General features: G+C 52.2%; 2 protein-coding genes across 2 annotated transcripts; both read left to right on the plus strand.

Moving 5' to 3' along the window:
- Window positions 1-4,725: 4,725 nt before the first annotated feature.
- Window positions 4,726-33,896, plus strand: LOC133362504 (EH domain-containing protein 1-like). The gene is made up of 6 exons (XM_061581458.1): window positions 4,726-5,448; window positions 19,210-19,307; window positions 22,436-22,602; window positions 26,094-26,339; window positions 29,923-30,087; window positions 30,681-33,896. The coding sequence occupies exons 1-6, from the start codon at window positions 5,045-5,047 to the stop codon at window positions 31,212-31,214; spliced, it is 1,614 nt and encodes a 537-aa protein (XP_061437442.1). The 5' UTR covers window positions 4,726-5,044; the 3' UTR covers window positions 31,215-33,896.
- Window positions 33,897-35,313: 1,417 nt separating this feature from the next.
- Window positions 35,314-55,325, plus strand: LOC133361744 (equilibrative nucleoside transporter 1-like; the record flags this gene model as incomplete). The annotated part of the gene is made up of 13 exons (XM_061580744.1): window positions 35,314-35,597; window positions 43,781-43,882; window positions 44,261-44,342; window positions 45,490-45,689; window positions 46,540-46,688; window positions 48,398-48,532; window positions 48,975-49,072; window positions 49,285-49,360; window positions 49,849-49,952; window positions 51,074-51,185; window positions 51,377-51,462; window positions 52,469-52,677; window positions 53,008-55,325. Coding segments are annotated over 13 exons (1,749 nt in total), but the record flags the coding sequence as incomplete, so codon positions are not given.
- Between the last annotated feature and the right edge of the window lie 4,560 nt (window positions 55,326-59,885).

The following is a 59,885-nucleotide window of genomic DNA, read 5'->3' on the forward strand; positions in this document are numbered from 1 at the left end:
GAGCACCGTGCATTTTGCTACACCACCCTCTGCTGCCCAGTACGTAGCCCTGCAGCAGCCGAGTACACCCTGCTGTGCATGGCGGTTACCCACCCAACAACATAACCAGGTTCAAACCGCTTAGCTTCTGAGATTTAATGGAATCGGCCGCATTCCGCGTGATTTGGTCATAGGTCTGAATAACAGTAACACGCATTCGATTTGCAGTCATACGCTTTACTCAGAAAAGCCTCGCTGAGTCGCAGGACTATTTTGATGTTGCCAATGGACACGGGAAATAAATCCAAACATTCCAAACAAATCTTTCTGCTGATCGAATGAAACATGTAGACACTGAGCAGGCATAGGCTCACAAGGGCAAATAACTCGAAGCATTTTTCAGGAACATGGCCTCATGAGAGATATACTGGTAGGAACCTCGTGGTTACACCAGCCCCCAGGGGATTATTGTGTCCGTCGTGCAGGGAGGGGCTGGGTGGGGAGGGTGGGGAGGGGCTGGGTGGAGAGGGGAGTGTGGGGAGGGGCTGGGTGGGGAAGGGCTGGGTAGAGAGGGGAGTGTGTGGAGGGGCTGGGTGGGGAGGATGAGGTTGGGTGGGGGGTGGGAGGGGTGGGGCTGGGTGGGGTGGGGCTGGGTGGGGAGGGGCTGGTCACCCCGTGGTGCCCTTATAAAACTCAACGTTTAACCTACTCAGGCCGGCTTGTGCCCGCCCTCACAGTCGGGCATATTTGCGGAATACACCACGCCGCCGTTGACCCTGGCCATTGACCGAGCAACCGAACGTTCCTACCAGCTCCCTCCGCAGGAATGTGTCATATTGGGATACTTGGTCAATTCTATTCATGAGTTTTAACTTCGTGTTGGAGGATGTCTGGAAAAAAACCCACGCGTGCGAGTGGGTATCTCTATCCTATACAGATGAGCCATCTGCAGATAAGCCCACATTTGCTGTAACGCATTGTCCTGGCTATTCCTCGTATGCATGTTTTATTCCTCGGTTTAATTTTTCCGCTATGACGTGAGGCGGTACGAAACAAGAAACAGCCCTGACGACATAAAACACTGCAGTGGCGTTTCCATAAACAAGAGGAATTCCTCTCGGGGTTGATTTAGAGATGCTTTCGTGCGGACGCAAATATCCCCGGACAGAGACGGACCGCGTTGTTTTTTTTAATCACGACAACAATGTCTGCAATGTGAGACTCGCGACCTCTCGACCCCAGCAGACCCGCCCGTCACCTCCCTCCTCTCCACGACCTCACACACTCGCGTTTCCACAGCTAATCTAAAGGCTTCCAAACGCCCCCGGGAAATTCTAGATTTGAAGCTTTCGTGACCGCAAGGATTCATACTCTTAGGTTTTTTTTCGGTAAAGTCACGTAGGGGAAAAGAAATAAATAAATAGTAAAACATTTGAAAAATACTAATAATAGAAATCTAATATTACATAAACTTTTTTATTATTAATTTTTCCTTATTTATTTTTACCTACGTGACTTTACCGAAAAAAAACCTAAGAGTATGTATGAGTCCCCGGGAAAGTATGTGTATGGCCCATCAACGTCCCACGACTTTCTCCACGTGGAGTGGTGCCCTACTCCAGCAGCGAATTGGCACAAGGGCCGTTGCACACGTGTACACTACGTGCGCAAGTGCTATGCGAACTCAAAACACTCATTAATCGAATTCACGAGCAGACGTCCTAAAATTTAGCCGCGGGACCCTCTTGAAACGCAGCGTCTTGAGACTCAGTAAGGTATCCCTGGGTAAATAAATAAACTGCATTGTACTATTTGTGTAATTCATGGGTGGCTCTGTGGGAATGGGACCGTGTGGAGCCCGTGGCAGCTGCAGCCGTGGGAAGAATTGGGGATACGACGAGAGGGAGTTCCTGGGTCCATGTGGTCGGTGCTGCCGGAGTGTCGGGGACGGGACCCCAGGGCGGGGTGACATGCGTCTGTCGTTGCGACCCAGGCTATATTTGACAGCAGTCGAGCAGGCGCCCGGCTAAGTCTGTCCCCTGTCTGCGTCTATCTACGTGTGTCTGTGTGTCCACGTCTGTCTGTCTGTGTATTTCAAGCTGTCCATATCTGTCCGTGCCTGAATGTGTCTGTATGTAGGTCCGTGTTGTTGTCCCGGTCTTCATAGGTGCTCGCAAGCAGCACTTGCTCCTACAGTCTATGGCTATGCGGGGGATCTTTGTCTCTGTTGTTTGTTACGTGTGCGTCTCTCGGTCTGCCTGTCTGCCTGTCTGCTCGTGCCTGTCCTCGTCTGTGAGTGCCTGTCCGCCCGGGCTGACTGCGTGGGAAGAATCCCTTCGCAATGACCCACGCGCGTGGGGGCATGGAGGGGCTGAGTGTGGCGGGTGTGAAGAGACGGGGTGAGTGAGGAGACGGGGTGAGGATGAGGAGATGGGGTGAGGATGAGGTGACGGGGTGAGGCGAGAGAGTAAGGGTGAGGGAGGGAGGAAGCACGGAGCAGGATAAGGCATGCGAGTGAGCCAGGAGGGTGAGTCAGGAGGGTGAGGAAGAGTATGCGAGATGAGGGTTTAGGGTGAGAAGAGTGCGAGGGGTGAGCCAGGAGGGTAAGGGAGATGGGTGAGGGTTTAGGGAGGGAAAAAAGGGCAAGTCGGGAGGGTGAGGGATGGGTGATGATTGATGGGCTGGAGAGGGAAAGTCCGCATTCCGCTGCGAGCGTGGGGAATGTATCTCTGCTCTCGAGCAGAGCCGCCACATTCGACAGCGAACTAATAATTACCGTGACAATAATAGCAGCAGTAATAACACTGTACCCGTATAGACATCATCATCATCATACAACTAACTACCCACTGAGCCTGCAGCAGCAGGGTGAGGCCCTCAGGGGACTGCGGCCGCAATGACGCCCCTCTGTTCGGTAGCTTCGTACCCGACTTGTTCGCGAATTATCTCACAAGTACACACTGAACACCGAGGCGAAGAGTCACCACTATCATTGGACTTTGTAAGTCGTTCAATACAAAACATTTGAGAAGAACGGGAAACTATGTTAGCCGCCAGGTGGAAATCGCCGTTGAGTGATTATGGAGTTGTGCCGCATGCGATTAAAGCCAACGCGGACGCAGAGCTGGGGATGATGAAGATGATGGTGGTGGGTGATTCAGTCGGCACAGGACAATGACACGTGTGTTAATTCTGCAGACATGACGTCACCCGCTCAGCTGGGGTGACGTCATCCGCTCAGCTGGGGTGACGTCACCCCAATTAATGTTTTAAACGTCATCATTCGCCTGGTGTGTTGGGATTATGGCGTGAATAAGCAGTGTGGCATTCAGATAAAAACATGTAAAAGTCATTGAAGAAAATAAATATAAAAGTATGTACTGTGCTTCAAATAGTATATTGTCTCGATTTAAAGCTTTCGTGACTGCAGGGATTCATCTTCTTGGTTCTTTCGGTAAAGTCACGTCGAATGGAAATAATAAAATGATAAAAAGAAAACATAAAAAAATAAAAAAACACCTTTTATTATGTGTAACTTTTATTATTTTATTATTTCCCTTCTACGTGACTTTACCAAAACAACCAAGAAGAAGATAGTATATTGTCATTTAATTATGTATTAAAAACAACACTCAACACATTCCGTGTCAAATGAGACTGGGTGTGTGGTCTTAAAGGATCAAAAATATAATCGGCGACGTTTCGGGCAATGCCCCTTCTTCAGTAGCACATACATTAATGTATATTCACATCAGCGCTCGGACTCGATGGTGAGGGGTGAAACGATTCGATCTATTCCCAGGGGGGGAATCTCCAGGGGATAATCAATTCCCGTGATTGTATTGCATTCATAGAATCGCACGCTTTTAAAACCAATTGCGCCCGATCCACGTGGTCAAATTAAACTGTTTTACGTTTGTTGCATGGAACCTGCAACTACTGCAGCACAACTGGACTCAGTACTCGATACTAAAACTGCGATTACAACTCTGGATCGATTATTAAATGTACTCGATATCAGCGATACGATGAATCAAAACTCTGTTGTGGATTATGGTGGCGATATTGCTGCGTTGACAGTGGCGCACGGCCACATGAAATTAATTAAACTCAACACGTTTCGTTGTCAATAAATGCTGCCTTAAAGTATATAAAAACGACGTTTCGGGCAATGGCCATTCATAGCATTCCCATGTCAGAATCAGAATATTTAGAAGAATCCGATGAGCTGTGAAGCTCATTTTAAACGCATGATGGCCACTAGAGGGCCACTGCCCGAAACGTCATTATAATTATAATTTCCTCCGCAAGCCACAGAGAGATGAACGTGTCGAGGGAGAGAGAGGGGAGAGTCATCTTCTTGATTCATTCGGTAAAGTCCCGTAGAAGGGAAATAATAAAATAATAAAGATAAAACAATAAAATAATTCTCACGACGTTTCGGCCACAACACAAACAGCCGTCCTCAGGTGAAGAATGAAAAAGGGGGGGGGGGGTGTTCGAGTTCACGCGCAGCATTCTCCTCCGCCATCTTGCTCAGGGAAGTTCCGCTGTGTTCTTACGCGGTGACGTCACGCCGCTGACTCCCCCCCCCCCCGTGACAGGGGCAACTGCTGCGCCTCTCTCCCTACGCAACATGGCCGCGCGTCGGCCGGCGGGGGTGGTGGGGGCGGGTGGGGGCGGGTGGGGGAGCGGTTGGGGGTGGGGGCGAGTGGGGGGTGGGTGACGTCATCGGCGTGGCGGGGCGGCCCCCATCGGTGCCCGGCGAGGGGGTCCCGGGCGGTTCGCAGAGACGGCGGCAGTGGAAGCCACGCGGACAGCGGCAGCAGCAGCAGCAGCAACAGCCAAAGCAGCGGCATTTGAAGCCACAGCAGTGACAGCAGCGGCATTTGTTTGAACCAGCAGCAGTATCTGAAGCGGCAGCAGTTGACAGCCAGCGGTGGAAGCGATAGAAGCATCCTCAGCAGCAGCAGCAGTAGAAATCTAAGCAGCGACATCGGCAGCAACGCAAGCTTCAGTACCAGCAGCAGCAGCAGTAGCAGCAGCAGCAGCATCAGCCGCCACCATGTTCAGCTGGTCAAATAAGGACGCGACGGACGGCAAGAACCCGGAGATGTTCCAGACGGTGTCGGGCGGCCTCAAGAAGCTGTACCGCACCCGGCTGCTCCCGCTGGAGGAGCACTATTCGTTCCACTCGTTCCACTCGCCCGCGCTGGAGGATGCAGACTTCGACAACAAGCCCATGGTGCTGCTGGTGGGGCAGTACTCGACGGGCAAGACCACCTTCATCCGCTACCTGCTCGAGCAGGACTTCCCCGGCATCCGCATCGGGCCCGAGCCCACCACGGACTCGTTCATCGCCGTGATGCACGGCGACACGGAGGGCACCATCCCGGGCAACGCGCTCGTGGTGGACCCCAAGAAGCCCTTTCGAAAGCTCAACGCGTTCGGGAACTCGTTTCTCAACAGGTAACCACCCCTGGGGGTGGGTGGGTAGGGTGGTGGTGGTGATGGGTGGGTAGGGGAAGATTGTCAGCCTGGGGGTTATAATTGAGATGGTCAGGTGGGGGGAGGATGAAGAACTGAGATGGGAAGGTGGGATGGTGGGATGGGACTGAAGGAGGTTCGGGTGTGACGGGGAAGAGGGTGGATGATGAGGGAGCTGTGATGAGACGGGATGAGAAGAAGGGCTGTGAATAGAGGGATTTGGTGTGGTCAGGGTAGACGGGAAGGGAGAGGTGGAAAGAGTGTGGGGAAGGAAGGATGAGGTGAGAAATAAACGAATTGTTTGGTTAGATAGTACTGCGGTGGGCTTAATGGATAGTGAAGGACGAGATGGCAGGCTCTGTTTATTCATCGGTGGAGACGCGTCCCATCGTGCATTATGTTGGGTGTTGCGAGGTTTGTGCCGTGTGATGGGGGCTGTGTGAGATTGCTTCGGGACTGGGGGTAGGGCGGATTGTGGGGGGTCAAGGACGGCAGGAGGACGAGGGAACGTGGAGTGGACCGTTGTATTGAGTCATGGGGTTCTGTGTCATCAGGGGTGTGCAGGGGTACGTTATGTAACCTCGTTATGCAATGCGGTGTTTCTCACCTGGGCAGGTAAGGGCAGGGATGATGCACACCTGGGTGGGGTAGTTGACCAACATCCCACATGTATAGACAATCCTCTGAGTATGATATACACCAGAGATAAATAACTTAGGTTAAATTTCGATTTAACGCTTTCGTGACTGCAGGGATTCATATTCTTGGTTCTTTCGGTAAGTCACGTAGAAGGGAAATAATAAAATAATAAAATTGAACGTCATGAGAATTGTATTGTTTTATTTTTTATTATTTTATTATTTTCCTTCTACGTGACTTTACCGAAAGAACCAAGAACTTGGGTTAAGCCAAGTTATTTAGCTTTCTTGTGCGATTTAATTAATTAATGCTTTGAACATTTGTCCTTACGGAAATGTTTAGCTGGGTTCCCTACTGGGAATACAGGGAACGGACTTCCATATCCACAATAGAGGAAGTCATTTAATTTGCAATAAAATAACGTATTTTAAAAAAATCGTCTTATTTCTGAAAATACAAAATTCTTGTTTTATAGTTTAATATGTATACAGTATATATTTATGACCCTTGGGCTACACCCATTTCAAACCTTTTAAAACAATCTGCCTGAGCAGCAGACCATGCTTTCCCACCCGATGACGGACGCTTGTGTTGCGCCCGAAACGTCGTGATTTATTTTATGTTATTCCTACGTGACTTTACCGAAATAACCAAAGAGTACACAGTATTTATTCTTAAGGCGCTCACTCGTCCGTGTCACTCTAACTTGGTGGCCCACCTACCCCTCTGACGCACACTCACGCACCGCTTCCCTGGCACCCCCCCAACGGCGATTCAATGAATTGTCGCGAATTAGGGTCATGATTTTTGCTCCAATAATATAATCATTCATCCCGTTTAACTTTGTGGCGAACAAAAATAATAATTGTAAGCCGTTTGTCAACCCACTGCTGGATGGAGACTGTGTCAATCGTACGGCTCGATTGACTATGCAGTTACCGCACGTGTGATCTATGTTGAACTTCTTTCGCATGATACGTCGCCAACCGTGCTGCTAATCGGAGATCGAAACGGGGATGAGGTTCACCTTTGGGAAGGGGACGGTGGAGGGGGGCAGTTGACCACAACACCGCATTTTCAGGTGACCTGGCCTGTGAGGGGTGAGGCAGAGGTCCGAGCACCCTTCTGACATGTCCCGTGTAGCTCTGAAACCTACCAACCTCGTCCTTGACACGCAATATGAGGGTCACCTTTGGGAAGGGGACGGTGGAGGGGGGCAGTTGACCACAACACCGCATTTTCAGGTGACCTGGCCTGTGAGGGGTGAGGCAGAGGTCCGAGCACCCTTCTGACATGTCCCGCGTAACTCTGGAACCGACCAACCTCGTCCTTGACACGCAGTGGTGCTCTGGAACTCGTCGCCCTTCACAGCTGTCTTTCTACCCGATTGCAACACGCAGTGCCAGATTCGTCCAAATCGCCGATTCTCTCAACGGTTGGTGACGGAGTCATCAACGGATTGTCGCCAAACATCTGATGAGGAGGAAACTTTGGCCAGCAGATCCGTGGATCACTTCCCAGAGTCTCCAGCCAACAGTCGCCCGCCACCCCTGGTCTCTGTGGCGCTCATGGTAACTGTGGTTAACAATAGAGCTCGACTTGACGTGGTCAGCAAATCTCTGTTGGAGATTATACGAAGAACACGTTATCAGGAGACGGCACACTGATAATGGAGCGCTCGAAGGTGTCGTTAGGGTGTACGGTACTGCTCCTTATCCCATGCCCATATCAGTGGCATATTTCCTGAAGGGGGTAAGGTCATACTTCCCCAGCCCTCCAAATCTGTTTTATCTCTTGTATATCTACATTCAATGCCCTCTCTTCCCTCTCATCAGTCATCACAATGGGGGCTGAACAAACGTCGTCTTCCACTGCTTGCCGTCTCTGGTCATGGCGATCGCTTCCTGTATCGTCGTCAGAAAAGCACAGGCGACAAAGGCTTGTTGGGCCAACCAGAGTGTCCACATGTCGCTTCCTGCAGACCTCCGCGTTTCTCTGTTAAGTCCTCCTTTGCGCCGTCAATCCACCTCTTGTGTGGATTGGCCTCCAGTTTCTCATTTCACATGGTAGCGCAAGGCCATTTATGGTCATTTGTTTGGCCTCCATTCTCCGTACGCATCCAAGCCAAATAATTATTGTGTCTTTGTATAATTTTGCACCAGTCTCCTGCTGGTTTAGCTCTTTCCTCTTGGCCGCATTTCTTAGTCGCTGTAGTTTCGACCCAGGAGATTGTGGTGTGAATCCCACGTCGCTGTGTTGATGATGCCAGGTGAAGAAATAGCAGAATTTTGTTACACTACGATGCGAAGTTTTGATATCCATTCAAGAGCTTCGGGAGATGCGGAGTGAATTTCGGAGGTGTTGACGGGCAATGAGTAAGTAACAGGGGACAGTTCTCGTTCAATTGTTTGAAGTTGTTTACCACAATCGCTTTGTCTGTGGAGTGCCCTTGAGTCTCCATTGATGCATGAGGTACCTCCTCTTTTGGAGGTGCGAGTCTGCTACTGCCCCCCCACCCCACCCTTTACCAAATATAGTAGGTTCCGTGCCTGGAGGCATTAGTTACAGAGATGTGGAGTGTACCATCGCTCATAGGGGTGGCACCCAACCTTCCTGTGTCTGGCCCTGGCAGTGAAGCAGGTAAGCATTTGCTGAGCAAGGAGGTGGAGGTCACCTGTGACAATGGCGTGGTCAAAATCGGTGTGTCAGCACGATAGGGTTTTCCTTGATTGAGTGATAACGTTGGCCGTGTGTCTACCGTGCGAGTGTGTGGTGTGTGTCCGTGCGTGTGTATGTTCAGTCACACCCCAAATTCCAGTCAATATGTGAACATAACCTCCAGTCGCCACGCCAACAGCACATACAGTACAATAACGCCCCCCCATCCCCGGGTCCCGACAAACTTCTTGAGAGAGAGTGCCACTGGGGTGGATGCGGCGGCGCCGTGGGGTGGTGTGTAACCCAAGCAGTGCAGGGCACGGCGTGTCCGTGTGTCCGTGTGCGGGGAGCGGTCGCTAGTGCGTTACAAACCCGCTAACCCGACTTCGAATTCCCACTCACGACCAATAAGAGTGGCGAATATTTGAACCGGTCCTGGGCCTCTCGGCCATAAATGAGTAACCCTGGTGTGGTGTGTAAACACCAGCACTGGGGAGACAAAGGCGGCCAGCCATGGTGTTGGCAGTGTTTGCCCCAACAGGACGTTAAAAGCTACACGGGGGGGGGGGGTTCTTTGTTGTGTGTCTATGTGTGTGTCTTTGTGTGCCACTCGGTGTGTGTGTGCCAAGGTGTATTTATGTGTGCCCTAACGTCGCATGGACACGTGTTCACGTGGTAAAATTAAATCAACCCTTGGTTTTCACTGTGACGCAGAGTCGGTCTAACCATCACCACCACCACCATGTGGAGGGGGAAGTCGCGGGTTCGGAAGTCGCTTTTCATTGTCATCATCGGCCCCATTAACGGCGTTTATTGATATTGGGCCCCACACAAGTATAAGACAATCCCCGAAGCGCCAAAACAATTACAAAGTACAATTGAACAGAGCACTGTACCCACAAAGTTAGAATAGGAAAAAAGTTTCCAAGGCAACGAAAACATGTTGTTTATTCTGGGCTCTATAATAAATAGCTTAGAAGGGGTCGTGCACGGTGACATCAGTGTTTGCTTCAGATTGACTAATTATTACACAATTTCTCAAACAATAGGTCAGAGCAGTGAGCTGCGGTATCGCTGAGCCCTGACACCGCTGAGATCTTTCTGGGTTTGAATCCAGGCACCTGCCTGTGACTACACCGGGTTCTCTTTACAGTATTGAGTTGAGATGGTCTCAGCTCGGTCATTAATAAAATATAATCGCACAGACAAACATCACATTCAATTTGAATCGGAGAATTGCCAATGCTGTTATGGACTGTCATGTGCTGTCCTCTGCTGTATGGAGCAGATGTCAACTTAAGGCACCTCAGAAGTAGTTGCGTGATATTTTCCTGCATGGGTTATTCTTTTACACGAAGGATGCCATCTCTGTGCAAGAGTTCCGAATGAATGCTTAACGCAGAAAAAAAATATCCATTAAAATAGTAATTTTGTTCTGTACTGCATTTGGCTAAATACCATACTGTTGTGATAAATATTACGACCATATTCAGAGTGGGTGGGAAAGTGCTGCCCTCTACGGCGTGTACCAGAGGTCACGGAGTTATATCATAAGTAGTTCTGTGACCTCTGCTTCTGTTGGTTAAAGACTAATACGAAGGGTGAATATTTTTAATCTCCCGATATGGTACCAAGAGTATAATTGGTATAAAATTGTAGGAGAAAAAAACTGACAAAAAATTTTCCGAGCGAAAATCATAATTTGTGATACAGATGCCAGCGGCGGAGTGGTGTGCTGCCGCCCTCTCTCGCGACCCTTTGTCACGACCGTCTTGCCCATGATGTCCTTCTCGCTTCACGGGTTCCGAGTGGAGCGCGCCCCCACTCCCCAACAACCCACCACACTCCCCACGCATCGTCATTCAGTGACTCGCCACGATCGATCCAGGCTTATAATTCGGTTCAAGAATTTATTCCTCTTTGAAATACGTTGCGGCGATTGTGGTGGCTACTCGCGGGTGTAAATAAAGGTCACATTAACCCATTATATAGGCAGTGTACGCATCGGAACGCACATTGATGCTTAGGGACGCATGTCCGTTGCGCGTGTCGTGCCGTGCGCTTTAAGAATTGGTTAATTAGTGCGTCATCACATTGTTAAAGCCATAATAACTTGCACTGTTTCGCTCCACAGAACATTTTTTTATTGGCTACTGTTGGGAGATTCATTCGACAGTGAGAAACAATCTTTATTTGAAACTTTCGTGACTGCAGGAATCCATACTCTTTGGTTCTTTCGGTAAACTCACGTAGGTAGAAAAATAATAGATCACGCCGTTTCGATCGCAACACAGCACACCGCCCGTGGTTGTTGTATGGATACTTTGGTCCCTGTCATTAAAATGTGGATTCCCATTCCTGGTACAGCACCACTAATGCACGGATGAACACGTGGAGTCCGTTAACTCTGACCTTTAGACGAATGTCACGAATCTCAAACGTTAATATTGGTCTTTTGTTGCGTGGCCCTGAAATCTACAGCTGTTGATTGTGAGCAGATGTTTAACTTCCCAGTGAACCCTGGCTCAGTGGGTGAGTCACTCATTCTCTTCTGGTATTCCGTCCCACCTCTGCCCCCAAGGGCTGTATACTTCTACTTATTTACTCCCTGGCCTTCCTTAAACTCCTTCACGTCTCACTGGGTCTCTTACCTGTCATATGCACACTCGTACCTGTATCACGAATATGTATCGATTGACCAACATCCCTGAAATTCGATTCATTTTTAGAGTCGTAATCAAGAATCGATATGTGTTTATGTTTTGTTGCATTTGTTCCACGTTTGTTACGTCTCGTTTTGGATATCTAGTTTGTACTTTCTCTTTGCTTTGTACCGTCTCGTTCATTCTGTTATGATAACAGACACGTGCACAAACTTGGCAAACATCGACAATAATCCATTCTGACAAGCACACAGTTCCTGATTGTAATAATTGATGTCGAGCAGTGAACCCGTCACACGCCCACAGCAGGAAGTCTGAAATGTCTCAATCGAGCCCGAGCGTGGCCCCAGCAAGATAAAGGTCCCCTGAGTCAGGCTCATAAACACCTCCGTGAGGGTCAACATCTCCTTCCCTGCGCACGTTAACAACGCCATTCGCGTCGCCACAAACGTGCGCCCACCCCTCTGTCGTTCGTGCTGTCCACTCCCTGCCCCCTGTTCAAGTCCAGGCAGGTTCCAGAGCTTCCACTTCTCTGCCTTCGTCCGACTGTCGCTTTCTTTTCCGTAAAGCAAACGTGCCCACTGATATTGTACAGCATCTCTCGAGATGTGGTCACGTGTAGACGCTATCAATCAACATTGTTCCTGCATTGGGGTGTTTTTTTTTCGAGGACCACATACGTCCCCGTGGACTCGCATAGAGATCCATGAACGCAAACACTCCAGAGATCCACGGCTCGCACAGAGACCCGCACACTCGCGGAGAGACTCGGACTCCATGCCCCTGTTAAATGTCAGGCTTTGGCTCAATTCCCACCTTTCTCTTCCGACGTCAGACTGCCTCTTGCTATAGACTAAATATGCCACTGTGTCTGCACACCATCGAGAGATGCGGTCGCATGTAGACGTTCTAAAATCCACCTTGCATTGTAATTGACCAACCAGAGTTTCTTGGTATCGTGGCCGGGTTCACCTGTCTCTCAGAGACGCAAAAGTGTGAAGGCCACGACACTGCCGAGTCGACGGCGATGTTTGCGAGCGACATTTGTGGGCGACGTTTGCGAATGATGTTTGGAGGCAATGTTTGTTGGCAATGTTTGTGGGTGATAGTTATGGCCGATGTTTGCAAGCGATGTTCGTGGGCGTTAAGGGGGGGGGGGGGTGGCATTATTTTGGAACCCCGGTGGATTGGCAAACGGCAAACGTTCGAGGTGGAAACAATCGTTTTTTTTTACAAATAGTTCTTTGCGAATGAAAAAAAGAACCGGTTTTTCGACTCTAGCCTCAAGGTGGATGCGGAAGTCCCCCCCCTCCATACACACAGCGATGAGCTCACTGCGTGGTCCACGTGTCACCCTCGCTTCCACTGTACCGTCGCCAGCCGCTGCGATTTTTTGGAACCTTCCTTCCCCATCCGTGTCATGAAAATTCGACGAAGGCAAAACTGTTCCCAATTACACTCCACTCGCGCCTATGCGAACCGGCTGGCATTCAGACGGTTTGCAAGTTTATTGGGGGGTGACTCGTGGAGAGACTCAGTCCCACCATACGTATGTTGAACTTCCACCACTGGCTTAGGGTTGCTCATTTGAGCAACACATCACTCTGGGTTATTTATGTATTACACTTGTGTTGATGTGGGTGGTCAGCGCACTGCATTGTGAACAAGCCGGCTTGAGTTTGATTTCCGGCCACGGCTAACATCAGAGTGTCTGCGTCGGTCATTGGTCCACTGCCTTGGCCAGTCTGTACTGACCAGCGTGGTGAAGTATGATCAAACAGCCCACATGACAGATACGGCCTGGGAAGTGAGTTGACATCAGTGGGTTAACAAAGATGTAAGCTCATTATTATTGTTGTGCTGACATCGGCGTCGTGTCAGAGATAATGGCCCTGGCAGATGATGTCACGGGACTAATTCTAAGTCACTTCAATCTGCCTCTGTCCACAATTAGGTGAACATATTTCACATGCCCTGCAAAGTGTGGTCATTGCATGGTGATACAACTGAATTTATTTAACCCTCTTAGATAGAATGTATCCAAAGTAGGTGAAAACACAAGTGATACCATCAACTGGCTCTTCTGGAGAACCCGGTTTAATCATAGCTCTATCAAGGTCTATGGGACTCTATGCAAGTCTACGGGTTTCTATGCGGAACTGTAGATCTTTAATATAAGTCACTGGTCACCGAGCTGAAGCCATCAACTCGCTGCACCTCGAGGACCCGGTCTTTAAATCGGCAACGGCTGGGACCCAGAATTGAACGCAGCTCTCGTGTCTCACCTGAGCGAGCGCGTCTGTCGCGCGTGACCGTGGCGAGCTGTGACGTTAATGTTTCACGTGGGTCCCATGAGCTTCAGGTTCTCTGACATTTACCTGTACGGTATTTTAATAGCGTAATGTCCTTGTGATGCAAGGCATGTGTGTGTGTTAGAGGACAAATATGTGTGTGTGTGTGTTGGAGGCCAGGCAAGGTTATAGAGTTTTTAGGGTTTTAGAGGACCGGTATATGCGCCGTGTACTACACAGGTGTGTTGTAAGGTGTTGGTTAGAGTGGTGACATTGTGGTGAGTGCATTGTTGTTACAAACCCAGCAAACCTGAGTTGTATTAATTCTAGATTTGAAGCTTTCGTGACTGCAAGGATTCATACTCTTAGGTTTTTTCGGTAAAGTCACGTAGGTAAAAAATAAAATTAAAATTAATAAAAGTAAAATAAAAATTCACGACGTTTCGGAGGCAACACAAGCTTCCGTCTTCAGGTGGAACCGTCACAGCACGATTGCTGTATCAAGTATTTTTTACCTACGTGACTTTACCGAAAAAACCTAAGAGCCTGAGTTGTATATCCGGTCACGGCTAACATCAGTGGCCAGGGATGTAAACTAGTCCTGGGCCCTCTCCCCTAGGGTCGACTCAGCTTCAGTGTGTAAGCATCAACAATGGGGAGACAAATGCGATCGCCCGTGGTGTCGGCCACAACACTGCCTGTATTGATGCCTGTTAACAACACTTGCCCCCAGCAGTCTATAAAGGTGGATCTTAGTCTCAAGTCCTGGATTGCACAGGTGTATGTGTGTGTGTGTTCTACGGATGGTAGAGCATAGCGAGTCCATTGTCATGCCTGTACGTCTTGGCTATGTGTATTGTACAGTACACGCATCCATTACCACCACCACCATCATCATCAACCCTATCATCCTAATCGCTGTCACGGTCATAGTCGCCGATCGCGTAGCGTGCCTGGAAAAATACAACGGCGATTATCGCCGCGGCAGCACAATGCTGCACGCAGGTGCGCGGGCAGTCGGCAGCAGCGCAATCGCCTCGTCGTCAGCCGTGCCCGATGCAAGTGAATGAAAATCTTAACTCGGCGTGCCAACCCCTACGCCACGATTCACCCGTCATGATCATGGCGTTACGTACAGGACGATCCATTCGTAGATAGCCCAGTAGACATTTTCGGGAGAAATTTATTTACGGAGAAGGCAACTTTTTTGTTTGTTACATCTCCCCCCACCAGTCTCACTGCGCTCATTAAACTGTTTTAAACGCTCTATTCTCTCGGAAACAGATCCATCTCTTTCTCAACATTCAATTGGCTGTAGGCAAGACATCAAAGCGGTCCATTAGGAATCAATGGGGTATTTTAAAACGGATCACTTTGTATAGATTAAAAAGTCACTCCCTTGAATTACCCATAGATCTTCGCCGAGTTTCAACACTAGTTTTTGGGAGGGTCTTGCTGCATTGGGACGATAATCTGATTTCATTGATAAAAGGTGAGGCCGGGATGTAGCACACGGGTGACTAATGACTGCACGGTGGTGTGAATATGGTGAGTTGTGACTTCACAGTCTCACCTGTGCTGACTCACAACCAGCCACAGGTGCCATCTGCTTCCCCTTCGTTTCCGAGGCTCACTAGCCCTCCTGCGGTGTCGTTGTGCCTCCCATGGGAACCATAGCCCGCGCAGTTACATAACGCACACACGCGCACACCTACATACCCACATACACACAAAGACAAAGAACCTCCCCGCCATATAATTTTTACGTTGTTGGGGCAAGTGCTGTAAGCGAGCACCCATACACACAAAGACACCAATACCCGCCATTCATCACTAAGTGATGGTGACGTCGCCATGGCGCCTGTGCCAGGTGAGGTGCACTTTGAGGCCACGTGAAGTGTCGAAGGCTCGCTCACAGGAGGTCTCGGGATAGACACAGGTGCCATGAGTTGGCTGACTGAGATGGCTGATAGATGCACCAGCTTTACCCCCTACTCTGCCAACTTGCTACATTTTATTCGCCCAACACTCTGTTCGTTGTTATGAGCATCGCTGCTTTGCCCTCCGTTGTTGCTGGAGGGCAACTGCCTCCAACTGCCCAAGTAGCGTCTTCACGAGCCTCCTCCATAGAGGCCGATCTTGACACCGCTGGGACCAGTCGTTGGCAAGTCCACTCAGCTCCACATCCTCCCGTATCGCATCAATCCATCTCTTCTCCAGCCAATGTCGTGCACGTTTAGTCCCCTCTATGCGGCCAAACAGAAACTGCTAGGGCATGTGGTGGCAGGTATGGGAAACTTTCCACTCTGTCCAGAACTGCTCCATCACCAATAGGGAGCTGAGGGGGTGGAGTGTTTGGTGGCACAAAGTAGCCAGGTAGGTGCTTAGTTTTTGTGGTGACACACTCCAGGTTCAGCAGCAGCAGCACCTCCCACTCCTCCTCTAAGTGAGCAGCAATCACCAGATCATCAGCATACACATAACATGGTTGACCAATAAGGAGCCATCCCTCGACCACACCCGGGCATCGATCAGCCTCGCTACACACCTACAATACTCACAAACATACAAACATGTGCTCACGTACATTATGTATACAACAACAACTGCCATGCATAACTAAGTTGCAGGGATGTCACCGTAGCGCTTGTACCGGGCTAGGTGCACTTTGAGAACGCGTGAAGTGTCAAGGTTCTAAACTATAAACTATTTTTTTATTTTACTACCTGGCCACAAATGATAGCTCAACGAATGGGCTTCTCGTGTGAGAATTTATAGCAACCAAATACTCTAAACGCATGTTTCTAAATGTGGAGGGGAAAATCCAGAGGACCTGGAGAAAAATCCACGTGACCACGGGGAGATAGACATGCAAACTCCAAATATACAGGTGTCAGGGTCGGGATTAAACCCATGACCTGCTGTATACCAGGCGAGGCAGATATTATCTTGCCCTTCTCGCCACCGTTCTGCTGGCAGGAGGTCACGGCACAGACCCAGGTGCCATTGGTTCACTGACCAAGATGACCGGCAAATGCACCACCTGTGCTGCCCACTGATCTAACTCGCTGTGTCAACTAAGCCACACCTACAAAACATATTCACACCCCCAAAATATATCACGTAGTAGGTACATTCACCCACACACGTATATATACTGTGTACATAAATATTATAGCCAAGTGAGAGGAACCCTTTGAGACAAAGTCCGCCTTGCAAGGGAGATCTGGGTTGCAACAAAAGCACGCTGTTGAAAATCGGGGCAGACAAACGAGAACACTACAGTGGCACAAATCAAGGCAAGTTGATTTTGTGTTGTTGTAACCAGGTGAGAACTCATAGAGACCAGGACGAGGAAATAGAGATCGGTCTCAAAAATCAACTGCGTCATCGCAAGAGAAATCGAAAATCTTGCACAAACACTAACCGGTGTTAAATAATGAATTCCATGTAACGTAAATAGGCTTGGGCAGATTACTTTAAATCAAGAGTAGAATCTTGTTTCTCAGCACAAGCAGTGCAATTCATACTGTTGTGGATCATTTGAGAGATGTCTATCTTTCTGCTTGTAACTTGAGAACCAAATCTGGCACATGGATGAGTAACGCACCAAATCATGGAGTTGTGTTTTTGACAGAGGGCGTGACCTGCGCTGGAGAGCTGACGATCACCTTTCGTTGAGTCGGTTGAGATTGCTCACGAGTGACACCTATTGATGGATGGCTAAATTGCAATGTTGAAAAATTATCATCGACTTATTGATATTTTTCACGAATATTATTGAATCATGATTATCGTAATCATACGACGATTGATGTACATACAGAACAATGTTTGCGATTGTGTTTTTAATTTGCGAATCAAATATAGTACAAGGATGAGCGCCGCACACACGAGCTGATTTCGTCGGTCCATCTCCACGGTAGACGTACTGGGGTGCGTTCCCTCCTTTGGCCGCCTCTCAGACTTTAATCTCCACCGCCGGCCAGCGTCCCTTTTAGACACGTGTCCTGCGCAAAGCCCCACCTATCCTCACGGTCAATGAGACGCACCCTCTACGTGTTCTTTAATCCACGTGCTTCTCTTCCTGTCTCCCGCTGTCATTCCAAGCGTGTGTGTCTCCGCGCTTCTGTGTCAGAATCAGAAACGGTTTTAATCGCCATGACAGTTTACACATACACGGAATTTACTATGGCCGGATGGTGCATACATTCAACATTGAGCGATCTTAAAAACTTGAATAGGTGATATACAGTCTAACTATACTAACGTTACAAAGTATAACTAATACTAACGGGCTAAAGTATTTAAAATTATGAATAAGTAGACAATGTAAAATGTGAAATGTAAAATGTGAATTAGCCATAATATACAATCTTAGAATACAAAAATACAAATAAGATAACACGTTGTAAGTATGACTAAATATAGTAAGTGTAAAAGTCATTTTAAGTGTAAAAGTAATTTTAAGCCCTTGGCCTTGTTGAAGAGGCCAACAGCGGATGGGAAGAAACTGTTTTTATGACGTGAGGTTTTGGTCCTGATGGACCGCAGCCTTCTGCCGGAGGGGAGTATCTGGAACAGAGAGTATCCAGGGTGAGAGGAATCGTCCACAATCTTCCTCGCTCGCCTCAGGGTCCTCAAGGTGTGCAAGTCCTCAAGAGTTGGTAGATTACAGCCAATCACCTTCTCAGCAGTGCGGATGATACGCTGCAGTCTGCTCTTGTCCTTGGCAGTGGCAGCAGCGTACCAGATGGTGATGGAGGAGGTGAGGATGGACTCAATGATGGCTGTATAGAAGCGCACCATCATTGTCTTTGGCAGATTAAATTTCTTCAGCTGCCGTAGGAAGTACATCTTCTGTTGAGCTTTCTTGATAAGGGAGCTGATGTTCAGTTCCCACTTGAGGTCCTGGGAAAGAATAGTGCCCAGGAAGCGGAAGGACTCCACATTGTTCACTGGGGAGTCGCACAGGGTGATGGGGGTGAGTGGGGCTGTATTCTTCCTGAAGTCCACAACCATCTCCACGGTCTTTAGAGCATTAAGCTCCAGGTTGTTCTGGCTACACCAGGTCACCAGGTTGTCAGCTTCCCTCCTATAATCACGTTCAACTGTGCGCTCTGCTTGATTTGTCAATGTCTGTTTGTGATCCGTATGTCAGAGCACGTAACGTACCAACTCATTCACACGTTCCTCTGTAACAACGTTGTGATGTTGTTTTCCGTTAATAAGCTTTCCAAAATCACTCCAAACGGCTTTCTTTCCCCCCCTCGTTATGTCATCGTTTTGATCTTGGCCCACTTTCCGTAACTGCCCTGGATACACACACACTCTGCTGTGTTCCCCAGTTGGCTTCCTCCTCCACACTTTTTTAAGTACTTTTCAGGTTGCGTTCCGTTGCGGTTACTTGCGAAGCGATATCGCGCAGGTATTGCTGCTTTCTGCCCGTAATGGTGGACGTGTGTGCCCGCATGACCCCTGCCCTCTCGCAGGTTCATGTGCGCTCAGATGCCCAACCCCGTTCTGGAGAGCATCAGCATCATCGACACGCCGGGCATCCTGTCCGGAGAGAAGCAGCGCCTCAGCCGAGGTGGGTACACACAGAACAAAGACAAAGATGCCCCGTGTAGCCCACACTCTCTCTTGTTCGTCCATCATAGTTGATGATGACCATGGCACGTTTGTCATTTTGTTGGGTTTTGATGAGTGCGCAGATTGGCTGAACAGGCCAATCCGAGTCCGGAATTCTCTGTGCACAGGCTGCTCGGGATACTGCTGTTAGCAAGCCATCTACGAAGGCCAACGTGACACATGTGTTGGTGGGGCGGCCAGCATCATGCCTCATCGCCTTTGTCTCTCTAGTGCTGATGTTTATCACACACTGCACCAGTTGCTCATTTAAGGTGGTTGGCGTATGCACATCCTGACACACACGGGCCCCAGTTCTTAGCTGAGGTAGGGGCGATCGCTCCCAAAGACCTTCAAAGCAACCGCACAAATCTGAGTGCACAGCGAGGAGAGCATCGGCCAGAGCCAGGCTCTCGGTGAGACCGTTCTGCTGACGGATGTAAATCACGGCCAGCCACAGAGAGGTCACAGAGGCGGCGACGCCGCCATGTTTGGCTCCTCCGCAACGTTCTCGATCACAACCGTGACGTCCGCCGCACAAACGCCGGACGGGGGGAACGCACGTTGGCGCCGCGTGGAAAACAAAGTTGGCACTTCCTGTGCCGCCTTGCGGCTTGGATGTTATCCCATCCTGGTAGACGTGTGGCCGTTGTATTAATAGCGGTGGCAGCGCAGAGGAGATAAGCAGATGGGCACTGATGCTGGAATTCCCACGGATCACCTCTTCCCCTTCCTGCCATTACCTGCATCGCTCGTGCGGCAGAGGTTTTGCCGGAAGGATGGTGACGGCGTTGGGTGTGACGGGGGCGCCGAGGATGAAATGTAGCCTTTGCGTGACTGGGAAAATCTTAAAGACGAAACTAAATATAGCACCACTTGAATATTTCCTGTGCGCCGGGCCACCTCCGCGCGTGGGTTCGAACGGCTATGCCGCACGCTGGCGGTACCGTGAGGCATGTGCCGTGTGACTGTGATTGTTCCGCGAGGTCACGATGCTGCTGTAAACAACACCAGCAACCGCGGAGGGGCTGTGTGGAGTATCGGGGAGGAGGAGCGAGAAGTCTGGACGCTCGGCGCAATGCCCAACTAAATGCTACGAGTACTTAACCCTCGCAGAGCAGCCACGAGTACAACCTCTACGCCTAACCCTAACCGACTAGCCATCCAGCTACTGGTACTGGCTTTACTCCCAACAGTAACCAACCAGCCACTCCACTGGTTCTAGCTCTACTCCTAATCTTGACCAGCCAACAATCCAGCCACTGCTACTCACTCTAACACGGACCCTAACTGAATAGTCAACCAAGCCAGTAGCGCTTGCCCCCTGACCCTAACCGACTACTCAACCACCCACGAGTCCTAAGTCATCTGACCAGAGTGTAATTTCAGTCACCTCTGTCTGGGTCGGCGACCAAGAAAATATTTACGCACCCAGCACACCACGTCCAGTATACCTATCGTTATGGCTGTGGCTACTAGCACTATGCATACACCAGTCGACCAGCAACTCATAACATATCCAGTGAGAAACGAAGTCCTGCTTCTATGCTGGTCGCTGTGATGCTGTACCGGTTGCTGTGCTGGATGGTGTACTGCTGCGGTGCTGGTTGCTGTGCTGGTTGGTGTGCCGCTGCTCTTCTCGTTTTCTAAGTGCATGTGAGCAGCGGTGGTTCCCTGCCCCTCGTCTGCACGCGATAAACACAAGGCTGCTATGGCTGCTGTGGCGCAATCATGTTCCCCTCAATCGGCGATTTTGCCAGGCTCTTTGCACGAGCTTATCCGCCATCAAGTTGGCCTCACTGCTGTGTGAATGTTGTTTTTTTTATTTCCTTTTGAGTTGCACTATCATGCTGTTACTTTACCGCTCCGAGCCTGCCTGAGACAAGTGGGTGCTCGCAGTTGGAACCAATCAATCGGATGAAGAAGGGCCATCGCTATGAAGAAGGGCCATTGTGAAAGATGTCACCTTTTAGTTTGCGGCAGTGTTTGTAATGAATGTATTAAGATTTTGTAGTTTGTGCCCTGCACTACTGCCAATGCAGTACATCAAAAAATGTGTTCTAAACCCAGGCGAGGACCAGGCGAGGGCCAGGTGAGAGCCAGGTGAGCTAGATACAGGTGAGCGCCAGGTAAGTGCCAGGTGAGGGCCGTGTGAGAGTCAGGAGAGAGGCAGATGCAGACCAGGTGGGGGCCAGGTGAGTTAGATTCAGGTGAGGGTCGTGGGAGAACCAGGTGAGAGCCAGGAGAGGGCCATTAGCAGGCCAGGTGAGGGCCAGGTGAAAGTCAGATACAAGCCAGGTGAGTGAGAACCAGGTAAGACTGAGCGTCTTTCTCAAGTGACACTTGGGTGACGGCCGCAGAGTACAGTGCACACATGATTCTGGGCCAACACAGCCGTCGCGTGTGTGGTTGGAATATCAAGCGATACAGAAAAAAAACCCATTTAATTAGTGTGAAACATTACGTAACAGTTAACAATGTGGAAAAACATACAACTAAAAACGATTCAAAGAAGATACGTGGAAAGTTTATGCCATTCATGCGCTCGCGTGTATTCACGTGTGATGTTCATACCATGTGTGCTCATGTGTGTTTCATGCGTCACGTTCATGCCGTGTGTGTGCTGTGCATATGGTATTGTGTTCACGTGTGACGTTCATGTCGTGTGTGCGCTCGCATGCGTTCATGTGTGATGGAGCAGTTGTGGAGAGAGTGGAGAGTTTCCCATACCTGGGCAGTGTGCTTATGACCTGCTCCGGTTTGACAGCAGAGGTCTCACTCCGAATAAGTTGGGGCGGCATTATCTTTTCAACAGCTGCACAATGCTGTTTGGAAGCTACCCAGTCTGTCGCTCCGCACAAAGCTTCGGGTCTTCTTGGCCACAGTCATGCCCTCCCTTATCTATGCTTGGACCCCTCTAATGGAACATCTGCACCGGTTAGAAACATTCAGGCTGGCATGCCTACGATCCATCCTGGCTTTAACCTGGCGTTGTGGTGATGTCACCGTCACTTAGTGGCAAATGGCGGGTATTGGTATTGGTTCATGTGTGACGTTCATGCCGTGCGTGCGCCCCCACGACCCCCCCAGGCTACGACTTCACGGCGGTGCTCACGTGGTTCGCCGAGCGTGTGGACCGCATCATCCTGCTGTTCGACGCGCACAAGCTCGACATCTCGGATGAGTTCTCCGAGGTCATCCGCGCGCTCAAGGGCCACGACGACAAGATCCGCGTGGTGCTCAACAAGGCCGACCAGGTAAGGAGAGGGAGGGAGGGAAGGCATGCGCCGCGGGCTGCTGCACAGTGGAGCCCGCGACTGAGGGCTCCTTCCGGCCCATTCTCTGTGTCCAGGCGATGACGAAAACTTAACCATTTTTTTTTATTACACCAGGTAAGGCCCACTGAGCTATAGAGCTCTGTTTCAGAAGCGACCTAGCCCACATGATATCTTGAGGAAGTCGCTTTTCATTGTGTGGAAATTTATAGCTGCTAAAAATACTCTAAACGCGGGATGTTGATTTTAAATGTGGAGGGAAAAACCGAAGGACCTGGAGAAAAATCCATGTGACGGTTCCATTGCGTTCAGCCAGGTGATGAGGCCCCCCCCCTTGCCCCCCCATTCTGCCTGGCCAGCATGTAATGACCCCCCTCCAACCCCCACTCCCCCTCCAACAGCCATCAGTTTCCAAAATCAATTATTTTAGTGATGTTAGCGCCGTCCCATTCATATCGTTTTTGCTCTTTTATCGCTTGTACACTTTGGTTTAATTCGCCTAAGCGTAATGCGAGCATATGATTTGCGTCAATTGTAACTGCGTGATTTTCACGTGAATCGTCCGGTGAACGTATCGTGAGCTAAATGATGGATTTTATCAACTAATCCCTGCAGTCACGAAAGCTTTAAATCGAAATTTAATCCAAGTGGGTTTACATCTGTGACTGGCAGCACCGTCACATGGCCTGGCAGAGACGCGTTTTTGGCTTTTGGGAGATAAGTGCGCAAGGCAGGTTTTGCAAGTTGATTTTGCTGCACCAGGCGAGAGAACTCCAGAGACTGCAGGAGCCCCGTAGGACCGACCTGAAGGTAATTGGCCGTGGAGCGATTCGTAGGTTAAATTTTCTACTCGCGCTCACGCCGACGTGCACCAAATCGTATGCGTGTGAAACGGTTGTTCGAGACGATTCGTGGAAATGACACGCAAGCCTGTGTGCGTGCTCCTGCTGCATTCGGAATAACGTAGTGAGAAATACTTTTAAACTGATCTGTAAAAATGTTTAATTTAAACACAAGACACACTGGCCAGCGTGGTGAAATATGACCAAAAAAACCCCCCAAAACATTACACGGTGTGGTGAGGCATTCTTTCTGGAGCGGATTGACAGATTGATGTAAATTAGTTGTTTTTGTTATTATTCTAACCGGAAGGACGCATTGCGCAAAGCCGCAGCGCCTTATCTGGAATGATCATAACAATGAAATCTCGGTGGTAGGCGTGGTGGTTCATTGTTCCGGCACTACCAGCCACTACAGGTTAGGGCGGACATGTGTGCGGTGTTGCTGTGCTGCCTCGCGTGGCATTCCAGCGGCGAGTAACTTGCAGGTGCTCTCCGCATGCAGCCGCTCCATAACAAAGGCAGCGGTGTTCACCACCACCTCACCACGAAGGGTGGGGGTGGGGGTGGGGGCACAGCTGGATCGTCATGGTGACGAGTTGTGCCGATGACTGCGTGGTCGCGTCATGCCCAATCGCCATCATCGGCAGCATGACCACTGGCACATCACCACCAAAGACAAAGATCCCCCGTATAGCCTTAACAGACTGTTGGGACAAGTGCTGTTAGCGAGCACCTATGAAGGCCGGCACAGTCCATGAGGGAGTGGGTGGCCAACATCACGCCCGACCGCCTTTCTCTCCCCAGTGGCAATGTTTTTAAATCCTTTATATTAAGTTCGCGTGCTTGCTTGCTTGCTTAGGACCGTGCAAATCTTTCGGTCGTTTTTTAACCCACTTCCCGTGATCCAATCGAGCTGACATTTTCCACACAGACTCGTTGTGCCAGACAATTATTGTTCGTGAAAAAAAATTCCCAAAATGTTACACTTTTTAGGCAAAAAAAATTTGATTTTACATATATTCAAATAGAACGCATTCATGGCTTTGGCTGAACATCACAGTGCAAGAGCCCAGAGCGTAACCCCTCCACAGGCCGTGGTGGAGTAGCGCAGTTAGTAGCGCCCTCGCTTCCCATGCCAAAGGTCGCGGGATCGATCCCCGCGTCCTCCACAGGCGAATATATTTTTAAATCCTTTATATTAAGGTGGCTTGCTTGCTTAGGACCGTGCAAATCTTTCGCTCGTTTTTTAACCCACTTCCCGTGATCCAATCGAGCTGACATTTTCCACACAGACTCGTTGTGTGTGACAATTAATTTTCGTGAAATTTTTTTTCCAAAATTTTACACTGTTTAGGGAAAACTAATTAAATATTTAATTACCAATTGCTTAATACTGGCAGACAATAATCTGACCCATAGATTGCAGCCATCTCAAGCCAGAGGACGAGAACTCGAGCCGCCACGCATATAAAGGATTTATAGTGAAAAACTTTGTTTTTACGGGTTTACTTGTTTATACACTGCACCAGGTACTAATTTGAGGCTGAGTCGATCTAGGGGAGGCCCGGACCCGTTTAAATAATCGTCACTGGTGTTGACCATGAGCGGGAATCGAATTCGGGTCACCAGGTTCATAGTGCAGCGTGCTCACCGCTACACTACCACTCCTCATATCACCACCAGTAGCAACAGGGACAGCACCTTGACCACGAGCACCACCACCACCACCATAGGCACCACCACTAGCACAGCCACCCCTTTACCACCATTACACCAGTACCACCACCCCACATGGCCATCGCCATCACCGCCACCATAACCACCTTAAAAACCACCGCTACAGCTGGTGTGGGCGGTGCAAAGCGTGTGTGCTCGTGTTTGTGCAGGTGGCGTCCGCGGGCACATGCTGCGCATGTGTGCATGTGTGTATGTGTGCATGTGTGCATGTGTGCATGTGTGTATGTGGGTGTATAGCCTCGGCACACGCTCGTTATTCCTGGAAAGCGGGAAGCGTGGAGAATCGCTCCGTGGCTCTGAGCCGGGTGTTTCGGGAGATGGAGTCGTGGTTGACCTGCATCCCGCTCGCAGCCAATCAGCGGCGAGTCACGGATTGCCGGCACGCGGCACAAACACGCGACACAGACAGTCCAATCCGGACTGTCTGGGTCAGTGACCCAGGAAATATTCCCCCCTCCCGGCACACCACGTCCAATATTCCTCTCGCTATGGCTGTGGCTACTACGAGTCGCGTGCCACTACCATCCTGTTTTTAGACCAACTCAGGTCTTCTGGCAAGTATCGAGTGAGAAGTGACTCCCTCTGTTAGACCCTGGTTTGCTACACGAGTCTATATAAGGCTTTGGGTCTTTGAGACCAGGGCCATGTCGGTGACCCAGAAAATATTTCTTCAGCCTGCACACCACATCCAGTATACCTTTTTACTTTGGCTGTTATTAAAGATGACTGTGGCTATCCATCCGTGAATGCTTCTAAACGCCCGCCCGCCCACCATCCGTCTGTCCATCTGTCAATCCAACTCTCCCTCTGTCCTCCCGTCTGTCCGTCCGTCCGTGCGTCCATCCGTCCGTTTAATCACCCCATCCGTCCGTCTCTCACTGCCGCGGGCCGCAGGTGGAGACGCAGCAGCTGATGCGCGTTTACGGCGCGCTCATGTGGTCGCTGGGCAAGGTAATCAACACCCCTGAGGTGGTGCGCGTCTACATGGGCTCCTTCTGGTCCAACCCGCTGCTCATCCCCGACAACCGGCGCCTCTTCGAGATGGAGGAGCAGGACCTCTTCAAGGACATCCAGACGCTGCCACGCAACGCCGCGCTGCGCAAGCTCAACGACCTCATCAAGAGGACGCGTCTCGCCAAGGTGGGAGAACCGCTGATCTTGGCCGTCGGGCTGATCATGGCCGTCGGGCTGTCCATCTGAACGTCCGTCTGACCCGTCTGTCTGTCTCTCCAACTGTCCATCCTACCGACTGTCCATATTTCCATCTCTCCGTCTGCCTGTCCATCCGTCCATCTGAATGTCCACCTGAATTTGTCTTATACATCTATATCCATCCATCTGTTCAGCCCTTTGACTGTCCATCTGACTCTGTCTGCCCGTCCGCGTGTGTGCAGATAGACACATAGACGGATTCATTGATCGTTGTGTACTGTCGCCATGACATGCGGTTTAGAAACATCGACGTTGAGAACGGAACAAAAACTGAATAGTGGGTGAAGAGGCTTGGAGGGAGCATGCTTGGAATTACACCGAGAGGAAGAGAAACAGATATTGAGGATCAGAGAACGTATTCAGACTAAGGAGAAAATTCAGAATAAAAGTTTTTGGGTTAGATCGCGTAAGTATAAATGTGTCGCAACCCTCCACCACCCGACACGGCCAATCAGTAAAAAATGTGTCACGTTAACAAAACGCCAATTAGTTACTTCTTCAGCCCACTGGTGTGTTTGAAGAGTGAATCCACAACATTTAGAATTTGAGTTCGACGTTTCGCTGGTAATTACATCCAGCATCTTCGGGCGATTTGCCAGAATCGCGAATAATACTGGTCGCGAAAGCATACGTGTTAAACTAAGGATAAAATGTTGACCTATTATTATCAAAGTATCTGAACATCGGCACAAGAGAGACAAAAGTGGCTGTCCGTGATCCAGTCCACACCACGCCCATGTGCAGCATTTCGGCCTTAATAGGTGCTCTCTGACAGAACTTGCCTCTGTAATCCATACGACAACAAGGGGTGGGGGGGGGGGGTAGGGGTACCTCGGTGTGTGTGTGTACGTGCGTGGTTATGTATGTGTGCGCACGTGTGTACGTTCCTGGCTTCACTCGGAACGACAAAAATGGTTCCATTTGTCACGTAAAACTAAACAGACACAGAACTGGCAAGACGTGAATAATGTGTTCCGCAAGTGGGGAATCATTTTGTTCACAACCTTGTTGTCGTAAGCACTCCCTTTCCCGCGCACGGTTACTGCCGCAGGATTTGGCGAGCATCCATCATCGGTTCTCCTGAAACTTCTTAAACAAACAGAAAAAAATCAAAACTTTGCAACTTTCCATCAACTCGACACGCCAGGCGCCGTGAAGTTGTTGGCGTAGCCCTGACCGGTTGCGACCGGGCTCGAGAGCTGGGCGTGAGATCGGAGGGAGCAACGCGTTTTCCTCTCCGACGCAGCGCCAACTCGGAGTGCAGTGTTGTTATCGCACATGCACACACAAAGACAAAGATCCCCCGTGTAGCCTTAACAGACTGGGGCAAGTGCTGTTAGCGAGTAGCACCTATGAAGGCCGGCACGTCACACGAGAGGGGGTGGTTGGCCAGCACCGCATCTGACCGCCTTTGTCTCCCGAGTGGAGCTGTTTACACACCGGACGAGGTACTCATTTGAGGCTGAGTCGACCGAGGGGGGAGGCCCAGGACCAGCTCAGATTATTGTCACTGCTGTTTGCCACGAGCAGGAATCGAACTCGTGTCGCCGGGTTCGTAGCGCAGCACGCTAACCTCTGCACTGCCGCTCCACGCACACACATGCTCAGACACACGCGCTCGTGGTGTGTTCTGTGCCCGGGGTGAGGGGGGGGTGTGCTGCAGGAATTTACTGTACGATTGAGGAAAACACCTGATAGCCCACAAGGTGTCATTGTTCATGAAATGCAACGCGTTCCATTTCAATAACGCTGTGTGCGTGTGGCCTTGAAAGGAACATTATATAACGGGAGACGTTTCGGGCGATGATCCTTCTTCATGACAGATTGGTAAGCCACAGAGATTTCGAGTTGGACAATGAGAGTTGGAGATGCAACTTGTTTACACCATGGGGTCAGATGAGAATTATATTTTAAAAATATCTTCCGATGAGCAGTTTTCAAATAGGCGTATAAACACTTACCTACTTGTAGCTCGTAACAGACAACCCCTTCAACAATCACAAAGTGTTACTATATGAGCTGTTCAGAAAGTATGCTTTTGTCGAGAGTAGACGGTTGAAGTGGATGGAAAAACGTAAATGATTGAGTTCCTTTTGCGGCTGTATCGGGCGAGATGAGGGAATAAAACCCGAAGCAGCTTGTAAAGTGGAGTGGAGCCCTCTCCGGATCACGGGTGCATGGCACCGCATCTCCAGATGCGTGGCACCGCATCCAGCCACGTTTAACAAATGCTCACGTGGTCCCTTGCTAGTGAACCGCTGGCATAGGCGGCGAACGCCCCACTAGGCTGTGTCAATACTAAACTAAACTATTTTTTTATTTACCAGGCAAGGGCCCACCGAGCTATATAGCTCTTTTTCAGAAGCGACCTGGCCACAAATGATAGCTCAACAAAGTGGCTTCTCATATGGAAATTTATAGCAGCGAACTACTCTAAATACATGTTTCGAAATGTGGAGGGAAAAACCGAAGGACCCGGAGAAAAATCCACACAACCATGGGGAAAACATGCAAACTCCAAATATGCAGGCGGCAGGGTCGGGATCGAACCCACGACCTCCTGAATACCAGGCGAGGAGGGAGTTAACATCTCACCACTGTGTCACCACCCTCACTCGCATGTGTGCCCGCGCGTCTAAACCACTTCCACGCCGAGAAATCATGTCTCGCTTTAAATTAAAATGTTAACAGAACTGCGTCAGCTGATGCTGCGTTGCCTTTGCGGTCCTCGTTCACGTGGCTGGGGGTTTGCAGCTGGGGCGAACCTTTACGACCATTGTGGACTCCGTTTGTTTGTTCACCCAAGCACGTTAGCAGGCGAGAGCCCTGTGCTGGCCCCTGCCTCCGTGTGCCGTAAACCCACTGATCGAGCTGCACGCTCGTGAATTGTCTGCTTCATTTCTGATGTTCCGGAATTGAATTCGCAGTCTGCGCCAGCAGATCAGAGCGAACCCAGTGGCCCGAGTTCGATTCCTGGCTATGACTCACAGCCGTGTAGAGTGATATCTGAACCGGTGCTGGCCTGACCTTCCCCTGCCCCCTTCACCAACTGGTACTGATCAACGTGGTCAAATATTCCGCACAACCGCCACAGCTGAAGGTGGGGAGCATAGATAATGGAGCCTAGTATGGTACAATGGCTATTTTTGCTCTGCCTTCTGCTGATAACGCAACCTCATAGGGCAGCAGCATCAGTAGGAGCCGCCTACTACACCTGTGTTATGCACAGCGGTCGCCCATCCAAGCACCGTCCAGGCTCAACCCCTGCTTAGCTTCTGAGCTCTAACGCTATCAGGTGACGTGGTCATAGGGAAAGCAGGTCTGTAGACGTCACACTTTAGACTCGTTTTCCTAATCGGTGACTCCACAAAAACAAGATTGTTGACTTGCACCAGGGCCGCAACACATAGCCACAATGGGGGAAGGGTGCGAGGTGGTGGGGGGCATTGTCTTTGGCGGCACAATCGTCCGGGTCCGGTGCTGACTGCGTGTCCTCCGCGTGCCTGCCTAGGTGCACGCGTACATCATCAGCCACCTGCGCAAGGAGATGCCAGCCGTGTTCGGCAAAGAGGCCAAGAAGAAGGAACTGATCGCCAACCTGGGCGAGATCTACACGCGCATCGAGCGTGAGCACCAGATCTCCGCCGGAGACTTCCCCAACCTCAAGAAGATGCAGGTAACCGGGCGTGCCAGCATCGCCCATGCCGCCTGTCCCGCCCGGTTCTTGGTTCACCACGGGGCCCGGTGTCTGTGTTCCATGATCCGCCACTGAAAGGGGTAAAGGCGAGGGTAAAGTAACAGCCCCTGCAACCGCTCGCTCGCGCCACTGCTGGCAGAAGGGGTCTCCGCGCGTGCGAGAGGAGGGCATCTGGCCTAACTCTTCCACGCTGGCCAAGCGTGGGAGCGCCCACACTTTTACCCCACCACACGCGATCTGCCGACCAACCAACTGTGGTGAAACCCATTTACACTGCTGGGTGGACAGAGGCAGAGGGGGGGATTTGAAGAAACCTATGCCGCTCCGGGAGATGAAGGGCTTAAAGGAGGCTTCTCTGGGTGAACTTAGGCGTGGTGATGATTAACACCAGCGAGTGAAACTTCTGCCGGAGTGCAATTGGCCCTAAACGGGAATTATTGTAAGAATCCATCCTTGTGACGCTGCAGCCGCAGTGACCTCTTGAGTGCCCTTTAACCCCTGACCCCTACACGGCCGCCCCCTCCCCCGCGCCTCCCTCCCCCGTGTGCGTACGCCGTGTTGCCCGCCCACAGGATCAGTTGCAGGACCAGGACTTCACCAAGTTCCACACCCTCAAGCCGAAGCTGTTCGAGAAGGTGGACGAGATGCTGAGCCAGGACATCGCACGGCTCATGGGCCTCGTGCGGCAGGAGGAGGCGCGTGTCCCTTCGCAGGCGGTGCGCGGCGGCGCCTTCGAGGGCACCGAGAACGGGCCGTTCGGTCGCGGCTATGGCGAGGGCGCGGGCGAGGGTGCCGACGAGGCCGACTGGGTCGTGAGCAAGGACAAGCCGGCCTACGACGAGATCTTCTACACGCTGTCGCCGATCGACGGCAAGATCAGCGGCGCCAGTGCCAAGAGGGAGATGGTGAAGTCGAAGCTGCCCAACACGGTGCTCGGCCGCATCTGGAAGCTGGCGGACGTGGACAAGGACGGCATGCTGGACGACGACGAGTTCGCCCTCGCAAACCACCTCATCAAGGTCAAGCTGGAGGGGCACGAGCTGCCCGAGGAGCTGCCCCTGCACCTGCTGCCCCCCAGCAAGCGCAAGCTGGCGATGGCCGAGTGAGCAGCGCAGTATGTGCGAGAGCGGGCACCCGCGCGCGGTGCTGCTCGTCGTGAAGCGTCCCGCGTCGGCTGGGAGCCGTCGCCCACTTTTCAGTGCGGAGCTCCGTGCCTCCGCGGAGTTCTTCCACGGCTGGCTTTGCACACTGGGCTTTGCGCGGGGGCCACTTAACCGCACACGTGACTTTGTCTGCACGCGTGCGCACGCACGCACACACATGCACGAGCGCGACGATGGTATGAAGAGCAGGCCGGGAGAAAGAACTCCAGCTCGTTCGCCGTGACCTGCTGGCTCGCGCGTGGTGGCGAGTTCACGCCCGTCTTCACACGCACGCGTTCACATCCGCACTTGTCAACGCGCTTGTGCCACGGGAGCGAGCGTGTACACGCATCCCGCGTGCGTGCTTGCTCGGGAAGCTCCCTTCTGCCGACGCCGTCTAGCCATTAAACGCGTGTTCACCGATGTAAAGTTTAACTCGTAACATAACTTAAGCCGTCCCGTGTCGGCACACGTACATAGAAAAATATTAATGCTTTGGAAAAGAATATATACATATATATAAAAACTAAACAAAGGGACACTTTCCGTAGATTAATTCAATTTAAACACTGTTGAACAAAAATGCAGAAGTTGTCATGTGAGATGACATTTGCGTGCTTGTAAAAGTTTATTATAAATATTAGCCGTTGGTTTTTCCGCCAAAATACAAAAAAAATACTTCTGCATTTTGCCCCTGGCTCACCGCACGCTCGCCCGTGAGAGACACCGAGCACCGCTTCCGGTCGGGAGCGAGGGGAGCGGGCGACCTTGTGGCGCACGGCCATTGTGAACCCCTCCAAAGGTCACCTCGAGGAACCCGGTTCCCCTGTCCGAGACTCACATCACCTATAGACTGGGGGTAGGTGGTGCAAGACTGGCAGTAGCCACGGTCCGTAGCAGGAGGTATACTGGATGTGGTGTGTGCCGGGTGGCGGTCCGAGTTGCCGTCCTGGGTAAAATAAAATTGAGACAAATGTAGAATTAAAGTTACATAAATTAATGGGTGGCCAACTGCCCCGCAAGCCACTGTTGAGATCCTGGGTTTGAATCCAGGTTTCAGCTGCCCGTGATGAAATTAGATTCTCAAAGCGTGCAGCAGCGAGTTTATATTCTCAGGCCCGGTCACCAATGACAGGGCAGATAAACATCGCGTTCAATTTGCATCTGAGAATTACCAATGCTGGTTTAGACTTTGATGTGACAAACATTGCCATCTGTGGCATAGTGACGTAAAAAACCCGATAGCACGATCGGTCGCGATAAAATTTCAGGACGAGGACATGAAAATTAGAAGACAAAAGAAAAACAGCACGACAAAACAGTGACACGAGTAGGAGGCCAACAGTTAGCAAAGAAACGCGACCTTTTTGGCGATGAGAAGCGAGCGTTAACGAGCCTCGTTTCTACTCCTTGATATCGCGAAGAGAGAGGGCCTTTAGTTTATGTGCCATGCCGTGGCTCACCTGGGCGGATGGGGCCGCACCTGGGAGACGGTGCTAGCCGTGCGTTAATTTGCCTTTGGCACCACGAGCGCCGGGTGGGTTCGTTTATAAACGGCGTGGCACGCGACACGGCGGTCGTGGAGCGAGGCCGCCGTGCCCTCCGACGCCCCAACTCCGACCCAGACGGCGTGCCCAGGAACCGGGGCGGTGTTTCCGAGCCTTAATTCCGCACTGTTCATGCCTTGGTTACTCCAGCCGCGCTCAATGGACGAGCGAACACTGCGGTGCCACCGCAACACTCGCATCTGGCTGTCTTGGCGTCCGCACGCATTTTACTCCACAGTGGTCTTTACCCGGCAGTTGCCGGTTGGAGCCAGTGTGTCGCCACACCTGGCGGCAGTGAGCTGGAGTTTATTTTTGGTTGGCTATGACAGATGATGTTTGTGTACCCGGGAAAGCCCCGCCGCATCTCGAGACTCGTTTTTCTCAGCAGGAGGCGGTGTTGCAGGTAAATTTCTTCCAAATTTGGACCGCAACGCCGGCACATGTGGCCTACGCTTTTTTGACAAACGGTCACGTAACAAAAAAACCTCTCGCGTCCACTGCGAAGCGCAAAGCCTGCGGATCTTTCCGGCGACCGTGTCCTCTGGCATGTTACCGCCTGCCCGCCCGTCCGGCTGCTGCCCGGCGCGCGTGGTGTGCGACTGGCCAGGTGTTCGCTCATCCAAACCCGCTCCTTTCTTTCCCCTCTGTCCTGCCGCGAGGTGTATTGTTGACTATGATTTCTGTTGTTGTTTCTTAGTGTTTGTTTTTGTTGTTCATGGCGTTACAGTAGAAGCTGAATGTCGGTCTGCTCAGGCCCATCCAGGGCCTCCTAAAGGCCCATTGTGGGGCCCTCATTTCTGTGAGTCCCGGAGAAAATTGCCCCCCCCCCCCCACTCTGGGTGGCCCTGTTCATTCCTCTTGGGAGCAAGCACTCCTGTGCTCTCATATCCGAAGTAGTGTGCTTGTATCAGATGCTCTGTGCCCCCTCCCCACCAGTGTGAGGATTCGTTGCTTGCTTCAGACCTGTGCTTACACAAGGTGTAATTATGTCCATCTTCTACTGTACTCTTAGCTATGTCCAGTTGATTCTTTCCCGTGAACTGATTCGTGACGGCAGAGGTCAAGTTTCATAAAAAAATAAACTGCGACGTCATTCCCAGAGAGGCAGCTCTTGTGTTGGGGACGGCTGGGTTGGAGCCCAGCTGCGGGCACCGTTGTGACACGTGTCGGCCCGCGTGCAGGCTGGTGCACCAGTTCGCTTGACACCCACAGGGACAGCTGCCACTGGGGGGTTGGTTGCCACATTTCAAATGGCTGTGACGGAGATGCAATTCGCTTGTGGCGTGTCGACTGCTCCATCGATGGCAAGTCGTCGGTGAGTGTCCCCAGTGCCCCCGTCCATTGGTATCCCCCCACCATAGCCTAGGACCAGGTGAGCAGACGGACACCTGCCCTGTAGACTCGCACGGTGAAGGATCTCCAGTCCATTGGACCCTCGTCCGCTGCTCTCACGGGCCGGGTGATGGGCCACATCCGTGCCCGTTCTTGCACCGGACGCGGGAAGGCCTTCCCAGTCCGCTTGGTGGGGGGCGGGGGGGGGGGCTCTCGATCTCAACCGAGCCACACACCGGCCCCGCGTCTCCCACTGCCGACTAACTGGGTTGAGAGAGGGTTCTGTAAGAGGGGACGGTGTTCCTTCCACCTCGATCCTTCTCCGTATCAACTGTCGCCCCCTCGTGGCCCGCTCCCTCGGCTACAGCCTCTTTTTTCCCACTGAGCGACGCTCCATTAAAATGTTACACAAATTCATCACGAGCGTGGTTGTTCGTGATGGTTGTTGGTGATGGTTGTGGTGGACTCAGAGGACCGAGTTTTTTGTAAGAGACGCGAGGGGGAGATGGGCGATGCCAATTAGGGCGGCGGTGACACCGACCCCTCAATCCCCCCCCCCCCAATTCGGCAGCAGCATCAGCAAAATCTTCATCTCTCAGAGGCCCAATGAGCAGTTTTTGCAGCAGCACCTGCACCCCTGATTTTCCGCGCGAGGTGTCCTGCAGGGGATAACTTTCCAAGCAGTTGAGAGCGGCAGTCATCGGTGCGAAATCCAGACGGCGTAGGTGGTGGAGGCGGCCCGCGGATTGAGGCTACAATGCCTTTGGGAAGTGCGAGATAAAACGAAACGTCCTTCACCGCCGCGCCCACGTGCTGCTGCTGGGTGCGTGGGTGGTGGTGGTGCGGGGAGCGGTGGTGCAGTGGTTAGCGTGCGCTGCGCTACGGACCCGGGCACCTAAGTTCGATACCCGGGCACCCGAGTTCGATTCCCGGTCACGATCAATAAACTTAAGTGGCGACTTTTATCGGGGTTGTGCTCGGCAGGTGAAGAGGAAACGAGGCGTGTGCGCTCAGTCGGTTCGCAGTACCGACTCTGCGCGTGTCCCATCGCCCACCCCCCTCTCCCATCGCCCACCCCCCTCTCCCATCGCCCACCCCCCACCCCCCTCTCTCACACCCAACCAGCCACCAACATGAGATAGACAGCCACACACGCTCAGTCAGCCTCACACTCTTGACACACACACGACACGTACACAGCATCACACACATTATATACATTGACAGTTTCGCACAGCCTCACAGGATCACACACACAGTCTCAAACACACGCAGTTCAAACGCACACACACAGTCTCAAACACACACACACGCAGTCTCACACACATACACGCAGTCTCACACACAGTCTCGAACACACACACGCAGTCTCAAACACACGCGAGGCGCGTCACCCCGGACCTTCCGAACCCCGAGAGCTGGGACCCAACATCCCGACTCTTCACCTGCAGCAGCAGCAGCCCCTGCGGTGAGCGAGAGGACCCTGAGTGAGGAGACCGGGTGAAACGGGAGGTACATGCGCAGCCCGGACATTTCTGTACTCACGACACAATTGGTGGACGAGGCCACCACGCGCGAGAGAGCTCACCTTGTGTGGCGGGTGGGATACCCACACGTTTACCCACCGATCGGTGTAAATTGGTGAACCAATTTGGTGAACCAATTTACAGGCTGGGGGACTTAGGGAAACTTGCACCGTTGTTTCAACTGCCACTTCGGGAGATCGAATCTAAGGGGCGATGATGTTGTTGATAACACTGGTCAACACACTTTTTCTGGCATAAGGTATTCCAACGGTTATAATGTAACTTTGGGGCGCTGATTTCAAATCTAGCATCAGTTTTTGTCTACCACATCAGGTTTTTGAGATATCAAATATTGCATTTTCAATAAAAACTGCAGAAGAAAAATATTAAATAAATGTGTATATCTACATAAAATTATATTATAAACACACTATCCTAAAAATACAGCACCATATTTTAACACTAAAGCCGTCACTGGCTCGCAACAACTTGCAATCATAAGTGACAGAGTTAATTTCGGGTAAAATCAATGAAAATGGGGTATGCCGATATCATAAAAATGAGATGTGATGGAGCAAATCTGAGATCAGATTTGGAATCGGCACCCTGAAATTAGTCTAAAACAGCTGCAAAAGTCCAGGCCTTAAAAAAATGTTTTTTTTTGTTGACCAGTTTATAATCGTAGCGCCCTCAATCACTGATTGTCAAGGACCCCCTTTTGCTACATTGGGGTGTCCGACCCATCCACTGCTGGATGAAGGCCATATCGGTAATGGGGGTTTGACCATACTTCACCACGCTGCGGGTTGGTGCAGTGGGTACGGGGAGGGGAGGGCAGGACCGGTTCGGAGATCCCCAACATCACTCGTGGCAGGAAGTCGAACTCGGGGATGTAGCCGGGAGCACAGTGCGATAACCACCACGACACCACCGCTACAGCACGTGCATTTATTTTGCTGGGGTAAGGGGCCATCCATTGAGTCGGTGCGCAAAAATCTGTCAAAACTTGAACCCTCCCCCCCTCCCTGTACGCACGCGGACTTTTTACACCCCCCCCCCCCCGAATCCTATAGAACGGCCGATATTTAATCCACGCAGGAACGATAAATGATTAATAATATTAGCGTGTTTAAGCAAACAGATAGTCCACCGCCGGACTGTCTAACTCATTTGAAGGCCAATGTAGACAAATTATTATCAAAGCTTCACCCCCCCTCCCCCCTCCCCCCTCCCCCCTCCATGCGTGCTTACTAAATGGATGGCCCCGTACTTAATAATTATAAGTGGTCGTGCCCACGCCATGCGCGCACGTCTGGACACGACTACTACAACAACAACGACTACAACAACAACCAACAACGACTACAACAACAACTTCAACAACAACAACAACGTGTCTAGGGTTTGAGACGCCGGGGGGGGGGGGGGGTTCACATTGGGTCGCTCCATGGAGCCCCTCGAATGGGTATTTGGCCTACTCTTCCACGCCCGCCAGAAGTCTCGGAAGACGTGAGACAACCCACACTTTGCCCCACCCCAAGCGACCTGTTACCCGTTCAAACTGCTGGGTGGATAGAGGCGGTAAGAAGAGAGGGGGCGCGGGAGGTATTTTGTAATCTTGCTCCAGTGATTCAACTTGCCGCCCCGGGAGATGGCATCGAACCGTCGACCCCCCCTGGGTGACGGGTCCATTGCGCTGCTCACCGTTGCGCCACTCACCGTTGCGCCACCGTGGCTACGTGTGTATGACTCCGCGTGATATTAAGCGAGGGGGGCAAATATTAAAGTGCAAAGTTCACCTGCGGAATGAGGCATAGGGGTGGAGTGGTGGCGCAGTGGTTAGCGCACTTCGTCATTTTCAGTTCGATATCCTGGACACGGCTAGCATCGCTAGCGGTTGATATCCGAACCGGTCCCCTTGGTAGTCACCCCACCCCTCTTGCCCTTCATAAACCCACACTGACCAGCGTGGTGAAGTGATGGTCAAGCAACCACTGTGACCGACAACACAGCGTGGAGACCTTCATCCAGCAGTGGATGGACCCCGTTAAGTGAAGAACGCATTGTGGGGGATGCTGCACCTGCAGCGGTGCATATGCACAAGTAACAACACAAACACAGATACGGTAACTACTGTTGACGAATGCGTTGAGCGTTTTTTGTTGTTGTAAATAAACAGATACATACACGAGGAAGAGATTACAAAACATATACAGTTTACTGGATATGAATGTTTACATCTCTGTTAACCAAGCGAGTGCCGTTTCACGACGCGGAGACGCTCTTCACCCAGCTAGTGGATAGACCATGGCCGATGACGACGATGATTCTGTTGATGATAATAATAATATAATCGGCAATGTAACACCAAGGCTTTCTATTCATAATAAAGTTTGTTGGGTTAGATTGAGTAATTATTAATGAGTCCGTAAACCCAATTGATAAACGTTGTGGGTTTATTATCCAACACGCCGGGTGTGCCGCCGTCGTAAACCACTTGGCACGCTTTGTTGACCACGTGACACACGTTTCTAATTGGCTGCGTCGGCTGGAGGTGGGGTTTACGACGCATTAATAATTACGCGAAATATTTTTACGACGTTATTTTAAATTTTTACAAAGCAAGTCAGCATAAACATAACGCTGACTGGACAAGCGATACAGCCGGGCCCCCGCTGTCTGTACCGAGGGCCCGCGAGGGCCAGGCCACGTGGACCGCGCAGCCACGCGTGGCGAATCAACAACCAGCGTTGGCCTCAATGCGAGCAGTGAGGCCCTTCGGTAGCGTGACATCGTTAGCAGATCAGAGCCACCCCACCACCCGCCCGCCCGCCTGTGCACGGATCGCCACAATTATATGCGGGCATCGGTGGGAGCGAATCTAGGGAATGCACAGCGATGGAGTCTGTTCCGTTCTTGCGCGTGGTGGAAACGTGTTGGCGAGATAAGTGACGGCGTCCAGGTCTGATCGCCACGACTAGAGGGGCTTCAGGAGCAGAGTGGAGTGAATCTGTAGGATCCACAGTGGAGTGAATCTGTAGGATCCAGAGTGGAGTGAATCTGTAGGATCCACAGTGGAGAGTGAATCTGTAGGATCCACAGTGGAGAGTGAATCTGTAGGATCCACAGTGGAGTGAATCTGTATAATCTACAGTGGAGAGTGAATCTGTACACATCACAGCCTTACAGTTGTGACTGCAGACTCGACGATGGAAGTGACCCTAAATAATCCACAGTGGTACCAATCGACAGAATAGATGCATTCGAATCAACCCGTGTGGATCGGAAATGTCCAATTCCCTCTCCCGTGCGTTGAGTCTCATTGGCGAGGCTTGGGGCGTGGGTGGTGTAGCGTCCACGCGGGCAAGATGGGGTGGTGGTGGTGCTTTTTTGTCCGAGTTGCAACTGGTGGCTTGGCATCTCATGTGGTGGTTTCATTCCCCTCTTGTCTATTCAACCCCGTTAATATATTATTATTACTACGTAGACTCATCGCCGTGGGGGGGGGGGGGGGTACACAGGTGATGGGGGTTGTTTTGGGAGCATCTCTCGTGATGAACCTGGCACGGAGCCCGGCCCCCATCTTCCAGCCTTCGGAGGTGCCCCCCGCCCCCCATAAATGTCTCGAGCGAGGTTGGGGCGAGTGGCTCGTGAATCGGATGCACTGAGCCGGCACCGTGCAGCGATGAAAGATCAAATCCTATGCCCGGTTTAAACGGATTCATTTAATCCGTGACATTCCGCTTGAACGAATTCGGGACGTGCGCCTTTACAGCGCGGTGGGGCGGGGGGCGGGAGGAAGCCCCCCCCCTGCCCCACCCCCGGGGTGGCTCTGTGACATCATCTGCCAAGGACCCGTTCTCAGACGCGGGGAAGATGCACTGCTTGCTGCAGAGTTCCGATCGGAAGACGTCTCGTCTCGTGACCACACTCGCGCCAGGCGTGTGTCAGGGCGTGTGAGGTCAGGGGAGATGGAGGGGGCGGGGGGCAGTAGCTGGGAAGTGGAATTTAATTGGTGAGCCTGGTGCGCGAATAAATTCAATTAGGTTTTCCAAAAGCGAGGGAGCGAATCTGACTGCGCACGCCTCTCTCTCTCTCTCTCCCGGGTGGACCGTCCTCGCGTTGAGCTGTGGAAATCCGCGAGGCAGCTCCAGACCGTAGCACCACGTGAAGATGATCCCGGGTGGCTCAGAGGTTAGAGCTCCGAACCGATCACCGCTCAGACCCTGGGTTAAAATCCAGGTTTAATCCAATGCATGTGAATTAAGCCAGGTTCTCAAGGGTAGCGAATTGATGGTTTCGGCCCGATCACCAATGCCTGCGCAAAAAAAAAAGACGACGATCACATTCAATTGGGGTTCCACTCTTCATTTTGTAACGGCGTAAGTAGCGCAGGAGACGTTTGACGGAGGCAACACGTATTTATTAACAAATGGGTACTATACAGTACGTAGCGCACCCTAACACTGGAAGGGGTAACGGCCCCTTCACCCGGTCTATCCGAGGCAGTGTCCCTCGGCTAACGTTTCCCCATTAGCTCCTACACTTCTCTAACCCAGACCCATCCTATAGAGGCTAACTCACCTGGCCCAGCTTCGGCTCAGGTCCGACCCTCAGCCACACGAGCCTGGCCCTCACAAGGACACAGACCTCGCTGCTCTGAGGTCGCCCCTGGCTTGCCCTGGTCGGCTCTTACAAGAGCAGCGAGTCAGGGTAGTCCAAGGGCTAGCTAGCTGCTCTTCAGCCTTCACTGGCTCTTCTACTCCAACGACTGCCTCGAGCTCTCTTGCGCACCACCTTATATACCCAATGCCCCTCGAGGGGCGGGGCTGTATGCGGACGTTGATGTAGACACCCCACGCACGGACCGTGATGTAGACACCGCAACGTAATGGCTTGCTACACCCCAGTACGTAACACCTCTACAATTTGACCAAATACAGCTTTGAGTGTTCTGAAATATCGGCGTGGCTGTCACGCGACAGGCATTGATGGCCCTCAAGTTCCAGGGAAGGTTGAGGAAGTGCTGTCGTGTAGTTGGTGGAACAGAGGTCTAGAGGCCGACTGAAACTGAATTTCTGGTTTCGGCCGAAACCGAAACCAGACCGAAAGTAAAAAAAATCCTTTTGGCCGAAACCGAAAGTAAAAAATTGACTATCGACCGAAACCGAAAATATTCCGAAAGAGGCCACTTGCCAACTTTCGGCGCCGAAACCGAAACCGAATTTGGGTGGGCCTCTACAGAGGTCACACGAAGGGCTTCCCAGTGGCAGCTCCGTGATAGCCGCTTCCACGGACCGTTCTCTCGAACAGGAAGGGGGGGGGTCGCCGCACCTCTCCGCGAGGTTTCCGAACGGATTCTTCGTCTCGCGAAGGCAGGCAGCGGCGCGGTCGCGGTGAACCGGGAGAAAGTGACCCCCTGTTTAGCAAACGACATTAAGGGTCCACCGCGTGCACAGAGCGTGTTGCGTAACTTCGGTAGATCTGCAGACCTATGAACCCCCCCGCACCTTTGTTTTGATTTATTTTGCAATGTGCCAACATAAGTCCCCTCTACACCGCCACCCCCCACCTCACAACCTCTCGAGCCCCACCTCTCACCCCCCTCTCTCCACTCTCCTCTACCTTCCCACTCCTTCTCCTGTCCCCCTCCCCCTCTTTCTCCCCCCCCCCGTCCCTCGCTTGTCCCCCCTCGCTGTTTCTCTCCCCCCCCTCTCTCATTCCTCTCTCTCCGCTTCGTCCGTCTGCGTCCACCACTCCCCCCCCCTCTCCTCTCCCTCAATCAGAATGAAGATGAGCAATGAGGATCAGCGTTGTGGGTCAAGGCCAGGGTCATTTAGGGTCAAGGCAAGGGTCATTTAGGGTCCAGGCCAGGGTCATTTAGGGTCAAGGCAAGGGTCATTTAGGGTCAAGGCCAGGGCCCCTGCGAGGGTCAGGGTTAGGCTAAGGGTCAGTGTGAGGGTCAGGGTCTCTGGTCAAGGTTCGGCTCAGGGTCTCGCTCCGTAACCTCTTCGCACGCTGCTGCGAATTTCCCCGGGCCGTTTCATCAGCACAATCAGCATCATCGCCATCAGCAGCATCACCATCAATAGCATCATCATCAATAGCATCAGCAGCATCAGCACTGTCAGCAGCATTGTCAGCATCATCACCATCACCTTCAAAACCATCAGCAGCGTTAGCATCATCACCATCAGCAGCATCATCACTGTCAGCAGCAGTCACCATCATCACCATCACCTTCAAAACCATCAGCAGCGTTAGCATCATCACCGTCAGCAGCATCATCTCCATCATTATCAGCAGCCATGGTCTATTCACTGCTGGATGAAGGCCTGTCACCTACGCCGTGTTGCGGTCACCTATCGCACTCCGTCACTGCTCTCACGGTGGTAATTCTTTAGTGTTCGTTGGGTAATGACCCCTTTACAAAGACATCCCCTCGTGCCAGGGGCCCTGTTGTTGTCATATAAACGCCGCTCTCTGTGTGTAAACACGGTAGTAAACGTGCGAGAACTAAGATTAGGCTGAGGTGATGCGGGAGGGACTCGCAAATCGGTTTAGGGTGGTTGGGGTGGGTCGTTGTGTGTGTGTGTCGTTTTGTGTGTGTCGGTGTTTGTGTGTGTCATTGTGTGTGTGTGTCGTTGTGGGGAGCGGTAGTGTAGCGGTTAGCGCGCTGCGCTATGAACCTGGCGACCCGGGTTCGATTCCCGCTCACGGCTAACACCAGTGACGATTATCTGAACCGGTCCTGGGCCTCCCCTAGGTCGACTCAGCCTTAAATGAGTACCTGGTGCGGTGTGTAAACATCGCCACTAGGGAGACAAAGGCGGTCGGGCGTGGTGCTGGCCACCCACCCCCTCGTGTACCGTTCCGGCCTTCATAGGTGCTCGCTAACAGCACTTGCCCCTACAGTCTGTTTAGGCTATACGGGGGATCTTTGTCTTTGTGTGTCGTTGTGTGTGTGTGTGTGTCGTTGTGTGTGTGTGTGTGTGTCGTTGTGTGTGTGTGTGTGTGTCGTTGTGTGTGTGTGTGTGTGTCGTTGTGTGTGTGTGTGTGTGTCGTTGTGTGTGTGTGTGTGTGTCGTTGTGTGTGTGTGTGTCGGTGTTTGTGTGTGTGTGTCGTTGTGTGTCGTTGTGTGTGTCGTTGTGTGTGTGTGTGTCGTTGTGTGTCGGTGTGTGTGTCATTGTGTGTGTCGGTGTCATTGTGTGTGTGTGTGTGTCGGTGTGTGTCGTTGTGTGTGTGTGTGTCGGTGTGTGTCGTTGTGTGTGTGTGTGTCGTTGTGTGTGTCGGTGTGTGTCAAAGGAGCGGTGGCATAGTGGTTAGCGCGCTGCGCTGCGAACCCGGCGACCCGAGTCCGATTCCCGCTCATTGTCGACAGCGAATATCTTTACTTAGGTCCTGGGTCTCCCCAACATCGACTCGGCCTTCAATAAGTACCTGGTGCGGTGTGTAAACAACAACAACAACACAACCCATGAGCATTTGGGGGACACAAAGACGGCCGCACAGGCGCTACTCGCGAGCCGGGGGACGACTTGGGCGACGGTGCTGGAGACAGAGGGATCCAGTCAGGGATGAGGCCGGGTCCATCACGATTATGCTGCTGTTGATAATGATGCTGCTGCTGTTGTTGATGATGATAATGTTACTGCTGCTGCTGTTGTTGATGATGATAATGTTACTGCTGCTGTTGTTGATGCTGCTTCTGCTGCTGTTGATAATGCTGCTGTTGATAATGCTGCTGTTGATAATGCTGCTGTTGATAATGCTGCTGCTGTTGATAATGTTACTGCTGTTGTTGATGATGCTGCTGTTGATGATGTTGCTGTTTTTGAGGATGCTGCTGTTGATGATATTGCTGTTGTTGAGGATGCTGCTGTTGATGATGTTGCTGTTGTTGATGATGCTGCTGTTGATAATGTTTCTGCTGCTGTTGATGATGCTGCTGTTGATGATGTTGCTGTTGTTGAGGATGCTGCTGTTGTTGATGATGCTGCTGTTGACAATGTAGCTGCTGATGCAACTGTTGCTGCTGCTGATGATGCTGCTGACGATGTAGCTGCTGCTGCTGCAACTGCTGCTGCTGATGCTCCTGCACCCATTGAATCTCGTCGACCACCAGTCTCGCCCCAAGAGTCACCACGGCGGTGATCGGAACCGGCAAGGTGGCCCCGGCGGAGACGGAAGGTGGGGGCACGGCGGGGCGCGATGGCCCGCGGGACAGGTGAGGGGCCTCACACACACAGGCGCGGATCACGTGCTGACAGCAAGCGAGTTCCACTGTGTCGGGGATGTCGGGTTGTACCACCTATTGGGAGCTTCTCCCAGCGCGCGGAGCGAGATGTCGGACATCATGCCAAAGCAACACGCGGTACAACCCGGAAAACACATCGGGGATGTGTACAGCAAGTAGGTTGCGTTGAATGAACGGCCTATACGCATGAACATCCGAAACCATGAACACCTAAACTCATGGACAGGCACACCCAAACTCATGAACACATGATCACCCGTGCACATAAACACCTGCACGTATGAATGCCTGGACACGTGACACACCTGCACGCATGAACGCCTGGGCACGCGAAACACTTGTGTGCAGGTTTAAAGCGGTGTGGATCATCTTCTTCCTCCTGGGTTTGGGCACGCTCCTTCCCTGGAACTTCTTCATCACAGCCGAGGAGGTGAGGACGGGACTCGGGGTGGGGTGCGGGTGCGGGGATGATGGCTATACAGGGACTTGTCTGCTTATGAACAAGTTAGGTTCCAAAGGTCTGTTCGTAAGTCGATATGTTTGTAATTCCAACTTTACTCCTGTCGATTGCAAAACATGCTGTACGGCATGTACACTAATACACTAAACACAGGGAATGGTTTTAAAAGTTGTATAATCTCCCGTAGATGTAGATGCCACTGGTTCTTCACGTTCTTTAGATGTAGATGCCACTGGTTCTTCACGTTCTGCAGATGTAGATGCCACTGGTTCTTCACGTTCTGCAGATGTAGATGTCACTGGTTTTTCATGTTCTGCAGATGTAGATGCCACTGGTTCTTCACGTTCTGCAGATGTAGATGTCACTGGTTTTTCATGTTCTGTAGATGTAAATGCCACTGGTTCTTCACGTTCTGCAGATGTAGATGTCACTGGTTTTTCATGTTCTGCAGATGTAGATGCCACTGGTTCTTCACGTTCTGCAGATGTAGATGTCACTGGTTTTTCATGTTCTGCAGATGTAGATGCCACTGGTTCTTCACGTTCTGCAGATGTAGATGCCACCACCGCCATCTATTGTGCGGCTATTAACCTTACGACTCTCGGTCCGAACAGGCAACTGGACATCCGGACAGGTTTGTTCGTATCTCTGAAAGTTTGTAAGTCGAATATTCGTAAGTAGAGGAGGCCTTGTAATCGACAACAAACCGCCTCGTCATGATGACGATGGTGCTAACGTCTGCAGTGATCACCACCGCACAGAAACTCTTACAAGAATCCCCTCCCATCGTCCCCCCCCCCCAAGCCCTTTCAATAGTAACATCGCACAATCCAGGAAACGTGTCGCTCCACTCCATTATCGAGTACAATCTTAATAGTGCTGCTTGTTGCCGGCTGCTCGGCGTCTTGGCCCGTAAGTCCTTCGCTCATGCGATCCACGCAGCAAAGTTGGCGTGAGCGAGCGAAGCAAGTTGCGAGCTGTTCGAACGATATTTTTTTACGTGGTTAGACATCAGATATGGGAAGGCTACGGATCATCTGCTTCTGCATAGTGTTCGTGCGGTCGGCTGCCCGGCCATGACCTCGCCTTTCCCTCTTGCTCCCCCACCCCTCCCTAGTATTTCAAGAGTCGTCTGGCCCAGCGACACGTGAGTTCGAACGCCTCGGGACAGCCGGGGGTCCAGGGGAACGCGAGCGAGGTGGGGGGGCACCACCCCGCGGACAGCTCCCTGGAGCGCAACTTCAACAGCGTCCTCACGCTGTGCTCCATGCTGCCCATGCTGATCTTCACGTGCCTCAACTCCGTGCTCCACCGGCGGTGGGGGCCGCGCGAGGGGGGAGGGGCTATGGGTGAGGGGGGGTATTGCCAACCCACCCCCCATTATGTATTAAAGAAAACTCGACAATAACACTGTTGTCTATAAAGAAAAACATTTATAGCAGACAATGATTCGGGCAATTGTCCTCCCCATAGCACATACCTGGGGGGGGGGGGGGGGTTAAAGTATTTCCCGAACCTTCGTCTAGTATAGATTTTATTTTAAGGCCACACGCGGTGGTGTTCTTGACACAATGTGTCGAGTGTATAGTTTGTTAACTGTGCTTGTGCCACACTGCCAACGCAGTAGCAGCAGCAGCAGCAGCAGTCGATCATTTGCCCCACGAAGCAATTTCCTTGCTCTCCCAGCTCTAGCCTTGTGCATCATGGCAGCAGCAGCAGCAGCGATGAGGTCCAGCAGCTAAACGCCAATGTCGCGAGGTCTGCGTAAGTTTTCGCTGCTCCTCTTCCTCCTCCATTGAAGGAGCACGCGGGTCCCGCGAATCTCTCGCGGTGCCAAGCAACGCCCGGCAGCTGTGGACGAGTCAAACCAGTCCGGGCCACTGCCTCCCCACCGGCGGCACCTTGAAACTCAAAAAAGCCCCTTGTCCGCTCCGTGATAGCTGTGACCAGATCCATCTCGTAACACACGTGTTGCACGTGCTCACCCGCGCCACGCGCCGTTAACCTGTGCGTTGACCTGCGCACGCCCTCACCCGCGCCACGCGTCGTTCCGCCGGTGCGTTCACCCGCACCATGACGGCGTTCGCCCGTGAGTCCACCCACATAGTGTTTACCGGCGTTGGCGGTGTTGCTGCTGACGCTGATCCTGCTGCTGCTGCTGTTGCAGGATCTCCGAGTGCGTGCGCATGCTGGGCAGCCTGGTGGCCATCCTCATCTTCTTCGTGCTCACCGCGGCGCTGGTGCACGTGCACGTGCTCAGCCACCAGCCCTCAACCTTCTTCGCCATCACCATGGTGACCGCATTCCTCATCAACTGTGAGTCCCCCACGCGGACCTCTTGTGGACAGCGCGATGTGTCCGTATGTACGTAGGTTGAACTTCTTTCGCACCGTACGTAGCCAACCGTGGCAAATCGGAGGTGCGGACGGGCAGCAAAGAGGAAGGCCTTGCAAGGGTTGAACTATTCTACTGAGTAAACAGTGCGTGAGAATACAGTTGTAATACTCTAGCAGTAGAAATCAGTGTGGCACATTAGGAATGGATCACTCGTTTAATTATTTCCTTGTGCAGCAAGGGAGTAAAGTGTGGTTCTGTGAAAGTTCTGATGTGCTGTGCAGTGCATCAATGCATGTGTGTACAGCAGCATGTGATGACTGAGTTGGGCCTGTAGGTGGCTGGCATGGTTATTGAAACAGGTCCCTGCGGGGTGGGCTGGTAGGAACGAATAACCAAAGAATATAAACAGAATGTATTATTACACTTGTTTAGCCAGGAAAGCCTCACTGAGTGTAAAGGTTTTTGTAGGGTCCTGCCAAGTGTTTGCAGTAGGGGGCGATGTTGCTACACCTAATCGGACGATACGATGGGAGAGTTTGAGGCCTAGTTCTAGGCTTTAGGCCTAGCTGTAGGCTTTACGCAGCTGTGAGTTAATTTTTAATTTAAATGTTTTAATTATTAATGTAAAAGCTTTAAATTTAAATGTTTCTATTTAAAAACATCAGGGAATGTAACATTGTTAAACATTAACTCCCTTTCACACACGCGGGGGTACGATACGAAGGGAGAGTTTGAGGCCTAGTTCTAGGCTTTAGGCCTAGCTGTAGGCTTTAGGCCGCTGTGAGTTAATTTTTAATTTAAATGTTTTAATTATTAATGTAAAAGCTTTAAATTTAAATGTTTCTATTTAAAAACATCAGGGAATGTAACATTTTTAAATATTAACTCCCTTTCACACACGCGGGGGTACGATACGAAGGGAGAGTTTGAGGCCTAGTTCTAGGCTTTAGGCCTAGCTGTAGGCTTTAGGCCGCTGTGAGTTAATTTTTTATTTAAATGTTTTAATGATTTATGTAAAAGCTTTAAATTTAAATGTTTCTATTAAAAAACATCAGGGAATGTAACATTGTTAAACATTAACTCTCTTTCACACACGCGGGGGTACGATACGAAGGGAGAGTTTGAGGAGTAGGGTCCTGCCAAGTGTTTGCAGTAGGGGGCGATGTTGCTACACCTAATCGCACATCGGACGGATGGACGGACGGACGATATAATCTATTGTAGGCTGGTTCACTTCGTTCCTACCAGTATAACCGCACTTGGACACCAGTCACGTGGTTAATGGCGACTCGGTTGAAGAATTGCTGTGTGTGACACCACGTGCTGTAGCATCTTACAGATTGACCACAATAAATGTGTTTGCCCTCGATTTGGAGCACCTGCCCACGTCCTTCATTTCGAGTGTGCAACATCAGACTACAGTCGTCGGCGATGAACTCTCATATCGATATTTAGTCTCAACTCAAAGAGGCGCTCTGAAGCTGTCCTGCTCTCTTCTCTGGCCAAGTCCTAACTGACTGCCCACCTCCTCAGCCGACGATGACGGTGATGAGAGTAACGATAGTGTTGTTGATGATGATGTTGATGGTGGTATTGATGATGGTATTGTTGATGATGATGGTGATGATGATGTTGGCGATGATGATGTTGTTAATGGTGATGGTGGTGTTGGCGTGTCGCCATCGCAGCTTTCGTTGCGGTGCTGCAAGGCAGCATCTTCGGCCTGGTGGGGCTGCTGCCACTGAACTACGCGGTACCTGTCATGAGCGGCCAGGGCATGGCCGGGATCTTCGCCGCCCTGGCGATGATCTTCTCTCTGTTGCGTGCGGCTCGCCCACACACACTCACCCACCAACACACACTCACCCACACACACTCACCCACACGCGCTCGCCCACATACGCTCACTCGCACGTGCTCACCCACACACACTCACCAACACGCGCTCACCCACACACACTCACCAACACACGCTCACCAACACACACTCACCCACACACACTCACCCACACACACTCACCCGCACGTGCTCGCCCACACACACTCACCCCCACGCTCACCCACACACGCTCGCCCATGCAATCTCCCACGCACTCTCACCTGCACATGCTCACCCCCGCGTGTTGACCACAGCGACAATGGAGATGTGTCGTTCACTATGATGGGTCAGTGTCGGGGTCAGGGTACAGGGGTCAGGGTGCTGGGGTCAGTGTACAGGGGTCAGGGTGCGGGGGTCAGGCTGCTTTGTCTCCGTGCTGTGTGCAGAAGGGAACGACCACAGCCACAGCGCCTTTGGCTACTTCATCACGGCGTGCGTCACCATCTTCATCACCATCATCGCCTACCTCGCCATGTCCAAACTCGTAGGTTGCCCTCACCACCACCATCAGAACTTTTTCTACCATCATTAAACACCACAACCTTCTTCATCATTGTCACCGTCATCATCATCATCATCAGCACTGTCGTCTCCACCACTCCGACCGTTATCATCGTCTCTGCAATCATCATCATCATCGCCACCTCATCTTCCTCCTCAATGTTGTTATCGTTGCTGATGATCTCGTTGCTGTAGAAGTTTGCAACGTTTTACTTTTCGAAGAGGGGTCGAGGCCACGAGGCGGAGGAGCCAGAAGGGTACAGCGTACCTGGTGAGTCGCAGCCTCGCTCACTCACCTAGAGAGTTCTCACCAAAACCCTCGCCCTACCACCGACTATAGCCCTACATGACAACCTAACCCCAACCCGTAACCCTAACCTCGACACCACTTTGACCAATAACCTAATCATAACCTTGCAGCCACCCTCCAGCTTTCCCCTCCACGTTTAGAATCAACTTGCGTTTAGACTATTTGGCTGCTATGCATTTCCACACGATGATAAGCCACTTCGTTGAGCTATCATTTGTGATAGCCAGGTGGCTTCTGCAAAAGAGCTACATAGCTCAGTGGGTCTTAATTGGTAAAATAAAAATTCGAGTTTAGTTTACTCCTCTCTGAAACCGATAGCCCTACACTGACCCTAATCTTACCCCAAGCCCTACAGTAAATTAACCCCTTACCATAACCTTGACCCCATTCCTACTATAACCTCAGCATTGACCCCTAACCCTAAACCTCTCCTACCCCCACCTGCGCAGAGGGTAATAAGCGGCCGGACGGGGAGGGCCCCGAGTTGGAGTTGGATGCAAAACCCGAACCCAAGATCATGGAACCAGACTCTGTGCTCTCAATCTTAAAACAGGTGTGAGCCACCATCTCCATCACCACCATCACCACCATCCAGTAGCGTAACGAGCATGGGGGCAGGGGGCGCCTTGCTCCCTCCCTTGGTGGCCAACGCTACGAATTAGGGTACCCTTGAAAACAGTTTAGTTTAGTATTGGAAGTAGTAGGTTTATTTTACCATAAATAAATGTAATGTAAAGTAACGAAACGTAATTTTATTTAAATGATGGTAACTTGAGTAAAAGAACATCGGACATAGATCTCCTTGTCTGGGATATTTGTGTCATTAGATACACGTCAATTATATTGCAAAGAGGTTCCTAGGAGCTGTAGTGGCTGCATTTACAGGTAAGAACAACACTCCCACACTGCCCACCAGGGATTATTTGTCTGTCTGTCGTGCATAGCCCCTCCCAAACATGTACGCTCTCGGATTGGTTGAAGTGTGTCACGTGACCGCGAGCCAGCAGCCAACCAGAGGTGCACCCCTCCCAAACATGTACGCTCCCGGATTGGTTTAACCAAGTTCCTACCTGCCCACTCCGAAGGAACGTATTTTCGAAGACAGAGCGCCCCCTACAGCGTCAAGTGTTCGAGACCGTGAGCGTAATGATGCGATTAGGGCAAGAGGAGCCGAGATATATAAAAGCCGAGGTGCGACCGTGCGAGAAAAGTCAAATATTGGGGACCCACTTGACCATTTGCAGCACCCACTGAGCTGATAATGCCATTACTACACCACTGCCACCAGCGTCATCTTCATCGCCACATCCCCCTCCACCATGTGTGACGATGATGGTAAGAGGGTGTCGTGCATGGGGCGAGCTTGGTTGACTCTTCGATAGCCGAGGTCAATGTTGGTCCCACTGTTCCAGTCACATGCCAACGTCGGTCAACGTCGGGCCAACATTGAGCCAACGGTTCCAACCACATGCCAACGTTGGGCCAATGTTGACTGGGGAGTCGCATATCTCCTGCTCAGGAAAGTCTCAATAAGCCTCAAGACGCACTGCGTGGAGCGTGCTGCCTTCGTACCACTGGGCGCAGGTTAATCGTCGAGCGTCCGTTTTTGCCCCGCGGGGCGGTAGCGGAAGTTCCCGGGGAAGCTGCGTGGCTGACGAGGGGAGGTGTACGCAGATCTGGATTCCGGCGCTGTGCGTGTGCCTCACCTTCACCATCACGCTCGGCGTGTACCCCGCCATCACCGCCGACGTCGTCAGCACCAGCGCCACCCCAGGGAGCCGATGGGGTGAGCGCCATACTTCACCATTCTGGTAAAATTCACACCGACTCCCGACCGCCCATGTGTCCTTCAGCTCACCACATCCCCATCGTGTCTCCTCGTGTCTCATCGTGTGGTCCCCGTGTCTTTCCCGTGTTGACGTGTCCCTGTGTGTTCACACGTTTCTCCCCGTGTCTCCTCCCCGTGTCTCTCTCCAGAAATCCTCTTCATCCCCATCTCGTGCTTCCTGCTCTTCAACCTCCTCGACTGGGCGGGACGAAGCTTCGCTGGAGTGGTGACGTTTGTGAGTCGCGCGCGTACGCACACGCGCAGAAACAAAGGTCACTCGTGTAGCCCACGCGGGCTGTGGGCGCAAGTTCTGTTAGCGAGCAGCAGGAGCAGCACCTATGAAGCCCGGCTCGGCACATGAAAGGGTTGGTAGCCAGCACCACGCCCGGCCGCCTCCTTTGTATCCTAGGACTGATGTTTACTGCACACCGCACAGTGTGCCTATGAAGGTCTTTACTGTCGACATGACCAGTTTATGACGATGACAACGACGGAGGACAACGCGGGGCACATTGAGCAGCTCCCGCGGGATCGTTAACATCCGCTGTGGAGCGGTTGGTATTTTCTACGGTTAACACAAACCGCAGAATTAACCGGGGCGGCCGCCAGATTCGAACCGCGAACACCTTGCGCAACGAGCGGCGAGGGAGCTGCCCACTCGCGACAACGGCGACAGTGATGCTGGTTTTTCCGATGATGTAAACGGTGATGGTTTTATGCGAAGGCTCTCACAACCAATGTCGTGCTACATAGCGAGTTACTTTTGGGTGAGATGGTAGCGCCACTATGATGCCAATTGGCAGCGGTGCCCCCCTCCACCCGATGGAGCCAATCTAATGAAGCTGCCACGTGGGAGAAATGTGCCGATTGACTCGCCTCTTCAGCAAACTGGAGGAGGAGATCGAGGAGGAGATCGAGGCGAGGATGTGGAGGAGAGGACATTTTCTTTGACAATTTATCAAAATTGTCCTTGCTTTTCAACATTCCTCCTCCTCTGATTTACTCTACACCGAAAGAGTAACCAACGACGACTCTCAATGATGACGGCGATGATCACGATGATCACGATGATGTCCTCATTACCCTCCTCCCCCGTGTTTCCCCCCCCCCGTGTCCCCCCTCGTGTCCCCCCTCGTGTCCACCCCCGTGTCCACCCCCCCCGTGTCCCCCCCGCCGTGTCCCCCCCCGTGTCCCCCCCCCGTGTGCTCCTCCTCTTGTCCTCCCCGTGTCCCCCCGCCTAGCCAAGCATCGGGAGCCTGTGGCTGCTGCTGCTGCTCGTGTGCACGCGCGCCGCCTTTGTGCCGCTCTTCATGATGTGCAACGCCCACCCTCGCGGCGCCGCCGCGCTGCCGGTGCTCTTCCCGCACGACGCCGTCTTCATCGTCCTCATACTCCTCTTCGCCTTCAGCAACGGATACCTCGCCACGGTCGCCATGTGCTACGGGCCCAAGTGCGCGCGCGTGCGGCGGCATCACGTCGCGACAGCAACATCATCGCCGTGTGGCTGCATCACCACCACCGCCCGCCCGCCACCATCACGTAGTGACATCGTAATCATCATCACTACCACCCGCCCGCCACTATCACGTAGTGACATCGTAATCATCACCACGACATTGCCCAGCAACGTCACCCAGCAACGTCACCGTGCGGCGACATCACCCGTCTCCTCGTGTGTCACAGTGCCGGCCTTCAACGGTGCAGCTCGCAAACAGCCCTTGTCCTCAACAGTTTGTTGTGGCTCTTTGACGGATCTTTGTCTTTGTGTGTGTGGATGCAGGAAGGTGTCTAGCCACAATGCCGAGACGGCCGGTGCCATCATGGCCTTCTTCCTGTCGCTCGGCCTGTCGCTTGGCGCTTCCATCTCCTTCCTCTTCCGCTCCCTCGTCTGACCGCCGCTGTCATGGGCATCGTCGGGCGGTGGAGTCGGGCGGAGCACGGCGGTGGACGCGTGCTCCTCAATTGGGCTCACGAACCCGTCTGTGCAGACCTCCCAAGTGTTATCGCCCTCCGGGGGGGCCTTGGGGCCTCGGTGAGGCTCCACTGGATGAATATCGATACGGTCGTCACCGTCCTCGCTCTGCTCGTCATCATCAATTTGTTGTCATCATCATTAATCAGTCATCATCAACAGCGTTGTCATCAATCAGTCGGAGCTAAGTGCGAGTTCATTAAGTGCCATCACCTCGTCGTCAGTCGTCGCTGCGACCTTTGCCGCCGCACGGCTATGGCAGTGTCGGGGCTGGAGGGTCGCGTGGTTGAGTGTCTGGAGGGTCACGTGGTTGAGTGGCTGGAGGGGCACGTGGTTGAGTGGCTGGAGGGTCACGTGGTTGAGTGGCTGGAGGGTCACGTGGTTGAGTGGCTGGAGGGACGCGTGGTTGAGTGGCTGGAGGGTCACGTGGTTGAGTGGCTGGAGGGACACGTGGTTGAGTGGCTGGAGGATCACGTGGTTGAGTGGATGGAGGGTCACGTGGTTGAACTGGCGCAGCAGCAGGCCCGGGGGAGACCTCCTCGCTGCCCTGTGGAGGCCGTCGTGCTCGCCGGGGCCCTGCTTGTATCAGTCTCAGATCAGCTTCGTCATGAACACGCGGCCTCGCTTAGTTCATCCATCGCTCCCCAGGGTACCGTGCCGAGCGGTCCCGTGGAGCGGCGCTCTCCGTACACGCGGGGGGTGACGCGGTCAAGTCGGGAGTGGTGCCGACAATCACCGCAGCTGCTCTGCCTGTGTGCGCGTGCGCGTGGTGGTGCTGTGAGGTGAATCGACGTCCCAACCCGACATCAAACACCACGTTTCCGCCACAGCAATAATCGCCGATTGACTGCCGCCGCGGTCTGGCCCGGATCGGTCGATCGGGTGGCCACCGGTGCTCGTGTGGCCCAGGATTGTTCTCGAGTTGGGGAGGCTGCCGCCGCTGCCGCTGTCATGGAAAACCCGGACTCCGTCTTCCCCGCGACATTAAACGTCCCTGTTTTAGTTGCGTTCAGAATAAGAACCGGAATGCAGTGTTCAACCCCCAGGCTCTCCCCGATTTCGATCTTGTGGGATATTTCTCTTCCCATGACGTGTGCTCCGTTTCTGTTGTTGTTATAACCTCGGAGGCAGCAAACCAAGTAGCCTGGGTGACACAGAATTTGTTTTATTATTATTTCGGCCGACCACGTCCAGTATAGCTTCGCTCGGTATGAGCCGTGGTGAGTGCTGGTGGCGTGCCACCGACACCGCCGGTGGACTCCGAGCGACCGGGGAAGGATTGAGTAAGAAACTCTGCCCCTGGACGTGATTGTGTTCGGAGGCGGCACTGCAAGACGAAGCTCATAAGGTAATTTTCCGTTCTTGAGAAACAAAACAACAACAATGTTAATTCCCTAATTATGGCGCTCAAACCACGTGAACAAAGGTCTCGAGGCGCCGAACGGGCGGCTCGTTTGAATGGGAGACTTCAAACAGGAATCTATTCAAACAGTTCGTGTCGCTTCATCGTTCTGCCTCCCACCTCCCCCCCGAAGCGGAATAGATTTATCCGCAGCGGTCTCTGGTGGCGTTGCGTGTGCCGCTCTTCGTTTATTGCTCCAACTTTCTGACGCGTACCCTTACTGGAGATACTGTGACAAAAAAAGAGCTTCACAGCTCATCGGATTTCTCCAGATTCTGTTTCCGAGCCAACGTCGACCGCGGTGGGTCGGGCCTGCGGTTGGGCCACGGGGTCGGTCGCGCGCCCGGAGCTTTGTGACCTTCAACTCTAAACGAGGCGGGCTCATCCCGCGTGCGAGTTGTGCGCACGCGCGCGTTCCATTCCACCCGTCACTCTCGATTTGTCCCATTAAGTACAAAGTTAAACGCGTTAAGGCGGCGGCGGTGCCGATTCGAATGGACGCGCGAGCCCCCCCCCCCCAACCCCGAGCCCACCCCCGACTCTCTCACGATACGACTCTCCAACGAGTGGACTTTCTTAAGAACCGACTCTGTAACGAAGCGACTCTCTAACGAACCGACCCACTGCCATTGCGATGTTTCTGCCACTGCCGACCCGGCCTGGGCTGGGCTCCACACCTCGTCGGGTCGTCGTTCTGTTCTTGCTGCGTAAATGAAATAAAGTCTACGACTCTTTAACTACAATCTCCACTCGCTCGGGGTTGTATTTTTATTCTTACCAAGTCGGCAGTTCATTGGGCTGAGGCCAAAACCTCGCTGACTGCACTCATGAACGTTGTTTAACCTTTTTTGGGCTACATGAGGGAGGGCCATTGCCCGAAACGTCGCCTATTATATATGTCCCCTCGAAATCCCGCGGTGTCTGTTGACGAACGCGTTGAGTTGTGGTTGGAGATGGCCCTTGTGAGCCTTGGCACGTGGTGCGTGCGCGCGTGCTCCCAGTGACGTCGTGAGCGTCGATTAAAATGAACAAACAAAACAACTACTACACCGGTCGTCGATAAGACTGCGGCCCTCAAAAGAAAGAGATTATAATGGGCGACGTTTCGGGGCAATGGTCCTTCACAACACGTAGATAAATGCAGCGTTAATTATTCATACCTGTCAACCCCTTATTACAGACCAATTCACACCGTATTGGTCACCCCGTGCCCTTATAAATCTCAACGTTCATCCGACAAAGTCCCATCACAAGGGAGAAAAACAAACAAATTGACAAAAAACGTGCTGCCCGAATTGAAACGGCTGTACGCCGTATGGACATGAACACGGGTAAATCGTATGGGTTGACAGCGATGATTATTTAGAGATTGACACCCAATCTGAGGTCATTCACTCTGTGTCCGAACGGGAGGCGCTGAGATGATAAACACGGGGGCTGCTCTGCGTCACGGGGTTAGTTGAACGCTGTCCCACAGCTGATGCGTCAAAGAATACCGACACAGCTGGCAATGGTAGCAAACAGTGTCGGCAATACGGCATGGACCTTGTTGCTGCTGATCATCAGCAGCCGTGCGTGCGGCAACGCTGAGCCGGGAGAAGGCTCACTCGGGCTCAGAGGGGTGGAGGGAGCAGTCGGTGGTGGAGCAGAGCTCGATGAAGCAGTGAACTCGGTGGCCGAAGCACCAAATTGGGTCTGGTTAATCGCTCACGCAAAGCGAGCCAATCTTAGCGCGACGAGCACTCCACGGAGTTGGTGGTGTTAACTGGCTAGGGGGGTGGGGGGTTATAAAAGAGCCGATTTGGCTCAGTCGAGTGCGAGCATCCGACCCAGAGGAGGTTCGGCAGCCAGGAGAAGCAACGGGCAGCAGCAGCAGCTGCTTCTGCAGTAGAGGTCGACCGAAATTCGGTTTCGGTTCGGCCGAAAGTTGGCAAATGCCCTCTTTCGGCATAGTTTCGGTTTCGGCCGAAAGTCAATTTTTTGCTTTCAGTTTCGTCCGAAACCAGAAATTCAGTTTCGGTCGGCCCCTATTCTGCAGGGGGCTCTCTTCCCCCCCCCCCTCGTCTCACGCCGAGTTGACCCCCGGAGCTAAAATGTTCGCGTGAGCGTCGGAATTCCCGGGTCTGAGATGCTCGGGCGGTGTGCAGCAGTGGGTGGCGTGGTACACCTCGTGTCTACTGCTGTATATCCCTCTACACGACCACCTCTGTTATAGACTAATCGCTTAACGACGGGCCGACAGGCCTCGGCAAGGTAAGGCAATTTACCCTTTTTACCGGGTATATGCACGGGCATAAGTAGTACTAATCACATACCTGCATTTCCCATATCCCCTCCCTTTGATGCTGCTAATCCTGCATAATGCACGGGCATAAGTAGTACTAATCCTATACCTGCATTTCCCATATCCCCTCCCTTTGATGCTGCTAATCCTGCATAATGCACGGGCATAAGTAGTACTAATCACATACCTGCATTTCCCATAAATATGCAAAAATCCTCTTGATATGCAAATTCTTTTGTCAAGGCGCCCTTTCCCCCCCTTCCAACCCAGATTAAATATACGCTCCAAGCATGGTGCTGTTTCATTCAGACGCTGTCTCCCCGACAGACTTGGTCTTCACCTGAGGACGGCTGCTTGCGTTGTGGCCGAAACGTCGTGAGAATTATTTTATTATGTTTTATTTTTATTATTGTATTATTTCCATTCTACATGACTTTACCGAAAGAAGACGCTTTAATCATATAGAATACTCTCAAATCGGGCGTTTAGGCTGTCGACGACACCGTCCTCCATAACCTCCTCGTCCCAGTCGTCTTGGTCGATGGCGATCTCATCAACAACCTGATCAAGTTCGTCATTGCCATCATCCTTGGACAGACGACAGGCAATAAGATCCTGCGCCGCTCCAAGCCCAGTTAGACGGAACCTTCAGGCAGCCGGCCGTGATCCATGAGCGCAAGCACATGGACTTCATGAAGAGCGTCGTTGACAGCGACTGGCAAACGCATGTGAACTCCCGCCCGGCTCCGCTATTCGCACGTTCACAGGGAAGTTGATGTCGCCGGCGCTCTCAAGTAGTCGCAGGCCATCTTGTAGTGGGCGGGGAGCAGCTCTTTGCGGAGAAACCACCACTGCATTACGTCAATGAAGGCGCTGGCGGTCGTGACGCCCATGCTCAGAAAACGATCGACTTCATCGCCGTCGTCTATGGAGTTGCCGACATTGCTGAACAGGGTGCTGAACAGCGACCGCTCCTCCATATGGGCAGCAACTGCCGTCGGCGAGATCGTGAGCACGTCCGAGTAGCGATGCTGCAGGACAGAGCGGATTGTGGCCTTCAGTGTAGCCAGCTCGTCTTGGTCTGTCGTTTTCGGCAGCTGTGGATTCAAGTAGGATGCCACAATGGCGGGTTCCTGAACCAGTAGGTGGCGGTACCGCACCAGTTCGGCCTTCATCCCCCGTCGCAGTCAAAGGCTCATCGATCGCTCTAAGGGCGGCTTCACCGTGCTCCATCATCACCGGCACGAGATCCAATGTCGAATTGTGGTCCGCCGACAACGAGGCCATGACCTGAAGCGGCATTCGCAGGAATGCTGTCACGCCCTCGATGTTTGCCCACTGCAGTTCAGATAAAGCACCGACACCGATCACATCCTGGAAGCGCGCCATGATAATGTCCAATGGGACACGCTTCTTGATGGCGTCGTCGCCCATGTCAAACGTCGAATGCCACCTGGTCGGTGAGTCCTGGTGCGTCGGCTCCTTGCTGGCGAGCCTGGCGATCTTAGCCTCGCAGCGGTACGACTGTCGGACGACCTTGCTGCGCCTGATATTGACGAGCGCCTTGCGCAGTTCGGCATTTGTTGACTTGATCAGTTTTAGAACTTGGACGACGCCGATCTGGACGGAATGATCCGCACATCGAATATGGTGGCAAGCCCGCAACTGCTTATATCCGGCGTCCACGTTGACCAGGGCGAACACATCTTGACAGCACTGTTCGCATCGGAGCCATTGTCGCTGGTGACAGCGAGCAGCTTAGTCGAGATATTGTGCCCGAGGCTTTGGAGGTGCTCAAACAGAGCGGCCCCAATGCGCTTGCCGACACCCCTTCCGGACTGCACATCGAGGATTGTCAGCAGCATGGATTTTGACGACCATCCAAAATCCCTTCAGGTTGCGGTTCGACCACCCGTCGATGGTGAGCGAGATGGCGACGTCCAGGTGGGAGAAGAACGCCCCGACGATGGGCAGCATGATGGCGTGATGCTCAACAATCCTGCGAATGATGGTGCGGGTCGATGGGCCCTCGTATCCCTGCGTCAATGTGTTGAACAAGGTCTTGAACTTGTTGCTGCCGGCGGCTCGCAAAGAGATTGCACCTTGGATAACAAAATCCACCACCGCGTTCTCAAACTTTACCAGGAGGCGATCCGGGATTGCTGGCCGGCTCAGCGGTTGCTGTATTAGGCAGCTCGCCGACGCCGATGTCTCGACCTCGCTGGCTGGAGCGAACACGTTGTTTCTTGAGGTGGGCTTTCCACCCCGACGCGTTCGTGTGGGTGGAAAACCACTTGCGGCAGTGCACGCACTGCCGCTTCCCTTGCTGTGCATGCGGATCACCCTTCATCCAATCGTGTGTGCTCACACGGGAACGCACACCGCTGCCTCTTTCGATTGCTGTTCGCAGCAACCCCAAAAAAAGCCGTTGCTGGCATCCTTGTCCTCTAGTACCTCGACCTCAAGAACGTGGACCGTCTCCATGTGCTCCGCCATTACTTTAAAATGGAGGCCACGGATTGCGTCACTGCGCCACGGAACTTTTAGCAGTAAACAAGGTACTGTATTTACCGGGTAATTATTCGCCCTACCCTTACGGGTAATTCTTCTGAGCTACCTTTACCCTACTCTTTACCTTACCCCTTGGCATGTGGGAACCTTTACCCTTTCCCTTTTACCCGGTAATAAAGGTAATTTACCTTACCTTGCCAAGGCCTACTTGCGAGTGAAGGCGCGAGCCCGCGCCTGTTTGTGCGTTGACGGATCGTGCCGACACGCTACCCCCTGCTGGTAAAGCGTGGTTACTGCCTTTGTCCGAGTGAAACACAAATACCAAAAACTCAAGATCAGAGGTCGCAAACGGGTTTTGATTTCTTACCCGTACCCGGCCGCACCAGGGTCGCAAACGGGTACCCGTACCCGGCCCCTACCCGTACCCAGCTGGGTACGGGTAGGGTACGGGTATCGGGTACCTGATTGCGACCTCTGGGATGAAGCCAT

This window comes from Lethenteron reissneri, chromosome 8 (assembly GCF_015708825.2).
Source record: "Lethenteron reissneri isolate LAM-NWPU_2019-01 chromosome 8, ASM1570882v1, whole genome shotgun sequence".
Lineage (NCBI taxonomy): Eukaryota > Metazoa > Chordata > Hyperoartia > Petromyzontiformes > Petromyzontidae > Lethenteron > Lethenteron reissneri.

Bases quoted from the DNA above. Each gene is read 5' to 3' on its own strand.
- LOC133362504 (XM_061581458.1), top strand. From the start codon at position 5,045: ATGTTCAGCTGGTCAAATAAGGACGCGACGGACGGCAAGAACCCGGAG. The intron at 19,308-22,435 runs GTGGGTACACAC...CGACCCCCCCAG, and splicing joins GAAGCAGCGCCTCAGCCGAG to GCTACGACTTCACGGCGGTG. The intron at 26,340-29,922 runs GTGGGAGAACCG...GTGCCTGCCTAG, and splicing joins AGAGGACGCGTCTCGCCAAG to GTGCACGCGTACATCATCAG.